Source organism: Hesperophylax consimilis, chromosome 3, assembly GCF_061612785.1.
Source record: "Hesperophylax consimilis isolate HC1 chromosome 3, BYU_Hcon_1.0, whole genome shotgun sequence".
In the NCBI taxonomy this organism is placed as follows: domain Eukaryota; kingdom Metazoa; phylum Arthropoda; class Insecta; order Trichoptera; family Limnephilidae; genus Hesperophylax; species Hesperophylax consimilis.
In genome coordinates, this window is record NC_142838.1 from 30,474,575 (window position 1) to 30,535,522 (window position 60,948).

The 60,948-nt window shown below is 33.8% G+C and overlaps 1 non-coding gene across 1 annotated transcript; it reads left to right on the top strand.

Annotated features, from left to right (window-relative positions):
- The first annotated feature begins 43,707 nt into the window (after nt 1-43,707).
- On the top strand, nt 43,708-43,779 carry TRNAC-GCA (transfer RNA cysteine (anticodon GCA)). The gene has a single exon. It is a non-coding gene; the product is annotated as a tRNA-Cys (tRNA).
- Nucleotides 43,780-60,948: the final 17,169 nt, after the last annotated feature.

Consider the following 60,948-nt stretch of genomic DNA (forward strand, 5'->3'; position numbering starts at 1 on the left):
ATTTATTAAATTTTTCTCATCATAGTACAATCAGAATATATCGAATTTATTATTATTGTATTTTTATGAACACGTGTTCCGACATCCTCATAACACAATAATGTTTTACTGACAGTTAGTTAGGAAATCTGTCAATTCATTCGTGTAAGTCTTGCAGTCCCGGTTTTAACATAATTTGAAAAGATTTTAAATAAATTAACAATATTTTATAACAGGAAGTTTTCTCTGAGAAAAATGACAGCCTAATTTTTTACTCTGTATAGTGTGTATTTTTAGTTATTGTTATTTATTTTGATTTTTCTTAAAATTTGTAAAATTGTGTTATATCCCACTTTTCGAAAATTTCCCCCGGTCCCAAAATGAGTTTCTGTAACGGGTTTGCTACGTAGCAAAGAAAAAAAAAACAAATTGTAGATTTCGCTATTTTATAGTAGGTGGATTTATACATTAAAGTACGGCAAATGTTTCACGTTTTAGCGATTTATAATATGTTATTATTTTTCGGAATAACTTATTGAGTAAAACCTCAAATTATAATATTTAAATATTGAAGACAATATTAGTGATTCTTAAACGCAAATCTGAAACAGAAAAATCAGAAAAGGAAACGGTCACATCTGGGACTCGAACCGTTTCCTTTTCTGATTTTTCTGTTTCAGATTTGCGTTTAAGAATCACTAATATTGTCTTCAATATTTAAATTTATAATATGATTTGGCAATATTGTTATTTTACGACTGTGGGTACATCGGTATAAGAATAAGGTATAATTTCTAGGCTGAAGTCAAGCCAATGAATTTGATTAACTGTAAAAAGAATTTCGATATTTGAAATGCATACATTTTTTATCGATTAATCGTTATAGTTAAATCGATATCACCTGAAATGAGGAAAAATGAATTTCATCGGGCACATGGACACGCCCATAATATACTTCTATTGGTAAATCTCGTCAGTGGGTAGGTACATTAGGCTCCATATAAACCGAACAAAATTTACCCGAGCCGAACCATGAGTTATGGGAAAGGAACGAAGCTTTGTTCCTTTCGCCTAATTCTTGGTTCGGCTTGCGCAATTTTTTTCCTGTTTATGCGCACCCTTATATTTGAACATACTACGTATTAACAAACACCTGTGACTGTAGGCGCAGCGCCATGACTTAAGAAACATTAACGAACGTAAAGTTTATAAATTGAGAAAAACTGAAAAAAAATTTTTTTTTTGTACGGTGAAGGCCAATCTTGTATTTTTTACAACGATGATATACAGATTCTTGTGGAAATATGAGCCGCCGATTGAGTCCGCCCCCGCGCATCCCGTCTAGGAGCAAGGACGATCTGACTACCGACTACCCGAGAGCGTTCGATAAGGAAATGGACGTCCCGGAACGATTCCTCGGGTGAGAAGTGAGAATTTATGTTAATTTGGCTAAGATATTGCCCCCCGGTGATGGTGAAGTCATTTTATCCCTTCTTTGACCTCGGCTTCCCCGGGGGGAGGGATTCACATGATGGAAGGTCAAAGTTTCACTTAAAAACAAAGCGCGGCCTCGGGCTGGGAGATATTTTATTTATTTTCAACGAAGGGTCTGTTTGGAGGGTTTAAGAGCGCGCATTCGACCATTCGATTTCTTTTATACACTTATGGTCACATGGCCAGGCGATATTGAGTTAATAAAATAAGCCAAATTCAGTCACTCTTGGCTGTTTAAAAGGACGCTTTTAACGAGATCACGGCTGTTACGAGTAAAAAGCAATTATCGAATGTTCATTTGAATTACGCGTATTGCATATATATGTTACCGGAAATGTATGATATCTAGGAATTGTATACAATTCCTAGGAAATGTATTCAATTCCGAAGCTATTTAGGAAATGTATAAGATATTGTTTTAAAAATTATTTAATGCATACATATCCAGGGAAATGTATGCATTTCCTAGGAATTGTATATAATTCCAATATCGTATTAGGAAATGTTTATAAAGTATGCATTCTGTAATAAAATACGCTGTTTTATTTGTTATATTCTTATAAAGTTAAACTTCCATTTGGTACGTAATCAGTCTGTTATTTAAGTAATTATGAATGTCACAATATTAAAGTAAAAGTCTTTTGGGTTGGGTTGGGTTGGGTTAGGTTATGTTAGGTTAGGTTAGGTTGGACGTGCGTACGCACTGACAGTTTACGCGGCACTAGCGCGATCGCCTGATCAGACGATGCAATACCCTCCCCTTGCCCCGCTATCATTTTACATATCCGGTTGCTATTTAGGAAATGTATAGATTTCCTAGGAAATGTGTCTAATATAATTTATTTCGCACATTTCTGGGCGATTTTAGGAACTACATAAATTTCCTAGGAATTGATTACAATGACGGATTACATACATTTCCGTTAACATATACACATCGAGAGGGCTTTTCGCTTTATATGTTAATATATCGAACAACATTTTTGGTTACTAACCTATCCAGTGAATTAAAATGGAGCACTTTTTCGTAATCGCTGAGGTAATCAAAGACATCACAGAACGTCTCTGTAATCAGAGGTAATCCGTAAATAATAGATATATAAACTTGAAGATATGCCTGACTTAACGTTTGTGATTGCATCGACTAATGGCTTATTAGATGACTCAGCGTTTTCCCAATATTTTTCTTTCAGAAAGTAGAAACAAGCTTTTATCAGACACATTCTTTCTGATATTGTCTTAGTATTTTTATGTGAGTACTGCACAAGAGCCCCAACCGATCCAAACCGTTTGACCGTGAGACTGTGGCATCTCCGTGGAAAGAGATGGCAAAGAGGAAGGTGGGGAAGCAGATAACTTAGATATTACCTAAAATGTGAAGTCATGACCAAATTGTGTGTTTAAGAAAAATAAGTAACTTACTCTTCAGAGATATAGCCTATAACGGCGAATAGGTATAATACCTAACCTTGTTCGACAGAGTGTTTTTTTTTTAAATAACCTAATGAGTATTAAGTTGATTTACAACGCGTTTATTCGAAGCCATCTCGACTATGCCTGCCCACTTTTTAGCACTGCTTCAAAAAATGTACTTCGTAAATGTAAATCTTTGAGAATAATAACTGGAGCGATACAGTCGTCACCCATCAATTCCCTTCAAGTAGAATGCTGTTATAAACTATTTGCTGACATACTTGTTCTTAAATGTTTAAATTCTAAATGACATCAGGTTATCCCCAGAGTCTCGTTGTTCATTGAATCAACCCATTCATCTACAATCAGAGCTTCAACTAAACCTCTTCCTGCCATCTTTAACAAATTCAAGTCTCTTTCAGAACTTCAAATCATCAAAAATGATCTACTTCCTTTATAAAAATTAAAATATAGTCACCCTATCCCCAACAATTTTAGAAGGGATCGGAATCCTTAAAATTCACAGTGTGGTAGTCAAAAAGCATGTAAAAAACTGGATACTAATATATTTTACGAATAAAGGAAAAAAAAATAATGTCCCGGCCCGTTCTGTCAATAATATGTTCAATGACATTATTTCATCAAAACTCTTTTCTTTTATTTACTGATGGATACAAATCCTCCGACTGTCCCAACTGTGGTATAGGTATTAACGTTTACCACAATAATTTTAATGACAGAATATTTCATTTAATTTCAAATTAATTTTCCAAATTTTTAGGCGAGTGCATTGCAATAGGTAATAGAATCTTTCAAATATATTATCAAAAATAATTTTGAACATTCCCTCGTTCTCTCGAATTTATTATTATTGAATAATAGTAAATTCTTATAAAATTATTACACTTACCGGGCAAGAATTTTTTTCAATCGACTACCTGAAGAAATTAGAAACATTAATGATAACATCCAAATAATAAACACTCTGAAAAAATATTTTAAAGACAAACTTACAAAAAATAAAAATGTTTCGAATTGAATTAATCTTAAGAATTAAATTAGTTTCTCATCTCAATTAGTTTCCTTAAGTAACATTCCATTCTTCAAATAAGTTTAAAATCATTTTATTTTTAATTACCTACATACTGTAATAAAACAATGTACACTCCATTTCCAGCCACAAGCTAATGCTTCTATGGAAGAGGGGTCTTGAAATATTTGATCATATATTGTAACAAATAAACAAAAATGTACTTATACACGGTGTCCGGAAACTCGTAGTACAAGCGGGAAACTGGAGAATCTACACCACATGGGGAACCCAAAAAAACATAAAGTTTTTTGATTTGAGCATTTTCAAAAAAAAAAAAAAACCAAAAAAAAATATTTTTCGGCTATTTTAGGGTTAAAGTTTTTTCTGGTGTTTAGGGTTGAATAACAGATGTTTTAACCCTGCAGAGCAGAAATATTTTATGATTACACCGGGTTAAATGAAGGGTGATTTCAAAATAATGCTTCAAATCCGAGTTTCTTCATTTGTTTTACTTTCAAATAGTTTTAATTAGTTGGGTACTTTGATCTTCAGTAATAATTTATAAGAATTTGATTAAAAAAAAAAAAAAAATAATAAAAAAAAATCAACTTCAAACTCGATTTACTCGATAACGAAAGCTCAAATAAAAAAAAAATATACTACAAAATCGACTCCAAATGTGATGTAGATTCACCAGTTTCCCGCTTGTACTACGAGTTTCCGGACACCCTGTATAATATTAAAAAAAAAAACAAAAAAAAAACAAAAAACTGACTCTCTCAGTTCCCTCCAAAAACTTAAATCCAGCCCTCTTCTTCATCCTGATGATCAATTTTTATGCCTTACTCGAGTGATAATAGCCTCCATTCAAAGCTCTGGAAAACTGTAACTCTGATTTGGATTCCTGGACATGTTGGCATCATGGGTAATAATATTGCGGATTTCTTGGAAAAACAAGGAGCGTTCAACCCTGTTGTTACCCTCGTAAACCACATTCCCCTATCTCACATTTTTTCCATCATCAAAGATAGATCCCGCAATGTTTGGGCAGAGTATTGGCACATTGCTAGTCAATCCAAGGGAACCTGTTATGCCTCAACCATCCCATCAAAACCATGGTTTCAACAATTCCCCCATTTTTCCAAAAAATAAATTTCTTCACTTCTTCTAATGAGGATCGGAAATTGCTCCGTTCCTTCCCACCTTTTTAAAATATCACGTCCTTGACTCCCCAGATTGTACATTCTGTGGTCTAGAAGTAGGAACTTTAGATCACATATTTTTTGGTTGTCCCTCTCTAAACAAATATCCTCTCTTCTATCAAGCCTTATCTAAAATTGCCTCCCCTCCATTCAACATCTCATCTCTTCTCAGTCTGAACTTGACTCCAATTTTCATTATAATTTTGAAATTTGCAATATTAAAAAAAATAAATTAAATTCACCTTTCATTTCTCCATAATTTTAAATGATGGCCAAGAACACCCTTGAAGGGTGAAAGTCAGAAATAATGGGAGAAAAAAAACTTAATCAGTAAAATCTCAAATTGTAAAATGTGGTGAAGACAATCAAACGAAAATTTTAAACAGTAAAATCAGAAAAAAAAATTTGTTGCTTCTAAAAATCGAACCCAGGACCTTCAATTCCCTGACGCGACCGAATCCTTTTCTGTTAATTTTTTCACCGACCCGTTACTTCTGATAAAATGTTTCCTGAAATGAATTTTTTAATTACTCATGTATAATAATCCAAGCATTAACTACCCGTAGAGGTAGGTACTTTCATAAATTTTCCCCATGTTTTTTATTAATTGAATATAGCATCATAATACTTCGTTACTCCTGATAAGCACACTTCCCGTGAAAAAGAGACATGGGTTCGTGATAATGGCCTGACGTGGCCATAATGAAAACGTACCTAATATTGGTTTTGGCTTTAAATGAATACAGAATAGTCATTTCCCCGGGCGGACGGCTGCCGGGTGTCGGATCCGGGTGTCGGGATGACTTGGTGGCGAGTGTCAGTAGCGTCACGCGGCCAGAAGATGAGAGCCTTCGATCCTTTATGGCGGTTGCGTGAAGTGTCACCCTCGAGTTATTGATGGTGTGTAAACTGCGCGCCGTCGACACTGCTGCCATCTATCACTTTTATCTAGATTTACAATTAAGTACAGGGGATATTATTATGATGTGACGATTTCATGTAGGTACCTAGTACAAATGTATTGGAGAAACTTCCTGAAAGAGCCGGAGTGCGAGAGTGTTCTCCTCCAGAATAAAAAACAATAGGCGGCAATCCATTTCCGTGGAGAGGATACAGTATAAAGGGGTAGGTACTAATAATAATCCAAGCAATATGAAGAGTGAAGAGACTTCATTCGAACTCTCTTCCACCGTGAAAACTTATCTTAAACTGGAAAGACGTCTTACCCAGTAAATCTTGTTATTGAATTCAAATAATTATATTTCTAAATTGGGATATCTCTGTACTTTTTCCGCCGCGTACCTTTTGGTGTATTGCTCTGTATTTGCTCTGTATAATATTTTCTTTAAGAAATATTAATAGCATATAATTTGTACAAGGTAAAATCACCAATCATGGATATACATATCAAATGTGAACCCATTTCTCAGGCTTCCCCGTAAAAGAAATACTAAGCATGAATGCCACGAATGTCTACATGTGATATGGATACACTGGTACACTTATAAGATATCATTAGAAATGTGGTAGGTGGTACAATATAATATTATGAAGGTGGTAGGTAATATCCTGCTTGCAACGTTCACGATTGAGATCCTACGGATTTAAGCGAAATGAACCGTGAAATTGGAGATTTTTCATTCGCTCATATTTAATGAAAGATTTACACATTCAGGAATCGGGGGGGAGAAAATCGTATCTGGGAACACGGAAAACTCATCTGACGCGTGGTGCAATGGGAAAAACATCGCCGCGAATGTGTAAAATCGTAATATTCATGTGTAAAACAAATCACATTATATAATTTAAATTGAAGCGAATCTATCAATAATTTTAATAAATAGAGAATAATATTTTTAAAACCTCATCTAGTACACCGCACCGGCGCGTACATACTCAAAAAGTTTTAAATTATTCTTTTTGTCAATAAAAGATTAACTGTGTATTTTAAAATGTCTTTTAAAATTTAAAAAAAAATGGCTTGACTGAGGATTGACCCTTCTCATCCAGGAACTGGAGTCGATAACTCTGCCAACCTCGCCAAATACCGATCGGGGAGGACCGACATTCCGTATATGTCCGCGTTTGTATGGGTGATTGCCACCAAGTTGATAGAATGCATCGCCATCGACAATGAATCTATCTGCCGAGTTTCATCTCGATCAGATTTCGGGAAGGGGGTTAATTTCCGCTTCCAAGATTTACATTCATTAATTTCCGAAAAAAATAGTGAAATTTAAGTCAATGTACGTATTTTAAAGTGTGTATATTTGCATCTAAGCAGATAAAAAGTGCAAAAACTTCAGGAGGTAGGAGAACTACGTAATAGTACCTACGAGCAAAAAAAAAAATCATATTTTTATGGTAGTTTACAGGCTAAAAAACGCATGAAAAAAATATTCTTCAATGGGAAAAAACGACGGAATATCTTTATCTTTCTTCCTCTTGTCTTTTTTACTTGTAGCATCATGTAGAATTTCCTGCCGAAGTTAATGAACTTTACCTCGTATACCATGTAAATATATTATAAGAAGTAAGAAGTATAAGTAAAAGCGCGTAGCAAGCAACCATCACCAGAGGTGATTTTAATGAAAGAGAAGAATTTAACGATGGATGTTGGGAAGGGATGAGAAAAATTGATTGCTGAATAAATAATAATAATAGTAAATAAACATAACGAAGTAAATTCAAGCTGACCATCCGAATTTGAATACATTTTGGTTTCTGACCATCCGAATCTGAATACATTGTGGTTTCTGACCATCCAAATGTGAATACATTGTGGTTTCTGACCATCCAAATCTGAATACATTGTGGTTTCTGACCATCCGAATCTGAATACATTGTGGTTTCTGACCATCCAAATCTGAATATATTGTGGTTTCTGACCATCCAAATCTGAATACATTGTGGTTTCTGACCATCCGAATCTGAATACATTGTGGTTTCTGACCATCCGAATCTCAAACAAATTTGGAATTAAAACTGTCGCCAATCCAAGCTCTTCCAAGGTTCATTAATTCACAACCCCGGTCATCTCGCGGCAGGGGGTTGTTTACTTATTTCAGTATAAGTAATATATAGGGGAAGGGGGGGCAAAGTGGAAAACTTAACTTTAGCTTACAGATTAATTAAGAAAATGTAAGTTTTTTAAAGTTTTTAAAATTTTATTAAAATAAGGAACTTACATATTTTTGGTAATTGAAACAAAATAATAATAAAAACGAACAGTTTTAGTAATGGAGACCCAGTTTTGAAAACCTTACTTTTTTCCACTTTGCCCGCATAGCAGGGCAAAGTGGAAACGTGGAAAGGGCAAAGTGGAAACTTATAATATAGAACAATAAAATGTAGAATGCGATAGAATGATTCCTCTAATGGGATTGGCAATTAAAGCAGGTAAATTTTCCATCATTGTCAATATCGACACACAGTTCATGTGCCCATTTTTGACAGACATTACATTGAATCCATTCTTCAGTTGGAGGATCAATGTAAATTTCTTGGCAAAACATGCAAAGTGTCAAATTTTGTTGTTTCGATGTGCCGGGCTGAGGTTGAAAATTAATTTTCACTTTGACTGGTTCTCTTCGAGAAATCTTTTCTTCGTCTTTCTTGTTAATTTTTTTGTTTTTAAAAATTTTCTTTTTCTTTTCCATTTTCTCAATTTTTATTTTCTTTGATATTTCTAATTTCTGCTCTCTTTCCTTGATAATTTTCGTCCTGTTGGCTATTTTTTCTTCCAATTGATTTTTGTAGGGCGAACTGGTTAGAATTTCTGACTTTTGACATGGCCGTTTGACACGTTTTTCATTAACTGGTCTAGAAAATTTTGGTATTGGAATTAAGTCTCTCGGAGAAACAGCAATTATTTCATCTGGGGGTATATCGCACGTTTTTCTGCTTGGACTCGTAGGGCTAGTGATGTTTAAGTCCAAAGATAAATTTTGAAAACTTATTCCATCGTTGGTTTCTAAATTCAGCAAAGTTGTTTCGGTGGGCTGTTGATTTTCCAGTTCTACAGACGTTGGAACTGTAGATGTTGTCACGGTTTCAACCAATGTGGCATTGTTCGTGGTCAGCTCAGTGTTTTCCGCTATGTAGTGAACCGTAGAAGGAGCGAAATCTAAATCAGTGAAAAGATTCCTGTCATATGGGAAAATGCCACACTTTTTAAAACCAGCTGCTGCATTTTCTATTGTTGCACTTTTTTCGAAGGCAAATCGAACAAGTTTTGCGACGTCGAATTGGTTTATACGTCTTCCAGGGTGGTTTTTTTGGAAAGTGTCCACAGCTCTTTCAAAGGCAACTTTGAATGGTTTGTAGACTGAAACATCTAGAGGTTGGAGTTTATGGCTAGTGTGTGGAGGGATGGTTACAATTATAACGCCCTTTTCGCGAGCCATATTTAATCCTTCCAGATTTTGGTGGGTGGAATGATTATCCATGATAAGTAAAACGGGTTTTTCTTTTGAAGGTTTTGACTTTTCAATAAAAACTTGCAGCCACTTATTGAATATATCATTGACGATCTAGCCGGAATCCGAACACCATGCCTGTGCACCATTAGGAGCATTATCCAATAACCGCTCGTTCATCCTTTTTCTTTTTCCAAAAATAAAACATGGTGGGATGAATCTTCCTGTAGCACTGCAACAACACACAAGTGTAGTCAACTAGCCTTTTTCAGCGGAAGATATGACTCCTACCTGTTTTTTACCCTTTATTGATATTATTCGAGGAGGTCTTTCAGAAGTTGTCTTGACGCCAGTTTCGTCCATATTGTAAATATCGTCAGGGCGGTTGATGAAATCATATTGTGCCAACATTGTCCACAGATTATCGTAAAAATGATTCACTTGGAACTGGTTAAAAGCTGCACAACGTGCAATAGATGTTGGTTCCGGGGTTCTGTATGCTAGTTCAGGATGCCTCTTCATGAACCCTGTAACCCATGCTCGACCAGCTTTCTCATTTTGAAATGGATGTTCCACGTCATTTTTAACAGCTAGTTGGTAGGCTAAAGTTTGCAAGGATTCCTTTGTTAGCCCATAGAAACAACTATCCAGTTCTTTGGCATGTTCACAAATTAGCTTTTCTAGAGCTTCGGAAAATACAGTACGAAATCTTCCTAATTTTTTAGTACATATTCCACTTTTCAAATGCCGATGCAGCGTCCCAAGAGGTATGCCATATTTTTTAGATGCAGCAGATAGGGAAGTAGTCTTCGATTCTTCCATGGCTCTTCTCATGTTTTCTTCGCTCCATGAACCCTGATTGCTTCGCTTGATATATTTATTAACCATCTGAAAATAAAAAAAAATAAAATTGAATGGTTACGTTAGAGTAAAACTGGATGTCTCTAAGAAATCACGAGCGCGGGCAAAGTGGAAAGGTTTCCATTTTGCCCTCACATACAACTTTCCACTTTGCCCAAATGGTGTGAAAGGAACAAAAAAATTAATATTTCGAAAAATCGTATCAAAATATTACAGACGTATTAAAATAACGTTGAATTATACTTATATGCAATATAATAATAAATAGCATGTAACTAAATCCTTACCTTTCAATGAAAAATCAACCGTTGAATTTTGAATGTTTTCGTAAGGAATCTGCACAAATCACTCAACATAGACGTGCACCGCGCTGGGTCGCCGTAGCTATACTAAATTTCTGAAGGGGCATAAGGGCAACACGTGACTTGCGGTAAGTGAGCGTAGCGGGGGGGGAAGTCGCTATTTTTTGTTTTATATGAACTTTCCACTTTGCCCGCCCCTTCCACTTTGCCCTCCCTTACCCTACTCAATTTCAAATGAAAACTAAAAGCTATATCCTTATTTTAAAAAGTATTACACACATATATATATATGTGCACCACACTTCGTAATTTACAGATAATATCTACTTAATTAAAAATAGCTCGCTTCTTATAATTTATAATTACTCGTTGACATCTGATAAATTATCACGAATGGTATTATTTAAGACTTCTTTCCTGAGGGTTATTAGTTGCTGCAATTTCTTTACCTACTTTCCATTTTATTCTACTTAATTACAGCTCCGTCCGGTTAAGCTCCCCCATTTGCTCCGAGTAACTATCCATTTAAATTAAGTTTTCACTAAGAAAACGGGAACTCAAAATGAGTTTTCACAAAATTCTTAGTCGAGGGTGTCAAGGAAAAGAAAATTGCACGAGGTTCTGTTTGCTAAGTAGGTGGGTCTTAGTCAGTGTGAGTTCTAAGAGATCTGGGGAAGCAGCTTGTTACAGAACACACCATATTAAATTGTAATCTAAAGTAATATATTTTATGTCGAAATAAAGGTTTATTATCATTTTTGGTGCTTCTTGTTAGAAACTAGAGGACTAAGGGTTAGTCAACCTAAAATGTAGCTAGTACAAAAGATAGAACATTTTTTTATCCATGCAATTTGCATTTCCGAGGAAATAGAAACTTCGCTTTGATAATTTGTACGCTTTTTAGGTATGACAAATTAATTAGTTATTTTTTCAATTTTTCTTGTATTGGGTCAGTTTTCAACCTCAATGGCCTGAAAAAAGCAAAGGCAAACCTTATAAAAATGCGCTGTGATAACAGCATTGTTAGTAGTCATAGACACAAAATGACAGTTTCTATAGAAGCCTTCAAACTGTTTTATTTTACATATTTGTAATAAGCATTTACTTTGTGGCTCGTCATAATTTACAATAAAAGATATAAATTTGTTTTAGACCATTTTAATTTATATGACTTTTATTTTATATGACTGCAGCAGTAATATTATTAATAGTTAATTTATGTAGCCCAGTGATGTGCAGGTTTAATGCGCTTTTCATTAAAAACCTAATATAATATAATGATAAAATATTTGTGTGGAGTACCACCTTACTCAAAACCAACGTATTAGTGATGTAACCTAACCTAACCTACCCTAAAGCGAAATGGATTATCTCATACCTACATTAGTAATTAAGACAGACCCATGCATTAAATGGTTTTGAAAATACCGTGACATCAGGATACAAGAGAACGGTAGACTGCGGAAAAAAGTTTAACAATTGAACAAAAAAGTTTTTTGAACAATTTTATCAGTTACATTGTTTGTTAATTAGAGTTTAAATCAGCAGCATGTAACAATGCGCTGAAGTTTTTGGAATTTAGATTAATCATTACGAAAACAGTTAATTTCAATTAAATGACTACGAGGAACACTTTTACGCCGCTGTGGATATTTTTGTCATGTATTTATTTCATGTGTTCAGTTGGAGAATTTAAAGTTCACGTTTTGAGGGGATGGGCATATCCAGTACTGCTTCGAACTCTGAATATGTTTAGTATCCCAAATACCAAAGTTTTTACTTTCCTTGACTTTGACATATATATATATATATATGAAGATTAAAAAAATATAAGTGAATATCTTTTAATAGTCTAGGTATTTTTGGCAGTGGAAAAGTCTTGCTTCCTAATATAGTAGCACATGTGAAAAAGTTTATTGCAGAGAATTTGAACCAAAAATTTGAATTGTCATTGATTGATTTCTTTTTCTTTTTTTGTTCCAACATAAAGAGAGTGAAATAAATAAACAGTGTTATATTACACATCCGCATATTACTTATAATTTACAATAAATTTGTATGTTTTACTTCTGTCAAAAATTTAAAGAATACAAATTATTTCGTTTTTTTTTATAGTTATATTAAAATTCTCTACGTTGAAAGTATGTCTACCGAATGCTAATCTTTCTGAAGTAGCAAGGTAAGTTTGACGTTTGTTGTTATGGCCACCTAATTGCTTACTGCTTATGAATTCAAATATACTGTACAAATAAAAGTAATAGAGACATAAACGGCCAAATGTATATACATATAATAAATGTCAAACAAAATAAAAAAAATACATATAGGGTATATGCCTGCGATTCCTGAACTAATTTGGAGTAAGGTAATTTTGCTGATCGATAGTATATTTTTTTAATTGAAAACAACAACACAAAATTCTGTTACATGTCAGCATTGATCACGGCACTGATAAGCGCTGTCTCGTCTGTATGGTGCTGCTGGAACTAGATGGAGTGCATATCACGATCACCGTTGTACCCAGTGACGACGTGTGATTGAAAAATATTTTTGTATATTTTTTAAAGGAATATAAAAGTTATCGGACAGCAAAAAGAAATCCACATTTTTTACTACAAATATGTTCAGGAATCGCTGGCCAAGTCTGTCGGGTAGGTGCTGATACACCTTTTATGTATGTAGTTAGGTATGTACAATGTAGTATATACAATATAGGTATCTACATTTAAACAAATATGTTATACTTTAACGGATTTACAAGGAAGGGAATAAGGCAGCGTTATTTCAGGAATTCGAAGCATGTATCACAAAATATAGTCTGTTCAGATGTGACAGCGAAAGGATACATTGCTGACCACGTACATTGGAGTATCACGGTCGCACACAGCCCCGCAGTTGCGGTATCAGAGCGGGCGGGATAACGTGGCACAGTGGAACGGACTACACACTACACACCATTAGAGGGTGGGACCAACTGGGGGTGGCAGAGCGGTGTCTAACCGAAAGCCTGAAACAACTGCTTAAAAATTATAAAATTAAAATTACGTGACACCTCAAAAGAAACGTGAGTTCTTGGTGACTCCACTGTGTAGAAGTGTAAAGTGTAGGACTCGATTCTCCAACCGGTGCCGATCGCAATTGCCGTCAAAAGTATAAACATTGGTCGGCGTTCTTATTTTTTAATTTCGTCGAAGGTACATACTTCAAATGTTATTCCACTCTAACAACTATTCGAGCGGAATGAATTCGTAGAGAATCGAGGGTCAGGAGAGCTACGTATTACTACGAATGTTTGTAAAAGTATTGTGAAATCTGATTGAAGGTCTGGCCTGCTAACCTAACATAAACACTTTAGCATGCGTAGTATTCTCGAGAGTGGATCTCAGAGATGAGGGCCGGAAGACACTGTCTATAAAAATTAAAAATATTGGGTATCTGTAGCCATGGTGGTACGAGGGATATCGCAATACCTGATACGTGACATCCCGGCTGAAATGGTATCCTATAACACAGACTTTTGGTTCTTCCAGGGTGATATTAATGCTGATGCCCCTCCAAAGACTTTACTAGATTAACTTCGCAGGAAATGTGGATATGTTCCACATGACTTATTCATCAATTATTTATTTTACATTTTCAGAGCTACTACTAGATCCTACTAACCACACATTGATATCATAATGTATTCCTTAAGAGTAAAAGCACTTATATATATAGGCATATAGTGCCTAGGCTCCGTATAGCGGTTATGTGGAAATGTTAATTATCGTGTTTTCACTAATCTCACAGCAAAACTTTTGCAAACTTAAGCGAAGGCCCATCAATAGTTAATGCGTTACACGTACGCATATAATATTCTATGAACTTTCATAACCCAGATGAACCATACATGTTTAATACCTTATCCTATGATAAATGTGAAAATTCTTCAAAGTAAACAAATATTTTCCAGTATTTTTTGTTCAACCGATCAGAGAGAATAATTCTATTTCGCCCTTATTATAAGGGCATATTTTGAGGCACGAGGAGACTGGAAAGATAAGTAAAAACTAAACGACACAATAACTAAATAATCTATCTGTCTATATAAATAAAAATGTTAATATTCGTTTATTCAAAACCTTAAATCTCCGAAAGTTATTCACTGATTGCTTTGAAAATTTAACAAATGAATGCAGGTGTGTTTTTATATACCCATATTATATAGATGTCTTCTGTGACAGGTAAAAACATATGTTTTTTTTTAAACAGCGCCATCTGTTGGACACACATGCTTTTTTGAAAAATAGTGCCATCTGTTGTACTTAAGCAATAAGAGCTGTAGTTTCTCTATCTGCACAGATAGATTAGTCACAGCGACACGTGGCAGGGTAAGACTAGTAATAATAATAAGAATTTATTCCAGAATGTATGCAGGGGTAGTATTAATACATAGGTGATTCCGACAGGCAAAAAAGCGGAATTTAAGTGAAAAAGAAAATATATATACACAAAAATGAGTGTAAGCAGCCGTTTAACCAAATATATTAGAAGAACGAGATATGCTATGTTGGCCGCCGGACCGTAGCCGGAGTACTACCTAATTAGGGTACTTTGAACGGTATCGGGACGTGTACGCACAGAAATCTGTTCTATGTATTAGTGCGGATACCTTAGCGTAAGCGAATATTTCTATACCTGCATTCATAGCAGTAGTATTGGTGAACAAAACCGGCGACACTCGGCAAAACAATTCCACACAGTATGAACTGCTCATAGCACATCTCGTTCTTCTAATATCTTTGCGTTTAAGGAGGATATTTCGACATCTCCAGAGTCTCCAGAGGGCCATCAGAGGGGACTCCATCCAGGCAACCATGGCAGTGATGATTTTGTTATCTTGACTGGCGTAGTCTGCGCCATAAGCTTCCCATGTGATGGCGGAGAAGCGCTCTGAAAGAGTATACTCGTCCCTCCAGGAACATTTCCGTGGCGCTGCAGTATCTCGGTAGGCGGTATAATTGGCGGTAAGCATTATTGTAAGCGAGTTTTAGCTTATACCATTGGGATACAGTGTAATCCACCCACAGTTCTGACATGTACAGCGAAGTGCAAAATGCGTTGAAAAGTATCTTTTTCACGTTTGTACTGCAAAAGTGAAAACGCTTTGACAGCATATCTGCTCTAACGGAGTAAATAAATAAATAATTTTTTTTTGTTTTGAACAAATGGTTCAAAAATATTTGTTATTCAGACAAGATTCGTTTGACTGACGAACGAACGGACTATTGTTTTTGTTTTCGTTTTTAAATGTAATTACTACTCTATAATGGTGACGCATCGCCTGTTAATTATATCGCCTGTTATTAATAATCACTAATAAAATTTAATTCGTTAATTTTGTAATGCCGTAATTATCAAGTGATATACAATTATAATATAGCTTTATACGCAACAAACACTGTAAAAAATAGTTAATCTATGCAAGTCAATGTATTTAGGTACTTATGTAGGCATATTATTTATAGGTTACAATGTACAGTGTACAAATGCAAAATGATAATTTACCTAGATGAGAATAATATGTAATACGTATGAATATGTATGATAATTGCAAAATTACAATGTACATGCACAGATAAGAACAACATTATGTAAGACAGGAAATAAAAATCTGTAAGTAAATAAATAGCATTACGTATGTAGTTATAAGTTAATAAAGCAAAATATGTATATTTATTAGTTTATTGGTGTTTAACGCATTTGAGGTATGAAGTGTACTAATATTTTTCAATTTAAATATAACTTTAAAAATTAAATATGTATACATATTGTATGCTGCGTACTGTAAGTAAATTACAAAAATAAATGGTCCATTGAGGATTTTTTACGTCAAAATAATTTTCACATCTCTTTACCGTAATAATAGTTGGGCTTTCCTTCCACGGGGTGGTTGGTAATAAGTGTAGTAATGGTAGTAGTGTGCTAGTGGGGAGCGAGGAGAGAAGGAGGGTTTTATCTCCACCAGCTCAGTCAACCGTGGAAATTGGTTGTGTCCACTATTTTCCCATTATTTTGAAATGATGAAGAACTCGCACTGCGGCGACGACAGCGGAAACACGACGAACGTTGCACTAGCGTTACCACGCTGATACCGTCAATTATTATATTAATTAGCGGCACGGACCAGCACTGATCAGATAATTGCTAGAAGTGTGATCTATATCGATTTGAAAGAAAACTGTCAACTTTATCGATTGGAGGGCTCGCGGGCCAATTCAAGACAGACCAGAATAAAAAAATTTCGTGACATCTTAGATTAGCTTTTCAAGTGATAGAGCTACAAAAATTCTATATTCTAAGATTCTATTTTTTATTACACAACCGTGAATAGCTCTGCCATTGATTGCAATTGAAAATAAAACCAACGGGGAAAAATGTTTTTGACCGATTCATAAGCATTTTTTTTTAAAGAAAATAAATAACTTTGTAACACCACTATTTAATCAAAACAATCGAAATGTTTTGAAAACAATGGTTTCTTTGTCAGAGGAATATAATGAAAATTAAAAAGAATAAATATATAAATAGTCAAATAAATACCTGTATACAAAAAATGTTACGATGAACGGTGATTACTGATTAATTAGAATAATTTGTTATTGTTACAAAAAATAATTATGTGAAATAAATTATAATAGGGGTAATTATTATATTAACCAAAACTTAACAATTTAACTCAACCGAATAAAGGACGTAGGATGTACCAATGTGTCTAAATAACACTTTATTTTATTATTTATTATGAACAAAGGTATCAATGTGAAAATTGTATTGAGTTTACTATTTTACTACTATTACTATTTTTTACGTAGGTATTATGCTGCAATTTTGCGTCTATATTTCTGAATATACTTAAAATTATATTTTTGATTCTATGATCATCGGTATACTAGACTATGTTTATTACTGATTGTGAACACGTGTTTCTGTTCAGTTTTGCGAATTTCGGTACATATTTTATAATTTTTTGTTCCGATATTTTGTGATATATAGTATTGTTGAAGGTGTTACCATTTTTTGACGATTAAGAACTCTCCCAAAATATTATTTCGGTTTGTTTTCTATGTATTACTTATTTATTACTATCAACTACCTGCAAATTTGTGTGAAATCGTAAGTATGCATCTTTCATAGTCGTGTGAAGAAAAAGATTTTTCATAAGGGGATCGATATGGAAATTAGTATCGTACAAAGCTAGCTTTAAATCACACAATGAAAGCGATTCAGAATAGAAGATTTTACACTTTTAATTTTTTTAAACTTTATTAGTCTATTAAAAAAATCGCTTATAAAACGCCCGGAACAAAGGCCAATATGTTTTATACATGTAGCATTTCATTAACGTATCTGTGTGAAATATTGAATTTACTAAGCTATCAAATTTCCATCTTGTGGAATCTCACCGTCATCAAACGATGATGATATTGTGTCCATAATTTGTAATTTATATTTGACCCAAACATAGCGCAGTAGAAAATACTCTCACGCCGTGCTTCAGTGTTATCTCTTTACAAAATTTATCGAATAATAATAGTAGCACTCGCAAGAGGGGTGACGAATTTATTGGTTCGAGCCTGTCAATGCGAGCACCATCATGAATACATGAACCGCCAATTTAGAAACTGTCGCCGGACGACGACGCATTTGGCCCCGAGTGCCCGCGTGCCAGCGCCGGCGTGCCCGGGTGCCGGCGTGTAATATCCTGCCGGAGAATCTGAAGCGATAAATAATTGTATTGACGGCAATATTTTCCTGGCGGGAAAGCCGAACGGACGCTGGGCAGGACTGGATTTAGACTCTGAAAACCTGTTTCGCATATACTTTTAGCCATTATATTTGAATCTTAAATACTTCTAAACTTCTCCCGAGCCGAGGTAGATACCATCTCACTCTCTTACCGCGCAGTTGTTGCAGAGATTATGTTGTCTAGTGGCTGCCTTATATTTAGGTCGATACCCCATTATCTGATAGTATTATTGTCCTAGCGTCTGGACGATGTAGGCCCTCTGATTGGTCAAATTTAAATTGTTTGTTTCGGTTAAATTCCGCTAACTTCAAAATTATGACCCGATTTAATACTAAAATAGGATCCGCAGATTTCTTCAAAAGCATCTTTTCTGCTCAAATAATTTTTAGATAATATCGAAGAAAATATGTTTTAGAAAGTTCACAATGCATTGGATTAATTACATTACAGTAAAAATTATCCACAATTACGTTTTATATATTTGACGTCTGTCAAGAATCAGACATTCCAGGGTTCCTTAAAAATGTCAATCCCTCCTTTACCGGCCGCTGGAGTAGTTTTGCTATTGGCCGACAGAGCGCATAAGAGCGATATACAAATACGTACAATTTCATTTATTCAAACAACGGTAATTATTTACGTGAAACTACAGTTTTAATACGCATTTACAAATAAAACAAACATTTGATTCAACTTAATGACAATAAACAACAAGTCTTTGCATGTACGATTTTGAAAAATATTGATATTTAATATTATTTACGTAAATAATAATTTCGCACTATTTGACAGAACACCGACATGAAGTTAACAATACGTGGAAGTATAGGCACTGCCAACCCAATAAAATAACATGAAAGACAATCGGAAGATAGAAACGCTTCGTTGATTGTAAAATTAGCCAACAAATCTCTAATCTGACATGTACTTATATGTTTAATAAAACAATCATTTTGCCAGATATATAATATATATTATATTAAGGTATTATTCGGAATCGCTGGACAAGGATAATACGAAATATTTTTAAATAAAACCTTCGGATTTACCTTAATTAATATAGAAGGAATCTGAATGCATTTGGGAATTTTTTAATTTTAGCATTTTAATTTTTAATTACGTAAAATTAAAATTCGCTTTCGTTGTATTGGATGACAGCCGGAATAATTTCTATTGATGATATTTTCTTTTTTTGGTATTCCTGATGAGTGGCTAGAATTTTTACAATTTACTCTATGCAAATACTAGGTAGGTGGTACTATTTTAGCCAAGCTCGAAAAATAAAATAAAGGTATTTTGGTTTCTTTTACAAGTAAGGAAATATTAAAAAAAAAGGTTATTATAGGTTAGGATAGGTTAGGTTAGGTTATGCTAGGTTAGGTTAGGTTAGGTTGGATTAGTATAGTTCAAGTTAGTTTATAGGTTAGGTTAGATTAAGTTGGATTATTATAGGTTAGGATTAGTCAGGTTATGTTAGGTTAGGTAACGTTAGTTAGGTTATTACGGGTTAGGTTAGGTTGGGTTATTATAGGTTAGGTTGGATTTTTATAGGTTAGGCTGGATTATTGTAGGCTAGGTTAGGTTATTATAGGTGAGGTTAAATAAAATAATAATGATAATAATAGCGAAATAAATCATTTGTGTTTTTTAAGTAGGCACTATTTTGCCGGAATATTGTATTACATTATAACTTTTTAATTTACGTTTTTCAATTGTCTCTAGCCGTTCATTTCAGGAATACCGACAAAAGAAAATGTTATCAACATAAATTATTCAGGCTGTCATCCCATACAGCGAAAGCGAATTTTCATTTTACGTAATTAAAAATTAAAAAGCTAAAATTAAAAATTTCCCAAATGCTGTTCGATTCCTTTTATAGTAATTAAGGTAAATCAGAAGGTATTATTTAAAAATATTTCGTATTTTTCCGTGTCCAGCGATTCCGAATAATTACCTATATTAATTTACATTTAGCCATTTAGGCAATTATTCGGGAAAGGTAAAGTTTTAGCCGAACAACTGTCATTCTTATATGCCTAAACTCCTTCCTGTTCCGTGTTTTAACAATACAGGGTGTATCGGCACTAACCCGACAAACTTTAACCAGCTATTCCTTAGCACATTTGGAGTAAAAAATGTTATGTGCACTTTGCTGTCCGGTAACGTTTTTTTTTAATAAAAAATTAATTAAACATATTTTCACCACATGTCACCACTGTTTTATCCTTTGTCAAAATTTGAAAGCAACATCGCAACTCTCGCGTGTTGCTGCGAACGAAGCCCGTATTACATAATCCAGTACCAGAAAAGAAATATTTTATTTAACAATAATGATTATTCACATTTTTCGTATGCGAATCACTGATTGTCTTCTTGTATTGTACACATCAGTTTTATTTTTGTATCTAAATTGTTTCACCTCTGGAATGCTTTGGTTTCACCTCTTACGCGTTTCACGTATTAAATAGTCTAATTTTGAAACTAAGAAACTAATTAGTAGATTTCCTGAATTTATAATCGAAGTCCAATAATTCTGAGCACTTTTAAAAACAATTTTCCTCACTTAGGTACTTATCAATAATAATAATTGGATTATTTGAACAGCGCCGTTGTTTTTTAAATCACCGTAAGTGCTCTGTCAAAATGTTACTTGCTAGGCTATCCTACAACGTATATTTTTTAATAAATTTAGTTATTTACAACTTCGCGGAATGTGATTTATGAATATTATTGCTTATGTTAAAAGCCTTCCAGAATTACCGGAATATAACGAGCAGCTTGACACACTTAAGTTTATTTCCACTAATTTGAAGGTACAAAGAATGTATAGTTTTAAAAACAATCCCGATGAATCAAAAAACGGTTCATATAAAACTGCTGCGCAACACACTGAGACAAAGGAAAGCACTCACACAAACGTCATGACTGCATTGGATTGACCACCTGCAAATGAATGCTGCCAGATTGCTAATTTATTTAAACAATAATTATTAAATTTTATTTAAAATATCGCAATTTTTTTAAAAAATCGACAATAAATTACAACTATAATTTAAAAAAAATATTCTTAACCCCACGCTTTTTCGTAATTGATTAATTAATTCAGAATTTAAACGTTGCTTGAAATGACTAGCCGTATTTGGTGACCAGATCTGAATATCCAGGTTCAGAATTTAAACGTTGCTTGAAATGACTAGCCGTATTTGGTGACCAGATCTGAATATCCAGGTTTAGAATTTAAACGTTGCTTGAAATGACTAGCCGTATTTGGTGACCAGATCTGAATATCCAGGTTCAGAATTTAAACGTTGCTTGAAATGACTAGCCGTATTTGGTGACCAGATCTGAATATCCAGGTTTAGAATTTAAACGTTGCTTGAAATGACTAGCCGTATTTGGTGACCAGATCTGAATATCCAGGTTCAGAATTTAAACGTTGCTTGAAATGACTAGCCGTATTTGGTGACCAGATCTGAATATCCAGGTTTAGAATTTAAACGTTACTTGAAATGACTAGCCGTATTTGGTGACCAGATCTGAATATCCAGGTTCAGAATTTAAACGTTGCTTGAAATGACTAGCCGTATTTGGTGACCAGATCTGAATATCCAGGTTTAGAATTTAAACGTTGCTTGAAATGACTAGCCGTATTTGGTGACCAGATCTGAATATCCAGGTACTTCCTCACCTTCCACTCCTTCCCTTAGCCATAAAACTTACCCCAATTCAACATAAAAATTGTTTAAATTATCGGATGTAATGAAATGCATAATAATTAGACCCCAAAATACTTAATTATTCAGGGAAATAAACCCCTGAGTCATCAGTTGGAAATACCAACGACATTAAGTGAAATTAACAATGCAATAATCCTATTATTGCATTGTTTAAAATTTCACTTAATTATTAGCATTAGCAAATAATATTGGGATTAGCAAATAATAATTTACGACAATTTACTCGGAAATCAATAAAGCCAGAATAATAAAAAAAGAAAGTTATCACTTACGTCGTCTGTAAGTGGCTTTACCAAAGTTTGATAATGCCGTCAGAAGGTGAAACAGCTGTCACGCGTAATAATAATTACAACTAGCAGAACTTGTTTATAAACACACTGTTTTTATAAATTTTTTAATAAGACTGTTAAAATAAAAAAAATCTCTAAATTGAAATGGAGTTCTACAAACTAAACTTAAAATCAAATAAATTTATTGCGAAGGTTCAAAGTACTGTACTGTAATATTATATTAAATAATTTTTACGTGTTTAATTATTGTTTAAAGTCAGATTAAAGCGATTAAAAAACCCACCTGGCAATTCTTATTCGAGTTTCGTTGTTTTTACGTATTGGCGCGCTTACAAGCATCAGTCGTCTCATTTTTAACCATTAATATTTAGTGTGTAGGAAAGAGAGAAGACGCTTTTCGACACACTTGTCGAAAAACTTGTTGAATGCCGACGGGCATACTCTTCTACAGATTTTATTAAATATTGATATGTAGGTAATATTGATGTGTAAATGAATGACATTGTGAGAATTTTACCAATAAATAATAAATGAAAATGCGGACATGTAGTTTATGTTAATTTTTTTATTGGAGCATTTGTTCGAAGTGACTACCATTATTTTCGATGCAAGCGTGTAGTCTTGTTATATTTTGATTATTTAAGTTTGCAGGATTTGCTTTAATTTCTGCAGCGGCTTCCATCACTCGTTCGAGCAGTTGCTCTCTTGAGGCTATTGGCTTAGCATACACTTTTTCCTTGAGAGCCCCCCACAGGTAGTAATCCAGGGGGGTCAGGTCGGGTGATCTTGGTGGCCAAGCAATGGCCGGACTTCCACGGCCTATCCAACGACCAGGAAACTCGACATCCAAGTAGTTCCGCACGGCAATCGAATAGTGTGGTGGGGCTCCATCGTGCTGGAACCACATTCTCCGTAGTAATTCGAGGTTCACATCTTCCAGAATCTCGCCCAGTTGCACTTGTAAGAACTCCAAATACATCGGTCCATTTAGTCTGGGAGGCAACTCGATTGGACCGAGTATTTGATTTCCCAGGATTCCTGCCCACATGTTGATGGAAAATCTGTCCTGGCTCGACGACTCCCGAACAAGCTTGGGGTTTTGTTCAGCCCAATGGTGCAAGTTGTGCACATTTAGCACTCCTGTTTTAGTGAACTGTGCTTCGTCGGTAAACAATATGTTTTTCATGAAGTCTGCATCTCTTATGACATTATGCAGCATTCTTCTGCAGTACACGACTCTGGAAAAGTGGTCATTCTCCATGAGGCCTTGGCAGCGCCTATAGTGAAAAGGTTTGAGCCCGTGCTTCTTCAGAACTCTCCATACCGCCATGTGTTCCCTGTGTCCTATCATCAGAGCGACCCGACGCACGGACAGCGTGGGGTCTTCGGTAATTAAGTTCAGGATTCTCTCCTCAACTGCCACAGGAACGATGTTGTGTCCTCCGCCGGCGCCTTCAATCCGTCCGATGCCACAGTCACGCAATTGTTGATACATCTGAAACAAAACAACAAATAACAACTGCTTTTATTATTCAGCTCAGTAATAATGTCAAATAAACAATCGCGGGCTTTTTCACTCATTTTATTTTTAAAGAACACTTATTTTAGGCACATATCAGAAAACTTACGTTTTCTCTTCATTTATTTCATTTTTTTATAGTAAAATGTATAACAAAGTGTTTTAAATTATAATTTTCTTAACTAGGTACGGTTGATATCTTGGATTCACAGGGGTGAAATTGAATTCAAGTAATTTAAATAATCCCATGGTGAGAAAGGGAGTGAATTCAATTGCAGTGAATGATGCATTTATTAGAGATTAAAATTAATTAACTTTTTAAAACGCCGTTTAGTGACCACTGAACACAAATCACCTAAAGTACAATTTACATTTTTAAAGTTGGTGGCCCCTTGTTATGTTTTTAATGTTCCCAGTTTAAATTTCAAAAGCGCTTTTTGGCATTATCAATGAATGTAAATAGTTTCAATAAACAATTGATAGGGTACAAACCTGGACAAAGGTAGCATGGTGTGGGACGCGTCTTCCAGGAAACCTCATGCGATACTCCCTTACGGCTGCTCGTGAATTTCCATTGCAAAATCCATAAACAAAAACAATATCTGCTTGCTCGGCAGGTGGATAATTGAGGGGCATATTTCAACAGTAAAAACTTAGATAACAAAACAAAAACGAAACTAGAAACTTGATGACATGCGAACTCCCAAAACAGCACTGACCACTGATACGAGACGGGGTGGCGGGAACCACACGGGACTTGAGACAGAATATGTGTGAAAGAGATGACAGTAGCGCGGCGTTGCCAATTATTTTACCCCTATACTGTGGGCAGTAGCGGAGTGTGGAAATTTTATTTATTTTTTGTTTTTAAAAGAAAAAAAATGTTACCGGACAGCAAAGTGTACATAACATTTTTTACTCCAAATGTGCTAAGGAATAGCTGGTTAAAGTTTGTCGGGTTAGTGCCGATACACCCTGTATATACTCACCCTCTCTCTGTGAATGACCTAATATCTACCTATTAAATGTAATTGTTGTTAGTATCACTTAAACTGGGCGAAGCCCAACCAAGTGCCGCCCGAAGGGCCTAGCAGAAAAAAACCCGCGGAGCGGGTTTTTAACTGCTAGTCACTATTACTGCTTCTACAGCATGGTTCAACTTAATTCGTCTGACTCGAGCACATCAAAAAGACATGGTACCTAGGGTTGACGAGTGATGCGTGGAACTGCGAGTGCGGGGCGAGACGAGTGCGACTGACGACGCGTACTAGTTCCCTGGGAAAGGTTTGCCAAAAGTGTAGAGGAGGAATCCTATTGATCATTGGTCTGCATACCGAAACAAATGTACGAGTGGGTTTTTTCCTGGTACGCTATCGAAATATAAGGAACTGTATTGGAAAACTAAACTTTAACAATAGTCAAATTCATATTCCAGCCCTAGACGCCGGGCGAACTGGGCTGTATGTCACGTGAGTAGAACAATCTATTAAATAATATCGTCGCTACGCTATCGGATAGGGCAAAAACCGCAACTGCCTCCACCAGCATTCAGCTTTCATTCCAATGAATGTGGCAGGAGGACATCCCTATCTGCGGTGGGACGGAGTATCATCACCGAGAGGATCTATAATTGGACAACTCAGCACATGCTGCATACAAAATATTTTTACATTTACTTAAAATATGCAAAAAGGTCTCTTGTCTCATTTGTGAACAGTTATATTGATCATTGAAGAAGATAATACTAATAAATCTTAACGAAACATAAAAAAACAGACCAAGACACAGAAAAATAAAAAGACCACGGTGACAACTAGGATCTCTTGTCTAACCGTGACAGGCGTCTTAAACCACTCGACCACTGAGACATATTTATTAAACGTCATATTTGTCGATCTCATATTGCAAATTAATAATTAACAAGTTATATTGATATTTCATGGGTTTATAGCTCATACATGTATTTCCTTTTGAGCTGAAAATTGTTAAGTTGAACCAGAAATTTAACGCAGAAAAAAATGATGAAAATTTCAGATATCAACAAAAGATTTCCTACTACTTTATAGTTAAGATAAATACGAAAGGAAAATGCAGGCATTTTCACGAATTGACCTACCATGAAATAACTCATAATATTTTGTAAAATTTCAGAGAGAGGACCGAAGGTTTTCACGGAATAAATTGTTTATTACACATGTGCATGGATTTATTTTATTCCGTTGACAAAGGATACAAAGGAGGCGAATTACCAATGCGTAACACAGGACATGTGAACCGTGGACAGTGTGGACTGCGGACAGGCAAGGAGTTCCCAAGGGATAGCGTGCAATTCGCTGACAGGTTAATTTTATGGAATATGCATTCACAAAACATATTCGGGAAAATAATATACACATTGCCACGAACTTCTCTATGGATCCTGAATGCATGTTAGGCGAAACTTTATACAAACTGTCAAATGAATTTGAGAATCATGAAATGGTTTTGCCGAATTGCAACGAAGTTTGGCCAAAACCAGGTGTATGACGCGTTTGTAAACAAACTCGTATGCTTAGGTAGGTAGGTATTCGGTTTATCAAGCGAATGACACTCGTGATAGAACACACAAATATATTCACAGTAGAAAGTCGTTTGCGGATTCAAATACATATTTTGTAAATATTTATGTAGTATGAATTATTACAGGTATATTATACTAGACAATCTGGAAGCACCTTTAATAAGGAAATCCAGTTAATTTTTTATTATGATATTATTACTAACTTAAATACGTTTGTATTAAAATTTTATTTTTACAAATGTCGCTTTCAAAGCAAAAACTACCGAAATCTGACGGGGTACGCTTAACGTCGTGCGTACCTCGGTCAGTAAGGTCAACCCCACTCGGGTCGGTGTGATAACTAATAAAAAAATATTTCAAATATTTAGAATGATTTCTTTTGAAGTAATTTGTAAACCACGTGCAAGCATATACGCAGCGCAATTGGGCATAAAAGTATCCCGAATCAGCAATTGTTGGTCTATCTGAATGTCTGTTTTTAAACATTTATTTATTAACATTATCCATTATAACGGGTATATAAAACATAACTTTACTAAAATATATTAACAAGAGTGATTTTCAAAGGTAGCTAGGGTTATAATTTATATATGTATGTATAACCCTGATTAGAGTACCTACATGTTCAAAACTTAATGTCAATAAACTCAAATTAAGTGGAGATTCAAAAATAAACAAAATGTATTTTTGGGGGTAAACTTTTAAATAACTTTATATGCATCACTCCTTAAGGCGATGCAATACGTAGTAATGCAAAATCATGTGTTTTTGGTTTGAAAATTTGGTCGCCTAGATATGTTTCAGATGCTTTAATTAAATACTGCGAGTAGAATACATCTTGGCCTTTGAAACAATGTAATATTTATTAGTCTTTTTACTAGCCCAGAAAAAAATAATGTATAAGGCTTATGAAAACTGCTTTAAAGTTCAAAATCTCCTACTTACGAACCCATTATCGGTTATGATTTTATTGTATAATGTGGCAAATTAAGTTATTTATAAAATGATCGGAAACAAAATTAAACAATTTCGCCTGAACATCCACAAAATAAAATAAAAGGCACTCTTGGCCATGTTTTTTTCTTGCATAAATCAAAACAGGCGGATGGTGTTAAGCGGGAATTTAAAACTTAAGGGATGTTATTGATAGCGGCTCCATCTGATAGTATTATTGTCCCAGCGTCTGGACGGTGTAGGCCCTCTGATTGGTCAAATTTAAATTGTCTGTTTCGGGTAACTTGAATATTAAGACACAATTCCATACTAAAATAGGATCGCCTCATAATAATACGAGATTTCTTCATAAGCATCGTTTCTGCTCATATAATTTTTGGATAATATCGAAGAAAATATGTTTTAGAAAGTTCATAATCCATTGGATTAATTACATTACAATGAAAATTCTCCACAGTTACGTGATTATGTTTGACGTTTATAAAAATTCACGCGTTTCTTCAAGATGGCCGACAGAGCGCACCTCTGGCGGTTTAAAAACGAACCAAATGCCTGGCGCGAATATTTAAATATGCAGCTAACAATACTTGACTACTTACCATTAACAAGCGTTTTATAAGAAGATTTCTTCTGGAAGCTTATCACTTTGTAATGGCATTTATCATTATTTTTTATATTTTTTTTTCTTATTAATTATATCTGATTTTATATTGGCATGTTTTCTAATTTCTAAAATTGCAAAATTATTTATTTGCGATGCTTTATATCCTGAGTGAAGTATTTTAAGACCTGAATTTTTATCGAAAGTGTGATCATTATTTAAAAGATTATTTGCAAACTCAGATTCACTATTTCCATTTATAGCCCTGCGATATTCTTTAGTTCTGACTTCAAAGTTTCTATTGGTTCTACCTTTGTAAAAGAAATTACAATCATCTCAATTGAGTTTTTAAACTCCTGTTTTTTTTGTTTGAATTTTGCTATCATTATTATTAAGAATATATTTCTTCATTGTTATTAGTGTAAACCGCCAGTTGAATGGTACCAGGATTGTTTATATATATATAATTTTAGAAGTATCGTTATCCACAAACAGAATTCTACGCCATTGTTTATTTCTATCTTTAGAAAGACCGTTTGAAGAGAATGTGTTTAATTTTTTTATTTAGTATTTCAACTATCAATTTATTAGAATAACCGTTATTAAATGCTATTTGTCTTATGAATATATTGTTTTATGGTTATATGCTATTTGTTTTTTTCAGGTCTTAAAATACTTCACTATAAATAATTTTGAAATTTTAGAAATGAGGAAACATATTAATATAAAAGCAGATATAATTAACAAGAATTTTTTTATAAACTCTCTTTTAAATATTTTCCCACTCAACTGGTCTTTCCCGTCTAACGATATTGTAATTCCTAATTATTATACACCCAGCCTACTCTTACTCCTCCCCCCTCCTTCCACTTCTTCTTTCCCAATTGCAATCTATATTTAATTTTTGACTTCGGTGTATACACAATAAAATGTAAACATTATATTTATTTATTTATTGGACAATTTGCATAGCGCCGCTTTTGTGAGATATCACCTCAGGGGCGCTATATTGTAATAATCTACCTTTATATATAGATTTTTACTCTCCTGATGAAGGTGTATATATAATCTAGCTTTGAACTTTATTAGATACAGTAACAGTTGTAGGTAAAGAATTACCACCAGTTGGAGTAAAATTAACACCTTTTAATTAAACCGACTGCTAATGTCATCGCACAATTACCCTCCTTTTATTCATAAACACGGGTACAATTACTCAATATGTAATAATCTATTATTTAAGTCAACTTTGTTAAAACTATCTTTAATTGTGACAAACTAAACGATATTGATTCAACTTATAGACATTGACGGTTGTAACACATATTTAAGCACTGCAAGTCTCCTATGAGCTAATTATATTAGGTACGATAACAGTTAATATCAGTTGTAGACATGTAGTCAATAATAGTGTTTCATTTGAAATAATCCATCACAAATACGTAAAATTTCATTTATTCAAACAACTGTCATTCTTATTATGCGTAAATTTAGAATGTTATTATTAATTAACTCCTTCCTGTTCCGTGTTTTAACAATATATATACTCACCCTCTCTCCGTGAATGTTCTAATATCTATCTATTAAATGTAACTGTTGTTAATATCACTTAAAATGGGCGAAGCCCAAGCAAGAGCCGCCCGCAGGGCCTAGCAGAAAAAAAACCGCGGAGCGGGTTTTTAACTGCTAGTTTAAAATATTACACGACTTAGTGCATCGCGTAAAAAAATTATCGACATGTTTAAAAACCAATGGTTTTTTTGTCAAGATAAACGTGTTATAAAAATATTTTAAATATAAATTATTGGTAAATGTATATATTACAATTATTCGTAAAATGCTCGTTCATAGATGGCGCTAAATTAATTGCTTCAATGAAAACACTTTTTGCAAGTTATGCATCAAAATATTATTAAGATAGCCATAGATCACTGACTTAGCAGGGATGCACGGGTTTGTGGTGTGATTTCGAGGACTTAGGGCCCGTTCCCACTTCCGTTTTCAAATCGGAGGCGGGTCCCGTTTTAAAAACGGATGGCCAATGGCCCTGTTCACACTACCGTTTTAAAAACGGACCATACTCTACGAAAAAAAATAATTGTCGATTCAACAAAAACATGTTATTTGCTCATTATTCAGTAATGGTGGGCAATGGACGACGATGAAGCTCTTGTTGTCATGTGGTACTTATTAAATAGAAGGAAAAAAGTGAAAAGAAAATTTTGGGTACACCCAATCATAGCCGAATGATTTTCTGTAGGAATTTTCCAAGTGTTAATTGGTGAGTTGAGAAGTGATGAACTAATTGATGAAAAATAATTAAAGAACTTTTCTTTAATTATTTTAGAATAATAATGATTGGATTATTTATATAGCGCCGTTTTCACCATGAAAAATCACCTCAAGGGCGCTTAATGGATTAAGAGAATGTCTATCACTTCCTTTAACCATCTACTGGAATGAGTTTCAGAGAGCTTAACATATCAAAATACAAAATTGAGAAAGTGCATTTGTCCTGAAGAAAGGCTATCGATATTTTAAAGTAAGAAAACAATAAACACTCAAATATTTTTTATTATGTGTTTATTTAACTAATAAGCTCTTCCGTGCATCTCATTAAAGCTTTAAAATTTAAAAAAAGTTAACTTAAAAAAATAAAAATAAAAATTTTGATGTAAAAAAGTTGTGTACACCAAGTGTTTTGTTTTTATTTAGTTAAAGATAAAATATTACCATACTCTTTCTTCGACCAGTGGTATTAAATTTTCGGGATTTATTTCCTTATCCATTATTGTAGTTTTGATTTATTTAACTTAACAAAATAACCAAATACAAGCACGCTGCGTGCCTGCTTCCTTGCGACAGGGAGCGGGCGGGGAGGGGTCGGGGTTTGGCGGGGACTCTGCCGGAACGACTGGACGACAAGTGTGAACAGCTCCATACAACACTATGAGCGAGCGTGTGCCGACACGATTTGAAAACGGACGCGCTGCGTAGGCGAGCCATCCGACAAAAAATGTCGGATCCGTTTTCAAATCGTGTCGGACAAGTGTGAACAGCTCCATACATCCACTACAGCCACTAGGGCATCCGTTTTTAAAACGGGACCCGCCTCCGATTTGAAAACGGAAGTGGGAACGGGCCCTTAAGCTATATTCTTAAAGAGATTCGCCTAGTGAGATATGTAGTTCGCTTAGTAGCTGGAGGCCCAGACGGAATACCCCCTATTATAACCATATAGCCATACTGTCAATACTATAGCCATACTGTCAAGAATAACTAAAAATATGTGAAATGATCATTTATAAAAAAAAAAACACATTACCAAACTAAGCTTTTTCCATTAGAAAACAAACAAAAAAATCCACAGCATCTAATTTACTGATATTTTCGCAATTGGTAGCCGTCGGACTGCGCTCGAGATACCAAACAGATGTGGTTTATACGTATTTTGCCAAGGCATTTGATCGGGTTGAGCATGAAATTTTACTGAGCAAAATGTTCAAACTTGGTATCGATCATTAAACACTTATCTTCTTCGCCTCCTATTTGAAATTCAGAAGTCAATATTTATTTATTTATTTATTTATAATTTGTACATTTATTTATAACAATTACAGGTAATAAAGCCTAAGACGTTATAATTGTACCATTTATGCAGTGTATATGCAATGCCAAAAATCTCGCAAATGCGCTATAGGACACAAAAAATAAATCTAATTTCTTATCTACCGCATTCAAAAAGCACGTAGCTCTCCCCACAGGTGAGTTCATTAATAAATTAGTGCGGCTTGCTCTACTATATAGAAGATTGTGATGACGTCCTCGAGAGTGAGACTCTGGTACAAAAAAATTTAATTGGGCCAGTATCTCATTATTAGATAAGTGACCGTTTATTAGTTGGAAAAAATATTTAAGCAAAGCAATACCTCTACGTGTCTCTAGGGAGTGGTAATTGGTCATGCCTAATATATAAATCGATGGGTAAAGCCAAGGGTAACGTCCATAGAGCCGCGAGAATAAAAACCTTAAAAAATTTTTATGGACTCTTTCAATGCGTAAAGTGTATGTTAATTTATGTGGAGCCCAGATGATCGAGTTTGATTCAAGTACACTTAGGACTAGTGTGTTATATAATAACGTCAGTGTTTTTGTGTTACGAAACGGATATGAGTTTCTAATTACGAAGCCGAGAAGCCTGTATCCTCTGCTTATTAAATCATCGATGTGTTGGTGAAAGGTTAGTTTGCTGTCGTAAATAACTCCTAGATCTTTGATTTGATTTAGGTGTTGGAGAATATGTGTTAATAAATGGACAAAAAATCTACAAAAATATCCTGCGTTGTCAAGTATTCCCAAGGGGTCAAACCTTGGTCCTCTGTTGTTAATCATACTTCTAGCTGACATCAAGGTTTAAGTAAAATATGGCAGATTTCTTCTATTGTGGACGATCTCGAAATTTTCGAAGTAATCTCTCATCAAGACTGCTTACAAATGCAATCTGACCTTGAAGCCGCGTAAAAAAAATGTAACAATGTCCTTAACCCGCTCCCACAACCTATTGTTTTTGAGTACAGCAGGGAAAACATTATGCCGAGTCAATATCGTCAAAGATCTCGTTGTCTTTGATCCCAAACTAACGTTCTTGGACCACAAATTACGGCTCACTCCAGCATGCTACAAACTTCGGGGGTTTATCATCAGAACATGTTAACCGTTTGATGAGCCGGATGCAATGGTAGCCATGTTCGATGGTGTTAAGACGTAAGTTGGAGTATGCTGATGGTGTGTTTACTCCGCACCAAACTAAATATATTCATATGTTGGAAAAAATCCAAAAAAAACCTCAGGTACGTCTATATGCGGGCACATGAAATTCCTCTTTACGTAGCCTTATGAATTTTGTATAATTATCTTCGTCAGAGTGAGAAGATTTGTAAATTAAAAAAATTAATGTACAATAATTTAAAAAAATATGTATTAATAGATATCAGCCAGTGGCTGAATTGGCATCGCGTTTGGGTCCCACCCAATCCTCGATTTCTGTTTTGATTATCCTCCATCACGGCAGAGGCAACATTTTTCGCTTACTGTGGTGGTAGTAGGAGATTTTCAAAGATTGTCAGGTTATTCGTAACCCGGGAATGTTTGTCTAACTTTTAAAAGTGCGTATAAATACAGGATCCGTGGAAATGAAAATTTAATAAAAATCAGGAATCTACTATTTATTTTTCTACTAGGTTTAACACATCAGTGATGCCATATCCAAAAATTTAAAATATTGTTTCAGTTTTAAAAACTATATATTTTACCCTGTTTTAAAAACAATTATTTAAAAAAAATAGGAAAAAAACGTTAAAAAACACATAAGCACATATTTTTGCCGACCGGTAAAGATTCATGTATCGTATGGTTTAAAAAAAAAACATGGAGGTAAATCACCCACAAAATCATGCAAACATGATAAAAGCACGCATCTGGCAACACTGGATCTGATATTCTCCATTAGGTAGGTACCAACTTACAGGTGAACAATCCGATTAGAAACTGTTTTTCTTATTTAAATTTATTTATCAAATGAAAACAAAATAAAAAGGTGGAATCGAAAAGCGCGATAATGAAAATCCCGCACGTGTGTCGCTATCGGGAGCGCAGGAGCGCGAGAAGGTCGTTTGAATGCGCGGCGAATATCACGGCGGCAACTGCTTTGCCATTCTTTCTCATACCGGAGCAATAAAACGGGCGATGCTTCTATTCTACAGATAATGTGACTATGTGACGTTACCTATAATACAACAACCTACAACGGAGTTACCTCGAGCAACTTCTGCTACCCGGGCCGTGTCAAGAGCGAGACCCCAAAAAGAGAACGATTTATATGTGAAGAGCGTGACGTCATTAGATCAATTTGAGAAAGTAAGGAAAATAATAAAAGTTTTTTTTAGTCAAATTACACATATGTTCTTCGTCGGATTACCCTATTTAAATCTAGTAGGTTTACTCTTACAAATGTTGAAAAAACAGTCATAAAAAAGTCATCGAATTCTAATAAAATTCAGCAACGTACATGACGCGTATTTTAGAGATAATTTAAAATAATAATTTCGGTGGTGTCTCTGTGTAACTCCGGTTAAACGACCTCTAGAAATGGGATTTGCTTTGATTTTCAAAATTTGAGGCTGATTATTCCGAGAAGCGAAAATTTATTTTATAAATTCATAATTCTGAATTTGAAATGTGTACTTCTTTTATTAAGATATTTGATAGATGTCGTAATTTTTCAAGTTTTCTAATGGGATTCATCCGAAAGTTACATTTCTATGGGTTTTGAAAGGCAATGGATCCTGAGGCAAATATTATTTTTTTAATTATTTTCAGCTTCACAAATCATACAACCCTGCACTTATGTGTTTGTGGTGAATGTTACAAGGCATAAAAATTGAACGGGACTCAGATGGTTACAAGGTATAAAAAAATATAAAAAGTGAACGCAACTCAGTTGGTAGTGCATGTGTCTCAGCGAATAATCATATTTAATCATTGATTTCGGTGAAGAGCAATTTTTTTTAATTATTTTCAGCTTCACAAATCATACAACCCTGCACTTATGTGTTTGTGGTGAATGTTACAAGGCATAAAAATTGAACGGGACTCAGATGGTTACAAGGTATAAAAAAATATAAAAAGTGAACGCAACTCAGTTGGTAGTGCATGTGTCTCAGCGAATAATCATATTTAATCATTGATTTCGGTGAAGAGCAATCATCATTGGCACGTTCACCCGTTTACCTCTAAAAATGTCTTGGTTCGAGCGAGATTCGAACTCGCTATCCATGCTGTCCGCAAACGTAGAACGTATTCACTAGGCTACAGAGCATATCCTATAACTTGTGAATATTTTCGTATATCAAGTTCCGCGCTTCAAGCGAAGAAACACTCCTTTATGTAGTTTAAGTTAGAAATTATAGAGGGCGCTTTTCAAGTGTTCAACATATTTATAAAAAATCAGCCGGCACATGTGTGTGCTGGCAAAACTCGAAAAGTAGTCGACCGATATCACTGAAAATTTCAAAGTTTTTTCTTACTAGGGCCAGAAGTATTTAGATTTTGTTTGAATGGTAGAATAAGTCGGGGACGCTCAAGGAATACTTAACGCAATATCTCTATCTTAATAAATAATTTTTTAAATATTCTACTGGAAGTTATCATGTTGTTGCTTTGAATCCTTTCCAGTTACTTACCTTACAATTTATACTCATGTGTTCAATTTAGTTGTAGGTATACATTTATTATATTGTTATTATTGCTATTGTGTAGTGCTTTTATTGATTGCTGCTGTGTTGAAATTTTACAATACATTATGTTTTGAATTTTAGCTGGTTATTAGTATATCAGTTAACTTTAAATTTTTGAAATTATTAGTTATTAGTATATCAGTTAACTTTAAATTTTTATTTATTTGTGTACTTACATCTTCTATTATTTTTTATTTATTATTTACAATATTGTATTTTTTGTAAATCTCTCAGGCCACGGGTACAGAACCCTTAGTTTTTTTTTAATATTTTTTATTATTATTATAATTTTAAGTAAAAATCTATTATTGGATTTTATCTTTATTATTTAGTTTATTCTTATATATGTAAATTATCTGTTGATTTTCCCAAATAAATAAAATAAAATAAAATCTCTGCACCGGAATGAGATAGGAAGTAGAATTAAAGTCGATGTAATGTAGTTTTTTAACAGTAACATTGTGGTATACAGTAGTGAATGGTGGAAGATGTCGGAGGCGCCCGAGAAAGACATTAGCAATAGCGAAGCATTGCGGGGTCCACTAGTATATTATATTTTAATATTGGAATCAATAAATCTATCTATATAAATAAAAAAAATGTTAATATTTGGTTGTTCAAATTGTTAATTTGTGTGTATTTATATACCTGTATTATATAGATGTCACCTGTAAAAGGGTAAAATAATTCTTAAAAAAAACAAAAAAAAAACAGCGCCATCTGTTGGACTAAAAGCAACAGGCGCTATTGTTTATTTATCTGCAAAGACAGACTGAGCCACAGCAACGCGTGGCGGGGTACAGCTAATTATGCATAATAATATAATGTATTTTATTTTAAACCCATTATTGATTATTTGTAGACGTTGGGTGGGGGGTGGAGTCTATGAGTGAATCGTGATCGATGTGTGTTCAAGTACAAAAAATCACACTTGACTAGTGATAGAGATTAAGGCGAAGCATAATGCTAAATCACTATTTTGATTAATCTTTATAACGAATCTGTGTACACTATGAATACCAAAAAATATGCTTTAGATAAATTGAAGGTTTTCCTATCGTTTCGCTGGAGTAGAATACAAATAAAAATAATAAATTACTTAATAAAAAATATAAATATAAACTCTAAAAAAATATGTTTCTCCAATAGAAATGCATGAACGCGTAAAGGAAACAACTTTTAAAAAATACAGTATTATAGCTAAGATTATATGTGACAACTTTTTTTGCTTTCTTTTAAAATTATGTACAAGATAAATAAAAACCAGCTTTGTGCTTGAAATCGAACATTTCTAGAATCCGATTTTCAAGCGATTTTAATGCTTATCAATTGATTTATTGGATAATTTGTATAGTGCCGCTTTTATGAGATATCACCTCAGTGGCGCTTTACCTGCAATATAAGGTATACCAAGAACATACACATTTTTGGCTTGTAGCTTCCTCTTAAACGAGAACAGGTACTCGGTAATCATTTTTAACTTGACATTTTTCATTTTGCAGTCAGCTGGGTCGATAGTTTAGATTTTGTAGATAAGAAGAAATAGAGTTCATTAGTTTTTCCATTGGTCGACTGCAAAAATTGATTGTACCAAGCAACGACGGTATTACACAGACACAATTTCCATGAAGTAACTTCTTTTAGAAAGATATCCATAGCTATATTAACTCGCACCACCAGATTGGTAGATTCTTTTCATATTGCCCTGGTGAAAAACCACCATTCGGAATCGAAGCGTTGAAATGACTTAAGCCGTGTTTGTTGATCAGATCTGAATTGCCAGGTTTTTCCCAACCTTAATATTCCCCATCTCTTCTCCTAGGGTTAGTCCCGCTAATCCCGTTTCTGATTGGCAGCAAGATAAAACGAAGGCATGTTTCAAAATACTCGGCAGGATTCAAGAGGTTTGTACTAAACGGTGACCGGATAAATCATCACAATGATAATTCATCACATCTTTAAAAAGTTATATACAGTCATGGAAAGTGATGAAACAAAAACTTTATTAACTGGGTTAAGTAGGTTAGGTTGAAAAAAAATTTTTCATCGTTTCTAATGACTTTATATCACTTTTTAAAAGTGTGTTGAATTGTCACTGTGTTGAGTTATCATGGAACCGTACTAAACAGATACTCGTAGATGTGTTAATATGCAATTATTTGCTCATTTAGCCGAGGGTAACATAGAATTCGATAGTAAATTAATGGTCACACACTGTGTTTGGGAGTCAGAGTCAGAGGTTGCCTGGCGGGTCAATGACTCCATTATTCATAATTATGATGTCATGTGGACAGATAAGATAAACATATGTTTTCATATTCAGAGCTGTAATTTATAACTTTGTTTATTATTACAATTTACTTTTATTTATTGAAATGTAAAATGCTTAGGTTAGGCTAAGTAAAGGGGAAGAGAAGGGATGGTTAAAATGAATGAATGTAAATGGTTTTTCAGATCTAGTCATGGACATTATTTTTTTAATTTTTTTATAGTGAATACCTCACAAGAGTCCCAACTGCTCCCGTCTGGAGCCAGTGAGACTATGGCATCCCCAATTGGGGGATGTTGTGAGGCTGAAGGTAAGTGGGGAAGGGAAAGAGGAAGGTGGGGAAGTACCTGGCTATTCAGATCTAGTCACTAAACACGGCTAAAGCCATTTGGAGCAACGTTTCAATTCTGAATGGTGGTCTTACACCAGGGCGATACTGGTAGTATCTTCCACTCTGGAACGTGCCGCAAATATACTATATATTATTTTTAATTAATTAATTGTGAAATAACACAAATTAATCAGATAAAATTTTTTTTGCGCACGCCGGGTTCGAACCCGCGACCTTCGGAATGGCAGTCCAATGCGTTTCCACTGGACTATGCCGGCCGCACAGACATAGCTAATATTCATATGTGTATGGCCGGCCGTCAAAAATAAAAATGGATAGACTTACCCTAACATGAAATCTGGATATCATTTCGATGAGCTGGAGGAAAACCACGTGACCGTATTTGCATTTGGATGTCTATGGATCTAGTCAATGTCTTGCTCCTGAATTATGATCTCTCACTAGGGCGATCTTTTTATTATTAGTGTCTTGTGAAATTTATATAGTAATATAGTTTATTTGTACTATTCGTTTTATGCCCGTAGGGCTTTAACGAAAGTAAATGTGTATACATAATTTTTACATGATGAATAATTTAGAACATGAAAAAGAATAATAAGAATAAATTACAAGAAAGGAATTTAAATTCCTCTAATTTAGATAAAGATATTATTGATGACCTGTCTCGTTTATTCAATATGTGCCTTAATCAAAATTATTTCCAGTATAACAACTGCGTCTTCCAACAGAGTCAAGGGCTACCCATGGGAGCTCCTACTAACCCACTGTTGGCAGATATTTTTATGAATAACTTAGAAAATAAGATTTTTAATTGTAAGTCATCACTCTTAAATAATGTTCTCACTTGGAAACGATATGTAGACGATATTTTTTGTATCTGGACGGGAACAGAGCGGCAACTAACTAAATTCCTTCTTCTTATAAATTCATTTCATAAAAACATTCAATTCACTGTAGAGGTAGGGAGTAATGCATCGATTAATTTTCTGGATTTAACACTAACTTCAATAAATAATACAATTGAATTTAACATCTATCGTAAACCGACATTCACGGATATAACTATACATAACACGTCAAACCACCCGATATCACACAAACATTCTGCCTATCATTCAATGGTACACCGCTTAGTAAAAATCCCACTATCAGCTGTTAATTTCGAAATTGAACTGTCAAAAATAAAACAAATTGCTCTAAATAATGGTTACTCGACACACTTAATTGATAAAATCCTGAATAAGAAACTTAAACTAATTTCTACGAATACATTTTTATTTGGTACACCTGAAACTAATAATAAAATCATAAATCCCTTTCAATGGCGTAAAATCTTATACATATCCAATTTTTCTTCACTTAGTACAAAAAATTTGCCTACCCACATTAAACCCGCGTTCTATACTGATAACAACTTGGGAAAATTACTTAAAAATACTAAAGATAAAGATCACAAATTTAGCCACTCAGGCATTTACCAACTATGTTGCAATGATTGTCCATCGTTCTACATAGGTAAGACAACTAGAAATATAAATATTAGAATCACGGAACATTTAAGATGTTTAAATAACAATAATTTTTCGGAGTTTGCCAATCATCTCATTTCCACCGATCATACTTTTAGTAAAGATACAGGGGTTAAAATTCTTCACCGTAGTAATAAAGGCAAAAAATTAGATAATTTAGAAGCACTTGAAATGAGAAAATCCCTCAATAATAACTCCAGTATAATAAATAACCAAATTAATCTGTCTTATGATCCTATTCTTATATCCTTATATCCTATTCTTGACATATTTCCAGTTAACCGCTCTGTTCTTCCTGGAATTCCAGTAATTACCCCTTCCACTTTGTCCACATCTCCCCCAAACACTTAACATTTTTGTATTTATGTGTCAATATTTTGTGTAGTAGATCAGTTTAAAATATTCTCCTGACGAAGGAAGGGATCTTCCGAAACCGGTAGAGTGAAAATAAAACTATCGTGGTCAAAAACAAATTTATGTGTTTTTATTATAAATTATGATGAGCCACAAAGTGAATGCTTTTTACAATTACGTAATATTTTTTTTATTTCATAATTTTTTTTTAAGTACAGTGTTCAGATAGGTTTACAAAGAGACAACCAAAGGTTCAAGAATTGGGTTGGAATAGGTTATTGATATGATCCACAAAATTCATCAAGTTAACAATAAAAATATCAATATCCATAGTATACCAAATACCAAGTATTGATTTCCCATAGTGTGAAACCGATGTATCGGAGAATTAGCAATGTACATAGTTAGTTTGTGTAACAAACTAATTTAGTTCAGTATTTTAAATACGAAAGTTAAATCATTTATTCTTCTCGGTCTTCTGTGTCTGAATTTTATAGTATTTATTAGGAAAGTATAATTTATGTATTCGAGCGGGATATTTAATTTAAAATTTATGAAAGGTACAATTTTTTTTGTATTCGCTAAATTTTATTAATATGAATTTTGTAAGAGGGAAACCAAAATACTGAGTTGTATTGTAAGCATAATTTAATTATGTTTTCGTGCGAAAAAAACTCACATTAAGTGCTGACACTGTAGAATATTATAGCATTCAAACAAAAAAAAATTAATAAGTTTATTTTATTAAATAAAAGTGAATAAAAAAAACTGATTGTTTATTTTTTATTTATAAGTAAATATGCAATTATGTTATATGTTTAACACAGTGTAGTATTAATTAAACACAATAATATAAAGATAAGGTTTTGTGTTTGTTGAGGGAATTATCTTTTAAATAATTAAATCATGTTTAGTCATTGCAATGCAAAGTTAAAATTTCGAAGCTGCTGTGTAAAAATTTACAGTTTTTTTAATTTTAACTAAATAGTTATGGTAATAAATATAAGTAATTAAACAAAATTTGGGAAAAACGGCAAAATAAGATTTTTATCACAACGATAAAGGACTGTTACGGTAATGTAATTTTTCAATTGACACTGAAATATTTTCGATAATTTTTAGATTTAAAGGATTTATTCCAAGATCGAGGTTGAAATTTTTAATACGCTTAGTGTTTATGATATGGTTTTAATGTAATTCTAATATCGGGTTGGTTGATCTTTAAAAAAATGTATAATTGAATACTTTTTTATATATTTCGTCAATTGTAAGTACATTGAATAATGAATATTGTTAAAAGTTTTTCAGTAGAAAATCATGATGAATTTTTTGAAATTACTATCAATCTTTGATTGATTTTAAGTGGAATTAAAATATCATGGACTAGCTGACGTGAACCCGGCGTTGCTCAACTTTTCTCTACTTTCAACAAATATAATATCCATGTATTTTATATATAAACCTTCCGGGAGAAATTCTCTAGATGATAATGAAAACCATATCAAACTCCGTTGCATAGTTTAAAGGAACTAAATGCACAAACAGCAGACGCGGATAGTGGAATCGTTTCATACTATTTAGAAATACGAATAAACTAAACACTAAAACACTAAAGTAGGTAGAATTTTACTTGTTTCGGTCGGGTTTCAAACCCGCGAAAATTTAATCATATTTTTACTGTGTTTGTTACGGAAACGAAAGGCGAAACAGCTAAGGGTAGATGATTCTCTTCCAGCTAATAATAGAACGTAATTTTCGTGCGTATTTTCCTATTATGTATCCGCGGAGGTATCATAAACCACCTTGCCATTATACGAAGCCTTTACATTATTCATACCATTAATATCAGATAATAAATTGCGAAACTATATTTCAAGTCCGGTGGCATTTTTTTGTCGGAACGATAACTCTCAGAATAGATATAAAATCAATTCAAATCTTTTCTTCCGCAAGGGACAGTGTCATATGGAATTATTCAAAATAATATTATTGATAAATAACAATGACTATTAAACTTTCAGCAATGATAATGGAGAAAATAAATCTTCTATTGTATCGACGTAAAATTTGTTATTTATTATCTTTGATAATTTAATTTGTGAAATATTCGACCAAGGGAACGGTTGTTCAATGAATTGCCTAATCCTACTATGTAAATATAAAATAAAAAAATCCTAAAAAAACGTTTTTAGGTTGAAATTTAAAATTCATTTTCTACAAATTTGTGTTCAAACGAAAATTGATTGTTTTTTATTTAAATTAAGCTCATCAAAATGCTTTTTAAGTAATTCATATTTTTTATTTAATATTTCTATATTTTTACATAATAAGTAAGGCTAAATTATTTTTTAATTAATTATCGTTAACTCACAAATATTTGTAAAATCGATTTCTTTAATGGCCTATATTTTGTGATTTGAATAATAAATTAATGAAGTAGCTCATATACGTACCGGATAAAAGATTATTGTTCTGTTTAGTTGGGTCTTTTGGCCTCAAATCAATATTTAAGTTTTGTATGAAAAAGTTCCTTTTAATAATTAACTTGACAAACCTAATACGACCTTTCTCATACGTAGTGTAATCTTGCGATAGAAATTAAATATTAAATTCGAAGTGTCCAATTTAAAAAAAATAGAAATGTACTGGAATATATATTGTAAATTCGAAGAGAGTACCTGAGTACCTACCGAATTTTTGAGAAAGGAAATTGCCCTAGAGTAATATTTATAATAAAACAAACAACTGCCTTCAAAATATTAAAATTGCAAAAAAAAAATATTTGTGTGTTAATATTTCCGAGGTTGTGCAGAAATAATAATCCAATATTATTTTGAGAACCATAAAAATCAGTGGAATTATATTACTTATCCTATCAAAACGAGCAAGAAAAGAAAGACACGAAGGTATTTTTGTTGTCATACGATACGTTTCTACCTGTGCCAAATACGAGATTAGGGAATTTATACATACAGGAACAAAGGGGATCGTGTGCCGTACGTATTACACACTCCTAAGCCCAATATGATACCAGGATTTGCTCTTACTAAGGGATGTACTTCAAATTGATTAGAGGGGATTATCTGAGGGTCCTGTTCAATATCCCAAATGTTTTTATGGAGTCCTTAATCCCATTTCGGATGCTGCGTGACTTCATTATCGAATTTAACTGGCCGTTTTAAAATGAACGTGTTCCATAAAAGGTTTATACAAAATCCGGGGTTAATTTTATACCTTATTTCAAGGAAACTATACCCCATTGAACGAGGCCACTTTTACAAATGCTAATTTAAATTGTGCCGTGTATTCCCTGTCCATGACTCGTGGGTAGTTATTTAGTAAGAGAATATTTTAACAAAATGTTAATGTTCCCTTTGATGGATTTTCTATAACGGTATAAAGTTATGAGACAGAACCGAATTTTCTGGCTCTAATAGTATGAGGATTGCATTGTAAATATATTATGTGATACGGGTGGCGTCGAGTAAGTGTGTCCAGTTTAAAAAATTCAATGCATTCCAGCTCCAAAAATGCAATTCAGTTCCAAAAATGCATTCTAATTCCAAAAATGCATTCCAGTTCCAAAAATGCTTTTCAGTTCCAAAAATTCACCAAAATTGCTAAGTATTAAAATGTTTTATCGCTTCTTTGTTTTAATTCCATTATCGCTGACACAACTCGTTTTAATATCCTTTGTTTAAAGAGTGGGAGTGAAAAACAGACAAGCTAGTTTGAACGCTGCTCTTCAACTTATGTGGGGATATAGCTCAGTGGTAGAGCATTCGACTGCAGATCGAGAGGTCCCCGGTTCAAACCCGGGTGTCCCCTTAATATATATATATTTTTTGTTATGGCTCCTAAGAATTTATTTTTATAATATTAATGAACGGGTAGGTATATTAAATGGATTGCGAAACTAAGTAGGATTTTTTTAATCTTATCATGCAACTGTTAAGCCTTAAATTTTTTACGACTGCCTTAGCTGTGCAGATTACATTATGAATACAGAAATAAAGAATATGCAATAAACGTTTATTAATTATTAATTTAATTTTAAATTACTTCTTCATTTTTCAAATTAATGAAGTTAGATACACACAAACTATATTTAAAGTTGTTTAAAACACCATGCTTTAACTGTACGTATTTTCTTATGTTATGAAATACTACTGTATTATCTGCTGTAGAAAATGGTTGGTATGATATTTTAAGGAAATAGCTGAAATTGTGCATAATTATTTTTAACAATTTCAACTCCGCTTCTACAGATGAGGAAACCCGTCCATTTTCTCGTATTTTTCTTTCTTCGTTCATACTAGAATATATAACGATCTTCTTTCTCCGTTCATGTTTCAAGTATTCTTTTTTCATTGTTCTTTCAACACTTGTGGAAAGAAGAAATTTCAAGTGAAGAGAGTGGGATCGGGCAATTGTCATGGGTGACACGTCAACGCTTTACTAGAGAACGGGAAGGAAAGGGGATGGAGGTCGTGATAGAAAGATGTATAGAAGATCATAAAGCTCACTCCAGACAACCCGTTAAATGAAATAAAAATTAAAAATTAAATCATTTGAATAAACTACGAAAAGGAGTTGAACCATTGACAAATGGCAGTACCCAAAGAAATGGAAATTTATTTATTTTATTTAACGTTGATAACGTTGAAAAAAATATTTTTAGTATAAATAAAAAAAAAACTTTATTTAACACGATGGAGAATCTGTGTTTTGGTTTTAGTTCGTACTAGGTAAGAATTTAATCTTACATAATTGTCAACCTGACATTTTCATAATATTTAAAACATAATACAGGTATATAATGAATTCGTAGAACTGTAACGGGTTACAGGTTTACATAGCATGTTTGTTGTATTTGTATAAAATTTGCTCATTGGAGTATATTATCACGTTACTCACATGATATAATACAAATGCAGGGAAATTAAAAAAAAAAAATGCTATGAGAAATATCACAAAAGCCAAACAATTATTTTTTTAAAATCAATTAAGTCCAGTGCAGTAAACTATTAGCTTTAACATATTAAAGTTTAAAACCCTTTGTGATATTTAATCGATATAGAAATATGAAATAGACGGAAAATAAAAATGTAATGGTTTCTACCGGGTTTTATTATTCTTACTTAGATTAGTGCCTCCAGCTATCGAGACTAAGCTATCGAGACTTAATTATCTGCATTTGGTCATTTTTATCAATTTCATGCACACTTAGAGTCCCAGCCGCGATCTTTATATATTTTGTTTTCTGCGTATTCGTACATTTAATATTTTTCATATATTTCATCGAGTTTTTGATAATATCTTCTTCGTTATTAGAACTTCAGATTTTTTTAGCATACAAACTCCCAATTAAATATTTTAGCTTTACCATTGCAGTACACTGTAGAATTTTAGATGAAGAGATAAGAAAAAGTTAATTTATCTTGCGCACAAAATAATTTCATAATCTAATAAATGTCGGAAAACTTCAACATAACTTTCTTCCTGAGTTGTTCTTTGTTCATTCATTTAAAACCAACTATTTTATTATTTCCGCAGAATATTGCATATTAATAATTGACTTCAATGTTCATAACAAACCTAGCTTGAAGTTCTCGGGATCAACAGACTCGGCTGGACAGGCGGAATGTTTTGCCCTTTGCCACGGATTGGAGCAAATGGTTCACGAGACTCTAAACTGCAAACACCACCACCGAAACAGCCAACACAGCGATCACATCTATTCTATCCAAAGTGATTGGGCGTGTGATCAATGACAAACTGATCACATACCTCGAGAAGAACAAAATTATTAACGACCTTCAATACGGATTCAAGCAAAACCGTTCGTGCGGTAGTCTTCTCGCTTATGTGACGCATATTTGGGGCGGAGCCTGGAACGTTACGGTGAGACCTAAACATTTCCAAGGCTTTTGACCGGCCAGGTTTGGCCCCAAGGACTTGTTAACAAACTGACTTCTTAAGGACTTCCCGCATCCTTGTGTTCGCGAATTGCCGGCTTTTTGAGGGAAAGGTCAATTCAGACGGTTGCCGACGGTTTCACCTCTTCCTCACACTCAATAAATGCTGGCGACTCACAGGGATCGGTTCTGTCGCCGACTTTGTTTTTGTTGCACATCAATGACCTTTCTTCGTGTGTACCAATTTACTGCTAAGCGGATGACAGTACAGTCCGTGAAAGCTTTTTGTTTGACAAGACCCCGAATGATACTCAAACTCCGACAGCTCGGAAGGGTTTCAAAGCAGAAAATGGACGGTTACCTCGAGAGGGTTTCCTTTTGGAGTAAGAATAACCTTGTCAAATTTAATGTTTCAGAGACCCAATCATGTCTGATTATTTCTAAAAGGGACCGAAATGACAATCTAGTCTCCTTCAACGGAAGCAATCTTCCTAAAATGCCTTCCACTGATATGCTTGTTGTAATAGTAAATTATGATTGGATTATATGTATAGCGCCGTTATCGTGATAAAATCACCTAAAGGGCGCAAAAGCGCGGTGTACTTCTAAGTGACCAGTTCAGGCACGGAGGCTCCATCGAAGCCAAAGTTAAGCTATCCTCACAGAACTTGGGAGTACTGTACAGGGCCCGTAGATACTTTAATAGTACACAACTGCTAACCCTGTACAAATCGCAAGTGCGTCCCACTGTTGGATTTGGCAGCCGGATCTGCCCCGGAGCCCCAAAATACCTCAAAAAAACCCTTGACGGTCCGTTTGATAGATTCACCTATCTTAACAGGCGGATTGCAATCTTTTATAGCACAGGCGTCAGGGAGGTATGCTGTATTTGTTTTACCGGTATTACAATGGAAGATGCTCTGAGGAACACGCCAAATGCGCTGCCAACATTTCTACACGGTTGACATTTGTCACATGAGAACGCGTCGCTTCTACGACTCGTTCTTGAGTTCACAGCTCAGCTGGGGAATGATTTGCCGGCCTCTGTGTTTCCTCCATCCTACAATATGGGTCTTTTAAAGACCCATGTTCACTCCTTCCTCTCCTCAAAAAGACTCTCCACGCAGCATCCCCAGAGATGACACAGGCCCCCCAAGGGAAATCATTTTCCTTAGGGCGTGGAGTTAATGAAAACTTTTTTTATGTAATATTTAACTTAATTCACTTTTTCTTGTATGTAGATTTTTGTTATTTACTACATACAGGTATTAATACCCTTTTCTCGTTCTTATTTTTGTAGTTTTTTTTAATTGATGTATTGCTATTTATTATGTTGATTTGAATGAAATATATAATATAATAAATTTAAACATGTTTTATGTAAAAGTCCGATAGGCGTAAATGCATGAATAAATAATTATTACTTGGTCGAAATTTCCGTAATCCCAAGATTGATACAACCTCAACATTTCCCAGAAACGTTTTGAAGTATGAACGGGTCCTATGGGTACACCGCCTTCGAAGGATTACACTTTTATGCCGGGAAAAGAACAAAAAAAAGCAAAACTAAAAACGTGACCGATTAGGTTTTGCAAGCGAGCAGGATTTAGCCCTGGCTGGGGATTTGAGGACTTCAGCCTTTACTAGCTACAGGAGTAACAAGTACACAGGACAGGGACGCAGAACACGGCGAGAGGTTGGTGAGGTGTGGGTAAGCCTGGCTTCACAGGATTATGCTCGCAGTTGTTTTAATTATAAAGGCAAATGCTAATCCATGAATTAGATAGACCCAAGTAGAATATTACGCCACGTGAAAATAGGTAATACTTTTCATTTGACATTGTATATTTTGATATTTTTAATAAATTTATATTTTTGTTCAGTCGTGATTGCAAAATTGGTGTTTCGGATTTCAGGCAGGCGTAATGTTATTATTTGAATTTTACGGAAATACCCTTTTCGATACGTGTACTGGACTTAATGTTACGATTTTCCCAATGTGTACGTCCTGACCTCGAATTGATTAAATTTATAAAACACTCTCGAAGTAAGTATTGATTCATTCTTCATCGTTTTAGGAATATTATGTGACACTTTTCAAAATCGGCATGCAAAAAAAATTCTGGAAACAGATTAATTTATTTATTTACTAGCTGACATGCTCCCGGCGTTACTCGGTGCATTTCAATGTACCTGAAAACTGGGTGGATTTTAAAAATTGAAATCAATTATTGTAAGCACAAATTTTTTCTTTTTAAATTATTTGTTTTACTTGATCGTGCCATGTCTTTTTCGGGCGTCCTTTATTCACTCTACCATCCACATACACGTCATACATTCTCCTTACACATCTTTCTTTGTTCATCACGTACGTCTCATTTAACCACAAATAATTATTTGATTCATGTCTTCCTGGGGCATGAAAAGAAATCCGTATTGTAACTGTTAAAAAACGACTATCGACTTCAATTCGACTCTGTATCTCATCCCAGTGCAGAGAAAATATGGACTTTTACCACCATTCACTAATGTATATACCATCAATGACTGTATACCATAATGTTACTGTTAAAGAAATTACATTTTATCGTCTTTAATTCGGCCACGAATCTTATTTCAGTGCAGATATAATTCGTTAAGTCTTCATCCGACGTCCACAACTTTATGGACTTTTCCCACCATTCACTAATGTATATACCATCAATGACTGTATACCATAATGTTACTGTTAAAGAAATTACATTTTATCGTCTTTAATTCGGCCACGAATCTTATTTCAGTGCAGATATAATTCGTTAAGTCTTCATCCGACGTCCACAACTTTATGGACTTTTCCCACCATTCACTAATGTATATACCATCAATGACTGTATACCATAATGTTACTGTTAAAGAAATTACATTTTATCGTCTTTAATTCGGCCACGAATCTTATTTCAGTGCAGATATAATTCGTTAAGTCTTCATCCGACGTCCACAACTTTATGGACTTTTCCCACCATTCACTAATGTATATACCATCAATGACTGTATACCATAATGTTACTGTTAAAGAAATTACATTTTATCGTCTTTAATTCGGCCACGAATCTTATTTCAGTGCAGATATAATTCGTTAAGTCTTCATCCGACGTCCACAACTTTATGGACTTTTCCCACCATTCACTAATGTATATACCATCAATGACTGTATACCATAATGTTACTGTTAAAGAAATTACATTTTATCGTCTTTAATTCGGCCACGAATCTTATTTCAGTGCAGATATAATTCGTTAAGTCTTCATCCGACGTCCACAACTTTATGGACTTTTCCCACCATTCACTAATGTATATACCATCAATGACTGTATACCATAATGTTACTGTTAAAGAAATTACATTTTATCGTCTTTAATTCGGCCACGAATCTTATTTCAGTGCAGATATAATTCGTTAAGTCTTCATCCGACGTCCACAACTTTTTTTATCATTCACTACTGTGTACCATGTTGTTACTATAAAACATTAAAAACACTATAAACATTATATCAACTGTATTTAGACTTCGTATCTCATTTCAGAGAGGATGAAATGCGTTAATTTTTTATCACGCGTCCTCGACTTCTTCTACCATTCAAACCAAAGATATTAGAAGAACGAGATATGCTATGTTGGCCGCCGGACCGTAGCCGGAGTACTACCTAATTAGGGTACTTTGAACGGTATCGGGACGTGTACGCACAGAAATCTGTTTTATGTATTAGTGCGGATACCTTAGCGCAAGCGAAGGTGTGCAGTAGTATTGGTGAACAAAACCGGCGACACTCGGCAAAACAATTCCACTCAGTACGAACTGCGCATAGCACATCTCGTTCTTCTAATATCTTTGTTTCAAACCCATCTATAAACACTCCTGGCACTAATAAAAACAATCTTTGAAATTTTCAGCAACATCGGTGGAGCAGTTTTCGAGTATATAAGGTACAAACAAAGAAACATTAATTTTAATATTAAAATTAATAATGTACATTGTGTATATAATTGATTACAGATTTATTCTATAATAATTGATGTTTCATAAATTTTTCACATTGAGTAATTTGGACTAAAGAAAAGTGTTGTCTTGTCTTATTATTTCACAGTTAATTGTATATTTGCATTGACTTCAAAATTTCAGTCAGGAAAAGATTTGGGTATTTAATGTTTCAAGATTTTCTCCTTTTTACATATTCGCACCTCCGGTGCTAAAGTGTCACTTATGCAAGTTTTGTCAAAATTGATCTGAGTATAAGAAAAAATAACTAATGTACATCTTTACTTGGTCCGTCATCGTCGCTTGTGTAGTGCGTATAATTTCCGCGTGAGGGCAGTTATGTCGTTATGGTTTTGGTGCAAATCTAACCTCCACTGGGAGAAACAACGTTTGATTGGTTAGTTGCGTGCGGCACCCCGCACGAATAGCAGTCTCCTGGAGCTACAACGCCACTAAGGTAATTGTGACAATTCATTTTTATGATTTTGGAGCAATAACTCACTTGTTGTGACATTTGTTTCTTGAAATAATAAAGATACTTGTGTACGTAGTGACATTGTTTCCCCAATCCTTATGTTTTATGGTATAAAGTTTTCGTTCGATTAACAATTGTGACAATATTCCTGATTCGTAGGGTGAAGAAGACTGGTAAACCATTTGTGGTAAAATAAATGAATTACGATGATTTCTTTGATTTGAAGTCACTTGAGGAAAACATGAAGTTCAATATAGTAAAAAAATTAAACGGAGATGTAATCAAAACTGGTGATATTAAATGCATTAAATTCACAAAGAATTGTGAAAATTACCAATATCGAACAACTTATAAAACTGAAAACTGGGAGGAAGCAAAAGCTATAATTCAACCAAGAGGAAAAAAAATACGCGAAAGTAGAGGCAACGCCCAAAGAATAGATGACATTCCCTTCAAGCAAGCATACACTTCAAAAATACCAATTACAGAACGCAAAAAGCGTGATTTATTGCAATTAGTGGAGGCAAATATCATACCAAGATACTATGAAAGTTTCTATAATGATCTCATTTAATTTTTTGTACTTCTAACATTCTATAAAGTCACATTTCCACTTGCAGCGAAAACAAGTTTATTGAAACCACAGCGTTAAAGACTCCCTGATTTTCCTGGGAATGTGACAATAAATTTAAGGTTTTTGATTTTTTAAGAGTACCCAATTAGTACAAAATTAATGCTAATTAAAATAATAAAAATAAGTAAAAGAAATTGCATTTGTTTGATACTGTTGTTAATTGCGTAATTATAGTATTTAAATAGGACCATACGCGACCAATGACTGATTTAATATGAAACGTCGCTGAAAACCGTTCGTAAAATGGTAAGAAGACTGAGATTAAAAAGTCTGATTAATAGTAAAGTTCTATATGTAAAATTAAGAAAGTTTGTTATACTGCTTTGATATTTTAATTAATAAAACTTTAGAAAACCATGATATCGTGTTTTGATTGTTATGACATAATTGCCTGGTAAATTGTTTTCTAGTGCCATAATGTCACTTCTGGAAGGGTTGTAAATTTAAAATGTTTATATTTTTTTATTACAAAGTTGTGAGACGTTTGCTTTTACTTTGATATGAAGTTTAAAGTTGTAGTTAAAATAATTACCAGTTCATTTTTTAGACAAGAAGAACTATACATTATAATAGGATGTCGAATTTTCAAACGCTTCTCCTGAATAATTACACTATTTGCATAAGTGACAGTTTAGCACCGGAGGTGCGATATACTCTTATTTATGATTATTCCTCTGCTCTTGGTTGTGCCGCTTTCATAAAATGTCAATTGTATTATAAATAGGCAATACATTGTAAAAACCGTAGTTGCAAAATACACTAACGGCTTAATTTATTGCAAAGTTTGCAGATAATAACTTTTCAATTGGTCGACAACGCGTAAATGGATTAATTGTGTTTCTGTCTGGCAGCGGCGCAATTTGTTATGGATGTGCGTTAAAACCTGCCTACCTTCCTAACGACCTAGGCTATATTAACGAAAGTAAGGATTTCGCAGCTAATGCTTAAAAAATCAGTTTTTTGTTTAAATGAGCCACGCTAAGTCCTGTTGAAACTAGACCATTTGGCATTTCATCTATTTTTAAATCTGTTTTTTATGTTCTTGTTCGAGATGATGGCGGTGTGAACCTGTTAGTAATACTTTTTACCATACTAGTAGCCGAAAGCATGATCAAAAAATCGTTTTTCCGAACATAAGAAGCTATTCAGGGGAAAATACATATGGTAGATTACAAAACATTTTTATAAAAAATAAACATATTGGGAAGACGATACAGTTTACTATAACATAATTTTTCAAAAATTAAGTAAGTAATATAATCAGTTTGCACAAGGTGAAAAATTAGTGTCGGCAAACAAAGGGTTAATGAATGGTTCCGTAATTTTTTTTTTCGGATGTGAAAAAGACATATATATTTATTAAGTAGGTGGGTATTGAAGTACCTACTTACAATTCTCAGGATCTCAGAGGAAATTTTGGTTTTTAAGGAGAAAATTAGAACCATACTTTTTTGGTCGCAAGATCTACTGTTCATAGAACAACTAGTTATTTCTGCTGCATAGAATAAAAATTATTTAGATACTTAAAAGGTGGGAGAGATGCACAATTAATAAGAGATAATAGAAGATAATGATACACATATAAAATAATATTGGATTAAGGAATTTGAGGTGTTTAATATTATTGAAGTATCGTGCATTAATAATACGATAACATATAATGATAAATGTTAGTACCTCGTCAACACGATTCGTGTGATAAATTCATGGAATGGGAATATGAATGCAATATATGGATATGTAAAATAGGGATGTAGCTACATTTTGTAAAGCATGCGAATAATATTTAACAGGATTATTGATCATCCAGAGCATATTTAATTATTAGATGAAGGTGCTTGACATATTAACTAAAATCATTTCATCAATTCCAATGGTAGTTTAAAACGCGTCTCTCGCATGAGAGACGAAAATAATTACCTACTATTAAATGTGGGGAAATTTTTTTGGTGGCGTAGATATTTACATGCAGTTCCGCAGTGTTGAATCGGGCAGTATGAAGATTGCCCCGATGACAGCCAACCTAAGATATGAGAGACCACCAGAAAATAAGAAATACTTTCACATTTTTAAACGCCTTGGGACCAAGCTTAGCGAACAAAATGCACACTTTCTTATAATTGTTCTATAAAATTCATATCAACTTTTGAAATGCTCATTTTATGCATGGAAATCCTTACTTTGCATTGCATTTACCATCACAAGATAGATACCGCCGGTTAGGGGCAGCTTAAGAAATGTAGAAGTGCAGTAGTAAGCTTAAATGTGATTTTTAATGCTACTGTAATGAAATGTGCAATTGCCAGGAGAGTTATTGGAGGGTCTGACTGTATTAGACCACAGAGGCAGATCTTTGTCGCTTTCAAATGACTTTGCCATTTGCACGGCATCTCTCTGCACTTTTCTCAAATTTAGCTGCCGTACATGGACGGTTCAAGTGGAATACGACGTGTCCAAGAAATGACCGAAGTGAAAAAACGTACGAAGAAAGCGTTATACTAACTCCCGATTAAACTAAGATTTTGAAGAAAAGTGTCTTACCATTATTATATCTAAAAAACCTTCTTTGGATTATTGTTTTGAAAAACAATAAACTTTCTAACATAACTTCAATTTCCAAAACTGCTCCATTACGTTCATTTACATTATTCATTATGATTATAGGTACTAGAATATCCATCCTCCATATAAACATCATCTTTAATTGTTATTGCAACACTGTGCGCTGAGTAGTAACTCATTTCCGTGCCTGACATAAGATATCTAAATCACTGTCTCCAACATCAAGTGCCGCTAAGTGGTCTGCGATTGCTGTCGTGATCTAACTCATTGCTGGATGTCGGGATGAGGTAGTTTGGCGCCAGGACCACCAATACGAAAAGTTACCAGTACATTATCGTAACAATTACTTAATTAGAGCTTAAAATTGCGGCAAAATTTTCCAAATTTTTTTTTCTTTTTTGCTTTCAAAAAGGTAAATAAACAGAAGGCATTCAGTGTTATTTTTTACGTAGATAAAAAAACGTAAAGATTGTTGCTTTATCCGAGAAAAAATGAAACTTGATAAAATAGCATTAACAATACAAATGTATTTATTTAACACTCTATATACGTACACAATCATGGTTGTATAGAAATGAGTTTATTATTGACCCAGATTTACAGTGGGAATAAAATCATGTTTTGTATGGGTTTTTTCTCGCAGAGTGTGAATGTTTTATAAATAAAATAAATACAAATTGCTATCAAGTGGAGAAAATATACCAATATAGGATAAAAAAAACGAATTGAGGTGGGTGGAAGCGAAACATCAGGCTAGTGGAACCGAAATTGCCTCTTTAATTTTGTCTAGAAGGTGGCGTTTGAAAGGGCTCCCTTTCAAACGGGTGATGCTTGCACCGTGAATAAAAAGGTTTATTTGACTTTTGTGCCGCAGTTACTCCTTGTTTTATTTCAAGGTCAATCTAATACCAATGAGGAATGTAAATAGCGTAGCAGAAAGGAAAATGATTGTTTGCATTGCATGAAATTGCTTTTTCAAACAAAGTCTTGGATACACGCTAACGATTTATTTACATTCAGCACAAACTTTGTATGTTTATGTAAGGTATTATTTTTCTGTGCTGTGGGTCTGTATTATTAAGCCATTGTATGGGTATCAGGAGATTTCGATTAGGTGTAATAAATAATTATACGTTTTATTGAAAAAAAATATTATTTACTTCATTTCACGGTTTATTTTATTTTAAAAAACCACACGCCTGGTAACTGGAGAATATGCGTAACAGCGGGACATAACATTTAGACAGTTGTTCGAAGTTTCAAGATATATCTGATTGGAATCCTACGGGGTAAGTATTTAATCTTATTCCGTTGTGGAACCCACTACAGGACCTTTTTTCAGCCTGAATACTGAAAAGGGATCGGATTAATTAAAATCAACCAGGGTTGGAGTTGATGAATTTTAAAACCTAACTAATTTTAAATTTAGTATCTTTAGCGACATATATCAGCTCCACACATCTACCTAATGAGGCATAACAATTTCTACATTGTTCTGGGTTGCAGCCTGGTGTAGAAGGTCCGGTAGGAGAGGGCACCAGAAGAAGTAGACAAGTAGTTGCTTCAGGTTGCAACAGTGTATGTAATTAGTATTAATAAGACTTGTAAGTAAGTACTTAAAAACATCCTGCCTACTTAAATGCAAACCATATATATATTTTTTTAATTTAAAATAAGGTACAGAATTTATGCAAAGAAATGTCAGGATGCGGGTGTTCAATAGCTGCGTGGCGTGCCAGATCTTGAGAGGCTGGTTTGAGGAGACCCTTTGACCTCTCCAAGTGGTCTCTCGATCCATTGCCCTGCGCCTCAGTGGGGGGATATATTCATATGTCCCTCAGTCCTGATCCCTAGATTCCAATCCTCATACCTTTTACCTTCCCAAAACTTTCTTTCCTTCATTTCCTTAAAAAAGACCCCCCAGACAGCATCCCAAAAGATCACATAGGCCTTGGGGGAAATTATTTTTCTCGGGGTCTCCTGTGTGGTGTTAATGAAAAAAAAACTTTTATCAAACTTTCTCCAGGCATGATACTGAAAAAATTCGAATTAGAAAGTATTTATCTCTCGGCTCATTTCTTTAATATAATTTCCAATTATGTTTCACAATCTATTTTCTTTTATACTATTTTTCCATCTCGCGTTATAAAATATTTTGATTTCATATTTTAAAAAAACATGTGAAATCAGTACTGGGCGTAAGAAAAAAGACGACGATTTCGTATTTGAAAAAAAAATCTTTACTGAACATTTAATGGCTGTGTCAGACCTCGCCATACTCACATGGCTTGGCCTATTTCAGCATATTGTTCGCCTACGTTCGTCATTCATTCCAAATGAGAATATACGGCTAGCGATGTGCTGAATTAGCCACGAGAGTATAGTGCAAATGTATCAGCCCACAAAACGACAACTTTTTTTAAAAGGAAATGGAACGTACTAATATTATATAATAGTATAAAAGTTATCACATTAAATTGTTAAAAATAAAATAAATTTATATTTATATTCGTCAACGTCGGCCGTGCCATTCGCGATGGTTTGAGCCCATCCCTGCCAAAGACACCGGATTGGGATTTATTTGGAGGATTCACGTACATCGCGATAAGTTGCTTTCAATAAACCTTTTCCGGACAAAATAGCCTCTTTACAACTAAACGTACAAAATAGTATTTACAGAGAACGCATTAATCACGTCCGAAGTAATATAAAATGGAAATGTACAAATTTGTTCATCGGATTAACTGCCCTTAGGAATCTTTAATTTTTAATATTGTAAACTGTGATGTTTAAGCACAGCAGAAAGTATGAGGCTTTTCATACAATTATAGTGCTTTTAATACTCGGCCTTTTCAAGATAAACTTTTATAATATGTAGTAAATTCAGCGGAAATACTTCATATTTCACGTTGGCGGTTTAAATCAAATAAGATACGACGAATGTTGCATTCTAATGATTTTAAAATATACATTTTAAAATATGTATTTTACTGACAGGAATACCTTAAAATTAGAATACCTTAAAAATCTACGATTGCTAATTTGTTTATTAAATGTAACATAATTTTAATTTATAATTGAAGAAGAAGATAATACTAACAAATCTAATCGAAACATGAAACAGAAGAAGATAGAAAATGTAAAGATAATGGTCTCTGTCTTACCGGAACACATCTTCATCCACTCGACCATTGAGAACGTATATCTACATTATACGTCATTTTTGGGTATTAATACCTGGTTTCGATTCCCAGTTGAGACCAATATCTTTTTATTTTCTGTGTCTTGTTCTGTTTCATGTTTCGTTTAGATTTATTAGTATTATCGTCTTCTTCAATGATACATTACATTGATGGTGATAATCTTTAAATTCAAAGAAAAATTTGTTCCAATAAAAATTTAATTACTAAATAGTTAGCATTTTAGTTTTTTCAGTTAATATCACTTTTGGCAAACGTTTCATTTATTTATTTAAAACTAACTAACTAACCATCACGACGTTTCCCCGCAGGGGTAGGCAGAGAGGACGGACCGCCAAACAACTCGGTCTTGGCACACACTCCTTGCCACATTCACATTCATACATCGTCTCATACATACTCTTCTATTGTTCTGACTCTTGACATGGCCCGACTCAAGTATCTGATTCACTTGGTCGTGCCATGTCTTCCTCGGGCGTCAGTAGGTTTAAAAATATATGTAGATTTAAAAGGCATAAAACTTGGCTTAAAAAGAAATCGGAGTGTTTTGCTTTTATTAAGGATGTACCTTTACATTATAGTTTTCGCCTAAATATATGTAGTGTACTACCCACGAAAATAAAATTAATTGTAAATAATCTTAATCTTGGCAAACTTTATATCCACTTCTTCGAAAGCTTTCGGGCTTCACTTTAATCAGAGTCCGTTTGTATCAGTCAGCGAGGTTAGGCGCAATTTTTGAATGTGCTTTACGAATTTGTTTAGCATAATATATGTAAATGCAAGCTAATAAAGTAAACGGAACGGAGAAGAAATCGTCGGAGAACATAAATGAAGGGAAAAAGATCAGAAATACATCGGATTTCAGATCGTAGAGAGCCTTCATAGGAAACTCGCCAAACACTAAATCCGCTTTTAGTAATCAAGGAAGCTTTTGAAGTTCAGGATTCAGGAATGGAGTAATAGTATTCATGATATAATACGGTCGTGCTTTATTTGCCATTGAGTCACTAGCAGGACAAAATATGACTGAAAGTAAATCAATTTAGTGACCCGCCAGTTATTTTTCGTTTTCAGCAATCTGATTGTGTTATATTGAATAATACTATTTTGGATAGTTGTAACCTTGTGGTGAAACACCGTACGAGTATTTTTAAGTGATCTACGAAAATTCAAGTTAAGCGATTAGTGGTGTAAATAAAATGAAATTTTAAAAAATTCCAAAATGATTCTCACACCTTTTTTTGTTTTAACTGTAAATATTGAATTCCACTTTAAAGAGAATTAAAAAAATGAGGTATAATTGGTCAAATAAGTAATCTGAAAATATTTCCTAGTATGATAAAAAAAAAACCAAATAATACCTGACAAAATTAAAATAGTAGTAATGAATATTATCATTATATGGCGTCTATTCCGAAGTATATTTTTTAAAATACCACCCTTTTTCCCACAATTAATTAATGAATTATTTCAAAAGATCGAGCTTTGTTTTAAAGAAAATTTTTTTTCTTTCTTTATTGACTGTGTTTAAGGGCGGGTTGTTTCGGAGAATTTGAAAAAATTCACAAAATTTCAACGTTAATTTTTGGGTTCTGTGAAAGTCCGATTCAAGTTCTGTTTTTATATTATTATAACTTGAAAAAATCTTTGAAGAACGTTGAAATTTGATGAATTGTTCAAATTCTCCGAAACAACCCGTCCTAATCTAAACAAAGAACATCGGGATGGTAGCAAAGAGTTTTTCGAAGGAATCAAAATAAAATAAAATGTTCCTATCAGCACACTTTATTCACATTTACCAAACCAGTATTATATTCCACCAAAAATGTATATGTTAAACGTAAAAAAGGCAAATTCCTTTTTGAAATGTTCGTATCATCCACAAATCTAAATAATATCATCGGGTAAATCAGGTATTCTGGGTAAAGATCGATATTTAGAAGGATATATGGACACATTATTTTTTGACTTGTCGTATATTACGTACACACATTGACTTATCGCCTTAGGGCGACAAAACGCATCGAAATAGAAATTCAAAAACGAATTCACCAGGAATCCGCATGTTATTGAATGAAGTCGAAAATTGAAATCCTTTTCCTTCACTTCTAGGCAGGTTCGAGGGATTTTTTCCCAGAATATTGACGGTTGATTTAATATTTTGGACCGATGAACGTGTTCCACGCTAAAATCATAAGAATTGTAGGGCTTTTTGTCAATTTTATTTTCATAATAACATTCAAAACAGCGAGGGTCTAAAAAAAGCAATTCTGAATACATTCTTAAATGCGAAAGAAAATGGCAATGCTTAGGTATAACTTTTTATGATTTTTTAAATTTGTATGTGACAACTATCCGGAGCCAATAGAACTGTGATATTCCCACTTCGGGAATATCGCGAGGCTAAAGGAAAGCAGAGTGGACATCGCATCACGTCATGTGTTTAATTTCTCGATTGGTCTCCATCACAGCACAAGCTACATTTCCATCTTAAAAATATTTCAAATATTGTTTGGTTGTCTTTCTTAAAAAAAAAGAAAAAGGGAAAGGAGAGGCTGAAAAAGAGAGTTGAAGATTTGGTACACGGCTATTATTTACTTCACCTGCACTAGACCCAATCATAAAGGCACAGAAAACTATTGTAAAAATCATCCTCAGGCTACCTCTAAATACACACTCGTAATTTATCTTTAATATTATGAATATGTTTGATATTCGGCAGATATGCTCAAAAACAATCCTCACGCATCTATACACAAACAAACATAAACTCTATTTAAAAAGATTAAATACTTGCTGTACTCAAAACAATGACAAAAATTTACTCCAAATTATTGTAATTCTTACCATCAATTTTGATCAACGAATATTTAGGTACCTGGCGACAAATTTTTACAATATTCTTACAGATAGCATTAAAAAGTGTGATACACTAAAAATTAAAAAAAAAAAAAAACACAATAAATTGGATTAAAAGTGAGGATAGGAACCGGTTCACTCACACAAATAAGAAATTATTGATTCGACAAAACTATCGTTATATAATTGTTTGTAAAATCGTATGAATTAATTAACTTGTAAAATGACTGCCTCAACAATGGAACTAGGATTCAATCCATACTATTTGGCCTCAACACAGGCTAGTCTAGTAAGGCGGGTTAAAAGAAACCTCAAATTATAACTATACATTTATATTTGTTATATAATACGTACTCATTATACATTATTTTTATCTAAACATATATTTTTCAACTTGTAAAATGACTGCCTCAAGACAGGCTAGCCTAGTGAAGCGGAGTAAAAGAAACCTCAAATTATAACTATACATTTATATTTGTTACATAATACATTATTATTATGTAAAAATATATTTTTAACTTGTAAAATGACTGCCTCAAGACAGGCTAGCCTAGTGAAGCGGAGTAAAAGAAACCCCAAATTATAACTATACATTTATATTTGTTACATAATACATTATTATTATCTAAAAATATATTTTTTAACTTGTAAAATGACTGCCTCAACACAGGCTAGTCTAGTAAGGCGGGGTATAAGAAACATCAAATTATAACTATACATTTTTATTTGGTACATAATAATACTCATTATACATTATTATTATCTAAACATATATTTTTAGTAATAGTTACTATACATACTTATTACTATTATTATTCAGAATACATAGCAAACACAGCTAACGTAATGTAACATTAGGTAATGTTTCAAACTTTTCCATTCTGATTAGTGACATCACACCAGAATGATTATGAATGTATCTTCAACTCTTGAACAACCTGGAGAAGGATATATTTTTTTATTTATTTCCTGAGTTGAAAACTACTGATCTAATTTAAGAACAGGTAAAGAAGGTTAAGAATTTAGATTCAGACTTTTCGTTTAAAAGTCAAATAAATAGGACTGTAAGCACCGTTTTTTTTCACCTAAGACGACTGAAGTGTGTCAGAAGAAACCTTCCTACAGAAGCAACAAAACTACTTATCAACTCTTACGTAGTCTCACGTCTCGATTACTGCAACGGCATTTATGCTAGCCTTCCAAAATATCAAATTGACAAACTTCAATGCAGCAGCAAGGCTCATAACCGAGGTTTCAAAATATTCGCACATTTCAGAACACCTTCGTAACCTTCACTGGCTCAAGTGCCCTGAAAGAATCCAGTACAAACT